Source organism: Podarcis gaigeae, assembly GCF_964106915.1.
Source record: "Podarcis gaigeae genome assembly, chromosome: 7".
In the NCBI taxonomy this organism is placed as follows: Eukaryota; Metazoa; Chordata; class Lepidosauria; order Squamata; family Lacertidae; genus Podarcis; species Podarcis gaigeae.
The window spans coordinates 20,071,470-20,132,417 of NC_139683.1; the positions used below are offsets into that span (position 1 = coordinate 20,071,470).

Here is a 60,948-nt window from a genome sequence, read left to right on the forward strand (position 1 = left end):
AGCCAGAGTTTTGTGACTCTGATGATTATTATGTAGGATTATTGTGTGTAGGTGTGTCTGTGTGTTGCTATACACTGCTTTGATTTTCTTTTAATGAAATTGATATATATAAGCATATAAATAAATAAATAAAGGTCAACAGCTAAATAGCATCAAATAACTGTAGAATCTGAAGATACCTTGAGGGTCATCTAGTCCAAACCCCTGCAATGGAGGAATCTTTTGCCCAACGTGGGGCTTGAACCCACAACCCTGAAATCATGCTCTACTGACTGAGCTATCCCAGTTTGAATGGATAGAGATACAGATGTATGAATGAATACAGTTCATGAAGTTAAACTTTCCCTTGAAGTGGTATGAGTTGTCAAACAGAGAGAGAGAGAGAGAGAGAGAGAGAGAGAGAGAGAGAGAGAGAGATTCAACAAGGGACTTAGAATTATTATTCATGACACCATGAGTGAATTATGCTGTATGATAAACTTTCTGCTCTGTCCTTGGTACTGAAATATGAATAGGTGAGTTTGAGCAGATGAAAGGCTGCACTACATTTATTGCATGTAAAAGCTGGGGGGGGGGGTTCTATTTGTGTAATATGTTTTATATTTGTGCCAGCAAATGGATTATTGGGGGGCGGGAGAGAGAGAGAGAGAGGCAAAACCAGAAAACAGGCTGGAATGGAATGGAATGGAATGACTGGCATCCTGAACAGCTATGCTCTACGTCGCAACATTTTGTTGCAGTACCCACGTACAGTAGCTCATGAAAGAGAAATGGGAAGTGTTGGCTTCTAGCTTGACAACAGACTTACACATTTTTTATCTGTACTTATGCTGCCTTTAGCAAGTCAATGCACAGTCTAGAGAAGAAAGAGAGGACAACCTTTATTTTATTTTCATCTCAGCATTTGGCTTCAAACCATTTGTCAGTTCAAATCACTGGTCACTGAAGCAGCAGCAGTAAGGAGAAGACTGGAGTGCTAACATACAGCATGCTGCCTAGGAGGAAAGAACAGTTCATGAGCCAAAGATGGGTGGATTTCCTTCCACGGTGTGTTTACATGCTTTCCAGAAAGCCATCACAAGGACAGGATCCTGCACTCAAATGGAGGGGAAGAACATAGTACTGCAAGTCCCAAGAAGCTACTGAAGGTAATGGGGCCCTTTATATATCCAGCTGTCCTTTGTCAACAACAAATTGTCGCTCTTTTTTGTGTTGAATATATGCTATATGGTAATTTATGGACCTAATAGGTATCTAAAGCCATTTGCACATGTTGCCATGAACCAGTCTATGCAGAAAGTAAGCACCCTATATATAGAAATGAGCAAACCAGTGATATTTTAGGGAGCAGGCTAGCAGGTGGGGCCCATTGCTTACACCGCAAGAGCCTACACAACACAAAACACTGTTGCTGTATGTAGGTTTTATTTGTTTTTTATCTTATATTTTCGAAATGTACATCCAGTTTTTTCCCCTTTAATTTTTTTTGGGGGGCCCCAAGAGACTGGGGCCCTAAGCTATAGCTTGTTTAGCTTATATGTAAATCCAGCACTGGCCCCAACACATGCTGTTTTCCTTTTTTAAAGATGGCGTATTTTTTAAAATAAAAAAATATATTATGCTCACCCCGCTTCTCTGAGCAATGAGAAGCTTCAGGGGTGCAGCATTTACCCCGTATTTGGTTCTCCTTGGAAGGTCACTAAAAAGCTTATTGGGGTTCTATCGTATTTGCATTTATTCACAGATGCTCAGGTTGAACATAGATGGAGGCACAGTTTAAAACACTGAGAAACCCTACTTGCCCCCACGACAGATCTCTAGCGAGACAGCCAGCACTCTAAGGCCTGGTTTGCATGCAGCATTAAACTATGGTTTCAAACAGGGGTGGCTAACCTCCAAGTGTTGTTCGACTCCAACTCCCATCCAATCCCCAGCCAGCATGGTCGGTTGCCAGGGATGATGGGAGTTGTAGTCTGGCAACATCTGGAGGGCCACAGGTTCCCCACCCTAGTTTAAAATGAACTATGGTTTAGCCTGCACAGCCACTTTGCTTCTCACCCATTTCTGAAGTGTAGGGGGGGAGTCAAGCCAGAGTCTGGTTTGTTATGATGACCAAACCCAAACTTGTGACTTCCTTCTTCCAAGCAATCTATGAGTGTTAAACCAAGAACACACCCTGGATTCTGCTTGTGGTTTGGAAGGAAACAAACCAGACACTTAGGCTTACATATGTATATCAGCAAGCTTCTTTCCTCCCTCACATGGCACAGTCAAGAGCAGCAGAGATTCAAGGTACTCATGCATGCTAAACCATAGGTAAAGGTAAAGGGACCCCTGACCATTAGGTCCAGTTGTGACCGACTCTGGGGTTGCGGTTCTCATCTCGCTTTATTGGCCAAGGGAGCTGGTGTACAGCTTCTGGGTCATGTGGCCAGCATGACTAAGCTGCTTCTGGCAAACCAGAGCAGCACACGGAAATGCCGTTTACCTTCCCGCCGGAGCGGTACCTATTTATCTACTTGCACTTTGACATGCTTTCGAACTGCTAGGTTGGCAGGAGCAGGGACCGAGCAACGGGAGCTCACCCTGTCACGGGGATTTGAACTGCCAACCTCCTGATCAGCAAGTCCTAGGCTCTGTGGTTTAACCCACAGCGCCACCCACGTCCCCATGTTAAACCATAGTTTGTTGTAAATAGTGGTTTTATGTTATGTGCAAGCCAGGCATAAGAAGATGCTTACAAGCCAAATTCTGTGGTCACATCCACACCATTTAAATCCTAGAAACCTGTATGAGAATGCTCCCTGGCAGGACACTGGCTGTAGTTTTAAAGCCTTGCTTCCCATTTAGCATTAAATGATGTTAATTATGATTTTGCTTTTTCAGAACATTTAGCATTCCCTAATGAACAAAATAAAAGCCTGTATCTCTGCTTAGTGAAAGTAGAGTTTCCCTGGCAATGTGGGTTCTTTACTTGCAGGGTTGAGACTTCCACAATGATAAGGCTTCTGGTTTTGACTGGTGTCATTGCAATATGCACTACCTTCTGAAACATGGCTCTGGAAGGTGCTGGTGTTCACAGCAGGTTCTCTGTTATCCTGTCCTCAAGCGGAATACTTAGTGATATGTCTGGAGAGATAGAGAATTAAGAGAGTGAGAGATAATCATCTTGCATGAAAAATGAAAAGCATAGATTGTATCTGACAAAGTCATCCCATTAATGCAATAATAATAATAATTTATTATTTATACCCCGCCCATCTGGCTGGGTTTCCGCAGCCACTCTGGGTGGCTTCCAACAAAACACTAAAATACAATAACCTATTAAACATTAAAAGCTTCCCTAAACAGGGCTGCCTTCAGAAGTCTTCTAAAAGTTTGGTAGTTATTTTTCTCTTTGACATCTGGTGGGAGGGCGTTCCACAGGGCAGGTGCCAGTACCGAGAAGGCCCTCTGCCTGATTCCCTGTAACTTGGCTTCTCGCAGCGAGGGAACCGCCAGAAGGCCCTCAGCACTGGACCTCAGTGTCCGGGCAGAACAATGGAGGTGGAGACGCTCCTTCAGGTTTACTGGACGGAGGCCGTTTAGGGCTTTAAAGGTCAGCATCAACACTTTGAATTGTGCTCGGAAACATACTGGGAGCCAATGTAGGCCTTTCAAGACCAGTGTTACCGGTATATGGTCTCGGCAGCCGCTTCCAGTCACCAGTCTAGCTGCAAGGCGTTCTACCTACACAACATGACTTACTTGCTCTCTCCTCTCACTGTGCAGGCCCTGTTTCCCCCACCCAAAAAATGTTTGGGAGTTCCCCAACCCTCCGGAGAAGATTTGTGGGCCATATGGGGAGAGGAAAGGGAGAATAAACTCTGCTGTGCAGGTAGAAATCCTTGTGCTAATGGGGCATCTTCTTTGGATAAAACTCTCTATTTATAGCTGTGTGGCCCACTGTTTTGTACAGGCAGGTTATGTACAGAGAACACTGAGGTCTGTAGTCCTACCCCGAGGAATCTCTGTGAGGGAACTCTTGATTTCAAGTCAAAGGGCAGGTTTTGATCTTGACTTCCAACATCACTCACACAGTTCATGTGTGATTCCACTTCCCAACCCAGCAATAAGTGATAGCTTTCTGTTCCAAGGCCACCTGCCCTATGAGGCAAGATGAGGCGACTGTCTCAGGCAGCAGGATCTAGCCTCCAAGGAACATATTGTGTGTAGATTTTTATTCCTGCCCAATGCAGAGCTTCACTCCCTCCTTCTTCCCTGGTGAGAGATGGCATTTTGCTGTTTCCCTCAGTTGCCAAAATGTCTCGGATTGGCCCTGGTCCATTCTATAGGAGAACATTGGGGGATGGGATCAGGGATTAATTTTTCTCTTTGGGCCTGATCATTCGAGTTGTTAAGCAGAGGCTGGGTGGTCATCTGTCAGGGATAATTTAGTCGTGATTCCTGCATTACAGGAGAATAGACATTACAGGAGGGTGGAGGAAGGGGGGGTGCGGTGGGGGCAGGTCACCTCAGGTGTCACCACTGAGGGGGGTGACAAAATGCCAGGTGGCACTCACCGCGGGACCTGCAGCATGCCTGATCCACATGTCTCTCCTAGGAGTGATGTGGTGGCTTGGGCACCCACAGACTGCGCGCTGCCCCAAACAGTCTGCCCACTGCCTCTCCCTCAGCTGTAGGGCAGCTGAGTGGGAGGAGGCAGACAGACTCCTCAGAGGCCCCACAGAGCATCCTGCCCCAGCTTGCCTGAGCCCACAGGCAGCTGGCCCCGCCCTCGCTGGTGGCTAGCCCCACCCCTGGGCACAGGGCACGCTCCAGGTGCCCGCTCAGCTTGCTCCACAACTGGTTGCACTAGATAACTCCAACTCCACAATTCTATGATTCAATCAACAAATCAATCACGTCTCCTCTTATCTGGATTGAGCCATGCCCTGGGCTCTCTTTTTTGGTCATGCTGGAATGGTGGCTCGGTGTGCTAACTATGTGCAACCAAATGCCATACATCCATAAATAGGTAGATGTTATTTGCAGGCATTCCCTTAGTCAGTGACAGCCATCTGTAGCAAGTGAGAAAAGGCTTGCTAAGCCTTCAGCTCCACTGCATTTCCAAGTGAAATGCCCCCCACTAATGATACTCTGGAGAAAAGGTCTGCAGAGATGAGCCTACTATACCCAAGTAGAGTACAATTGGGGATCAAAATGCATGATTTCAAATCCTGAAGACCAGCTGCCTCTTCAGACCCTGGCAGAAGCTTGGTGAGGTGTGGCCCTGCTCTCCATGAGGAGGCAGTGGCTGAAAAGAGCTAGATAACAACTTTACTGTTGTTATTACATCATTCACCCAAACTGCCAGTTGACAGCAAGTGGGGGGGGCTGACATCATGGGGCTGAGCAATTTCTGGATGCTCAGTCCCACTGTGTCTTCAGAGGTCCTCAGCGGGATTGCTGCCTAGCAGGAAAAGGACATAAAGGGCATTCTAGATTGAGGGCAAGAAATCCTTCTTGGTTAATCCAAGCAACATGTTGATATCATGTTCCTGTGACTAGACGTGAGTGCGATTTTTAATGTGCAAATCTGTTTTCACCTGCCTTGAGAACCTCTTTGGGAAGAAGACAAAGGAGGAGGAGAGAGGGATAAAAGTCTCCTAAGTATAATAATAATAACAAACGCATTGCACTGCAAAATTGCAAATTGACATCCTTTCTGAAGTCGGCAGTCTACTTGTGTCAGCCTTGACCTACATTGCAAGGGCCTAAACATTTCTTTCCTTCCTGTGCAAGCCTAAATTATTCACGTCAAGGAGCAGGATTTGCTCATGCACTGCATAGTTTTCCCATTGTCTGATGGTTCCAAGACAGAGAAGGGCCCACAGAATTGCTTTTCATGCCTGGTGAAATGGTCCCTTTCAATTTCTGGCTTTCTTCTCTTCGGGGACTGTACATAATATACACACAATGCAACTTTTGTGACCGATCTTCTAGAAAGAGAGTCTGGTGGCATCTCAGGCCATCTACAATTACTGTCTTAAAACACAGCGAGGTCATTCCCAACCCCTGTTGCATTTCAAGTCACATTTGTGTCTTGCTGTACACAGTAGAGAGGGGCAGGGATGTGTTCATGCAATGCATGTACCTCTTAGGTGTTCCTGCGTCTGCAACACAACGATCCTGATATTCTTATACATGAAGCTGTCATTTGTGCATGCACAGTGGCTATCCCAAATGTACACACCTCAGCTTAACTGAGAATTAAATGTAGCTTACAATTTCAAATTGGAAGCTAGTTTGATGGAAAGCCTATCTAACAGCAGTTTCCTTCAAGAAACTACAGGACTGCGGCTAATGTGTACATAGCTTCAAACACCAGTAGCGGGGTGCATAGGAGCCAAAGTAAATGGTAATGTGCAGACAGTCTTAGAGACGACACATGTATTGTGGTGCAAGCCTTCTGTCCAACCCAATTGCCAAGAGAGACAACATTCTCCTTGCAGGCAGCAACGCCACATTTCTGGATAGCCAGAAGAGGGTATCAGAGAACAAGCCATCCCTGGAGAAGAGATAAACAACTGTGTCTGTATTGTCTGCCCATCTTCCACTTATGGAGATCAAGCCAGGTATAATCACCAAATTCACATATTTATCACAATGGAAATGTTCCATAAAGAATCTTTGGACTCAGTTAGAAAGACCTCAGTTAGAAAGACCATATGTCAGGAGTGCTCTGATGGTGTTTCCTGCTTGGCAGGGGGTTGGACTCGATGGCCCTTGTGGTCTCTTCCAACTCTATGATTCTATGATTCTATGACCTGTTTGCAAATGTAGATACAGTTGAGGTATTTGGTTAAAGAATAACATGCAGCTAGTAAGGTATAATAAAAGCAAAATTTCCTGGATGCCTAGATCCAGGTTTGGGGCAAGTACTCTTTGGTGAGAGAGCCACAGCAGAGATTTAAAGTCACAAAATATGCAGCAAAGAAAAGCATGGAAATATAGGTGGTTAGACTTTTAAAAGACACCCTTCATAGTTGCTTCCAAAGTTCCCCACCTCCCTTAGCATAGAAAGAGACAAGTAAGTTAAAAATGAGTTACTTACAAACTCTTCCAAAGTCAGTTTCATGTGCTTTTCCATAAAGCAGCAAGAAAAGACTGGCAGTATAACTTAGGTTACAAAATGGTAAAATGTTTTTAAATTATTTGTATAGAAACCCAAAGATGGCTTGCTTAAGCCACATGATCTAAGTTTGGAGCATCCAGCTTGGACCTCCTTACTGGTAAGGTTCACATGGTGGAAGAGAGAAAACAAAGAGTTTGGGAACTCAATATGAGGGAGGGTGACGGAACAGCTTAATCTATAGTTGTAACTCGTTCGTGCGGTAATTAGAGTTAAGCATGTTGGTTATCTGAGGCTGGAGAGATATTGGCTTTAGCATAAAATATCAGATATTGGGAAGCAATTTAGAAATAAACAATGACAATAATGCATGACCCAAAACCATGAGTCAGGAAGGAACTGGCTAGTGTTACTTTATATGGATTTTGAAAAAATGAAAACCTCCTTTGTCATTGGTTATTTGTAAATTGTTCTCCACCACCTGATGTTTATGCCAAACTGTAGGTGTAAATCCACATTGCATGCCAGCAGAAGATGTGGCCAACTCTCTCTCTCTCTTGTGCACACACACACAAGCATACAACCTTGTGTCCTCAGCAGGTTCATGTAGATCAGCTAAGGTGGGTTGTCTCTCCCTCTTCACGCATTAAATGTGAGATCTCATTACCTGAGCAGGAGCAATATGCATTCCCAGTAGAGCACTGACTCCACTCATTCCACATTAGCACTATGTCCACATTAGTGTTTTATTTTTACCATGACTGCTGCCAAAATCAGTGGAGCTTAGAAAAATTCACTTGGGAGGCTGAATCAGGCCCCCCAAAGTAGGGGAACCCCTAGCTGCTTCTGCCCTATCCAAATACATGGGTCTCCATATAATGCCCCTCAACTTTTAGCTAGAGTTTTGTGGGGTACCTTTACCTTTACCTTTATACATGTTTATACAGGCAAATACGCACATCTGGGTATTGAACTTGAACATCACCAGATATGTATTATTTATTCTATTATTTATTTGATATTGTTGGACTCCAACTTCGTCAGATTGCCCAGCATCATAAGGAGGGCCACAGGCTCCCCAACCCTGGTATAAGGAGTCAACATGTAATATAATTCCATGCTGTTCAAGATTAGTTGTCTCTTGTAGTCAGTAATACACTTGAAGCAAAGATCACCAGTGTCGAAGCAATGATTCTTCAACATCAACTTCATTGGACTGATCATGTTGTTTGGATGCCTGATTATTGTCTTCCAAAGCAACTACTCTACTCCGAACTTGAAAATGGAAAGCGTAATGCTGGTGGTCAACAAAAGACTCTCTCAAGGCAAATCTAAAAAAAAAGGTAGTATAAACACCGACAATTGGGAAACACTGGCCTGTGGCCACTCCAATTGGAGAACAGGCTTTACCAAAGATCTCATGGGCTTTGAAGACTCTCGAACTCCAGACGAAAAGGAGAAACATGCTAAGAGGAAGGCATGCTTGGCAAACCCTTACTCCCGCCCAGAAACCTATACCTCCATTGTGAAAGGACGTGTGGATCCAGAATTGGCCTCCACAATCACTTATGAACTTACTGTTAAAACCATGTTTATGGAAGGCAATCTTACTCGGCTATGAGCAATCTCCAAAGAAGAAGAAGAAGAAATACTCATGATATTTAGTGTGCTCTTTTTCCAAACTCCTCTAACAATGTTAAGATTAAGGACTTTAAAAACCAAAATAGAAACAGGTTTAACTTGTTTACATAGCACACACCTGAAACAACAGTGAACAAAGAGTACTAGTCCCACTTCTCTGTTAGCCAACAAACACCTGAAATCCAATACCTAGCTTGTGAACACTGGATCCCATGTATGCCATTGTGGGATAAAAGGGATTGCATGAAGGATTATGCTATTGGTGGCTGCTAGCCACAATGGCTATCTATGTTCTACCTCCACTATTGGAGACATAGTGTCTTTGAATGCCAGTTGCAATCAGGGAAGAGGTGCTGTTGTACTCAGGTGCTGCTTGCTAGCTTCCCATAAGCATCTAGCTGGCCACTGTGAGAAGAAGATGCTGGACTAGATGGGCAATTGTCTTGATCCAGCAAGCTCTTCTAATCTTCTGAAGTTGCCTAATCTTGCCTCAACTTTCAGAATCCCACTTGCTGAGAATCACAATTAGGAAGAGTGCTGCTGCTCTCAGGTGGACTTCCCACAAACTTTGCTTGGCCACTATAAGAACAGGGTACTGGACTCAAACGGGTCGTTGGTCCAATTAATCAGAGCTCTTGTAATGATCTTACCAGACTTCTGGCCAAATCCAACTTTGTTGTTGTTGTTTAGTCGTTTAGTAGTGTCCGACTCTTCATGACCCCATGGACCAGAGCATGCCAGGCACTCCTGTCTTTCACTGCCTCCCACAGTTTGGTCAAACTCTCATCCTCTGTCGTCCCCTTCTCCTTGTTTGGATTCTTGGCAGGGATACTGGAGTCGCTTGCTGGTTCCTGCTCCAGATGGATCACAGGTCTCCACTATGACCTGTCCATCTTGGGTAGCCCTGCACGGCATAGCTCATAGCTTCTCTGAGTTATTCAAGCCCCTTCACCATGGCAAGGCAGTGATCCATGAAGGGGCAAATCCAACTGCAGAGAGTTTATCATTATCTGGATCAGCAAACACTTGTTTCTTTAAAAGCTAATATTTGCAGATCACTACTTTTCATCACCATCTAGTTTGCTTTAAAGCTGGCAGTTTTTCAAGAGACAGTGGTCTGGAAATATATCTGCCGGTCAGGTTTCCTTGTAAGATTAAATTTATATAAACAGAAATAGTTTGCATTATTTGAATAAACATCCACAAATTTATGAATAGAATATATGACAGTAATGATGAAGACAGGAGTGCCTGGTGTGCTCTGGTCCATGGAGTCACGAAGAGTTGGACACAACTAAATGATTAAACAACAACAAAGGTAGTGATATGTATAATTTTTAACATGCAGAGAATAACAAGTGCAAACAAATCAGAGAAGGGAGCTGAGGGAAGTCTCAGGAGAGAGGGAGAAGGAGGGATGGGGAGTAGGGGGATAAAAAGGGGAAGAAAATAATGCAACTGATTACTTGGATGGATAATTTGTTTTGTTGAAATTGTTTAATAAAAATATTTTTAAAAAAAGAAGAAGAAAGAAATAGTTTGCATTGAATGTTAAGCTTACAGCAGTCTGGGATTCTGCAGCAGCCAATTACAATTATTTGGCACAATTCGGAAGTCGCAATTTAGCGTAGTACCTCAGTGCCCCTGTTCTGATGTGCAATGCTACCCAAATGCCCACCTGCAGGAGTGAGCAGAGCTACTTGCAGGGATTATGTGGAATTGCACATCTTTGTGGAGCCTTTACTAACACGGCTGACCTCTTCAGAATATGTCCTGTCCCAGTTCACATGATCTGCACTTCTACATGATTTCCTGCTGGACTGAAAGGCTGACCGGAGCTGTTCCATGTCTCCCACCCCTGCCACATGGTTCAAAATTTCACCTTACCCAGGAAGCCCAAGGAGCTATCCAGAAGACCAAGAAGTGATCTTTGTTAGGAGCGGGTGGCAGGCTTCAGGCTTGCAGGGTCTATTGTTGCTCTTGTGGTTTTGGACTAGAACCCTGAGATCTACCAGCCAGAGCGAAGCACAATATATATATATAGACACACACACACACAGAGAGAGAGAGAGAGAGAGAGGGAGAGTTTGGAATGGTCAACTTTTAATAATTGCTTTTGTTACCATGTAATGTCATGAGTTACAAAATAGCTAGAAAAAACTATGAAGTTCTGAAAGGGCTTCAGTTTATTTGTGTGTTTTTTAATTTTTAAAAGAGCCATATTCATTACAAAAATGCTTCAGGCACTTTGTAGGACTCCTCTGGATAAAAGCCCTTCTCAGGAGTCCTCAAAACTGCATGATCCACTTTGGGATCAAGACCCTCTTAATTAGGCTCCCTATGCTTAGAGTATGCAAACCTCCAAAAAGAGAATGGGAAAACCAGCATGTCAGGAAGGATGCCACACAAAGCTTACAGTAGCTGATCAGCAATCTTTTTTTTATTTATTTATTTATTTTATTTTTTTAATATTTTATTATGGGTTTTCTTGTTTTACAGTGTAAGTGTAATGCCTCGTATTTTTTTCCCCCCATGTAACATTTTTACAAGTCCATTTCATTTGTTGAGGCATTAGAAGAAAAGCAACCAGAGAAAAGAATTACAGTACATGAGGTCAAGGAATCTGTTTTTTTCCAAGCACCAAAACAGAATGGAGTTTGCAGTTATCACACACACAAATCCTTTCCTGAAGACTGCAAACATTGTTTATTTCAGCTATGTAATTTAGGGCCATGTTGTTGTTGTTGCTGCTGCTGTGGTTAATTGGGAGTTGGAAATCCTTGCTGAACCACTGCAAATCACCCAGAGCCCTACCAGTTGATCCCTGTCTGCTTCTCTGTCCATCCTTCTCTAGATAGTAAGGAAACTGTCTGGCAAACAGTCTTAGGGAGCACAGTAGCTGCTCAGCTCCCTATCTCTTACAGGGCTGCTGTTGCTGCTGCTCTTTCTGGGCAATCTTACAAAGTAAAAGAGTGTTGAACCGCTTTTCAAGGAGGCTGCCAGCCGCTCCACCCTCTTGGGAATGGGGAAGGCTGAAGCTCAGGGACAGAGCATCTCTTTGCATGTGTAATTGCCCAGGTTCAATCCCCTCCAGCATCGCCAGGTAAGACTGGGAGTGTCCCCTGCCTGTGACTATGGAGAGACACTTCCATGTGTCAGGCAGCTGCCTGTGGTCCTAAGAATGAGGGCAAAGCTGGTGGTGGCCGCAGCAGGACTGCTGGGGGTGGTGGTAGAATTGGCACTGAGGGGGCACCAAAGGTGGCCATCCCAGCCCCCGCGCTATCTATATTGTGTAGTGGTTAAAGAGCTGGACTAGGACCTGGCAGAGTTGTTGTTGCTGTTTAGTCGTTTAGTCGTGTCCGACTCTTCGTGACCCCATGGACCAGAGCACGCCAGGCACTCCTGTCTTCCACTGCCTCCCGCAGTTTGGTCAAACTCATGCAGGCAGCTTCAAGAATACTGTCCAACCATCTCGTCCCCCCTTCTCCTTGTGCCCTCCATCTTTCCCAACATCAGGGTCTTTTCCAGGGAGTCTTCTCTTCTTATGAGGTGGCCAAAGTATTGGAGTCTCAGCTTCAGGATCTGTCCTTCCAGTGAGCACTCAGGGCTGATTTCCTTAAGAATGGAGAGGTTTGATCCACCTGGAGCAGGAACTGGCAAGCCACTCTAGTATCCCTGCCAAGAAAACTCCATGAACAAAGACCTGGCAGAGACCAAGGGTCAAATCCCCACTAAGCTGGGTGACCTTGGGCTAGTCCCTACCCTCTCAGCCCAGCCAACCTTACAAGGTTGTTCTGGGGGTTAAATGAGGAAGCTCCTCAAGCTCCTTGGAGAGGCAAAAGGTGGGATAGAAATGCAATAAATAAATACAAACAAATAAAAATTGTGTGTCACATTCCTGCATATTACCATAGTGAAGGGCATCAAATCCACCCTCAAAATGTATGATGCAACTACAGGGGTACCTCGGGTTACAGATGCTTCACGTTTCAGACTCTGCTAGCCCAGAAATAGTACCTCAGGTTAAGAACTTTGCTTCAGAATGAGAACAGAAATCCTGTGGTGGTGGCAGGAGGCCCCATTAGCTAAAGGTTAAGAACAGTTTCAGGTTAAGAACGGCCCTCCAAAACGAATTAAGTTCTCAACTCGAGGTACCACTGTATTTGTTTGAAAGATGGCAGACTTCAATCCTTTAGAAATGAAGGCGACGGGGTTGGTAAATTCCATGTACTTCTTCCATTAAAAAATAAAATAAAGTACGGTAGTTACAGGCGTGTGTTGACAGTACTGCTTGTTCTCAGCTGATTTCTCAAACACCTGCGATCTCGGCTTCGCTCCAAGACGAAAAACTTCCTTCCTTGGAGGTTGGACGGGCCATCCGTCATGGTTGAGATTCTTGCAATTGGGGTGGACTAGATGACCGTGGGGGTTCCCTTCCAACTCTACAGTTCTAAGACTACACCGCGCGCTGCTCAGAGAAAGAAGTGGGCGCAAAAGGCTCCCTCCCCAAAGCAAACCGAAGCGCCCCCCGGTTCCCTCCCCGCGGCGCTTCTGCCCTCTGCCAGGAGGCGTCCACGGCTGCAGCAGCGCCAGGCAGCCAAGCGGACCAGGCAGAAGCAGCCGGCGGCAACGGCGGCTCCACGTGTCAGGGCGGGGCGAGGCAGCGCTCGGGCTGGGCAGGGCTGGAGCTGCTGCGCGCTAGCAAGGGAGCGAGCGAGGCAGCGGCAGGCAGGCAGGGGGGCGAGCGAGCCAGCGAGCGTGGAGGCTGCTGCGGCATTGACGGCGCCTCGCCTCTGCCTCCTCCCCTGGCGAGCAGGTCTGTGTCCGGCGCCACCTCCCACCGCAACTGCGTCGCCGGGTCCAGGCGGGATGGGACCCCTCCGGGAAAGCAGCAAGGTGAGCGTACGGCGGAGGGGCTCGCAGGTAGGACGGGCTAGGGGCGGGATGGGACATCTCGGGGACAGCTGCCAGGTGAGGTAAGAGGGCTCTCCGGTGGGGCTGGCGGGGAGGATGAGGAAATCAGGTCCATGCACGTGCAGCCCCCAAAACACGCATTCGGTGTGTCGCGTGTACGTGTGAATACTTGCCATAATGTGTGCGAGTGAATGCGGGGTGTTGTATGTGCTGGCACCGGGGTTCAAGCTTTGGCTAAGGCAAGAGCGGTGTTTAAGACTAGGATACACCAGCAGAAAAAGTGGGATGATGGATATTTTCACTTTCCCCCTCCCCTCCCCTCTTCATCTCTAAAATGCCCAGCAACAGACGCTAAAAGAGCAAACGCTGCTGAGTCCGCCCCTGATGGAGTCTGACATCATTAAGGCAAAATTTGTGGGATTCAGGGTGTGTGTATTTATTTGAGGAAGTGAAGTCGAACACGGTGGATGGAGATGTGTGGGGCAAAGGCAAGGGATCGGGGTGAAGGAAATTCATAAGTGGGGGTCCCCAAGCAAAGAGGAGATGAAGGGTGTCTCTCACCCTCCCCACCTTCCTTGCAACAGCATCACCCAGAAGAGTGTCCCTCGAGTCCACCTCTGATGGAGTCTGACATCATCACTGCTGCTGTGCCCCTGCTGCAGATTTTCCTCTGGAGTGGAGGTTTTCTGGGGGGGGGGGGGGGGAGCAGGGAGAGACCTAGCTCACAATTACGTCACCCCAAAGCTCGGAAGGCTGACCAGAATCCCCATGTTCTCTGGGCAGTCCTTCCCCAACCTCTTTGCATTTGCCGGAATCTCTTGGGGGCTGTAGCCCTGCCGATACAGGTGGCAAGGATGCTGCAAACGGCTGTGATAATTGCCTTTCAGTGCTTTTCCAGCTGATCCAATTTTAGCACAGTAATTGCAGTGCTGGTACTTGGTTGTCTTTGCATAGGATCTGTGCATCTCCAGCCTGGCAAACCTTTCGCTTTTAGCTGTTGACTTCTGCTTTTTTTCTACCTCTCCGGCACGGGAGTGCACTTCTGTGTGGATACTCCCACGCACATATTGATCGAACAAGGCTAACCCCCATCTGCTAGGTGTGGATACAAGTGGGGCTTTTTATGGTGATATGTTGGACTGTTGCACAAGAGCAAAACTCCAGCATTTACAGATTGCTGGAAAAGCCCTGCGAGCCATTTTGCACATTACAACTGGAGTTGCCTCAGCAGCAGCAAATCGCATCTTTCTAGCAAGTAGACCATGTGACGAATACATATGCTTGCAAAGATGCTTGCCACTTCAATGTCTGCATGTGACATTTCCCACATTCTCGCCTCGTTTTTAGCTCTGCTCAGTTCAGCAGTGGCATAACAGCCGCTGCAAATCACTTCCGCATGGGCAGAACCACAGCTAGGCTGTGTGCACGACATACATTTAAAGCCCATCGTTTAACCTGCACAGAGCTACAATTCCCAGTGCCCTTAACAAACTACAGCTGCCAGGATTCTTGGCATTTATGGTGCACAGAACCTTAGTACAGTGGTACCTCGGGTTACATACGCTTCAGGTTACATACGCTTCAGGTTACAGACTCCGCTAACCCAGAAATTGTACCTCGGGTTAAGAACTTTGTTTCAGGATGAGAACAGAAATCGGGCTCTGGCGGTGCGGCAGCAGCAGGAGGCCCCATTAGCTAAAGTGGTGCTTCAGGTTAGGAACAGTTTCAGGTTAAGAACGGACCTCCGGAATGAATTAAGTACTTAACCCGAGGTACCACTGTATCATGTTCATCGTCAGTGTAGTTTCAGTCTACATCAAGGAAATAAGATAAGAAATATCCAGCCAGTTCATCTGGCTTTGTCCAGAATTTTAGGTCCAGGATTTTAGCTACTAGCTATGATGACTATGTTCTGCCTCCACAGTTGAAGGCAGCAATGCTTCTGAATACCCGTTTCTGAAACCACAGGATGGGAGAGTGATCTTGTGCTTGGGTTTCTTGCTGGGGGTTTCCTACAGGCATCTGCTTGTCCACAATCAGAACAGGATGCTGAACAAGATGCCCTGATCCAGCAGCTCTTATGTTCTTACGTTGTACCATTGAGATGGCCCTTCCACGTGGCTCACTGTGGCTAACTGGAATGCTGTCCATGGGCAGCTCCACCTGAGCAGAAGCAGTTTTTGGTGGGGATCATACCATCATAGATTTGGAAGGGACCCTAAGGATCATTGAAGTCCAACCTCCTGCAATGCAGGAATAAGCAGCTGTCCTGTATGGGGATCAAACCTGCAACCTGGGCGTTATCAGCACCATGCTCTAGCCAACTGAGCTATCCAGGGGTGTTAGCTGACCTGCTGACTCCATACATTGAGCCAGACCTTTGGGTGGGGCAGGGCTGGGAAATGCACATGGACTGAAGTGCCCATTGTCTCTGTCATTGGAAGGAGCACAAAATGCAGGACAAGGAGATCTGCCGCAGCCGCATTCCTCGCCTGGTCCTCCGGCCTCATCTCCCCCAGCAGCAGCTACGCCACCAGAAAGTGTCCCCGGCGTCCGAGTCACCCTTCTCGGAGGAGGAAAGCAGAGAATTCCACCCCCTCAGCTCTTCTGGAGGGTCTGCAAGGACCATCAGCAGCAACAGTTTCTGCTCAGGTACTAGAAGAAACAGTGTGTCTGTGGCAATGCTGATATTATAGTCCAGAGATGGGGAACTAGTAGTAGTAGTAGTAATAATAATAATAATAATAATAATAATAATAATAATAATAATATTTATACCCCATCCTCCCCAGCCAAGACTGGGCTCAGGGTGGCTAAGACCAGGTATAAAACAATTGATTAAGATACAACTTCAAAACAAGATTAAAATACAACATTAAAATGCAGCCTCATTTCAATAGAAACTCAAATCAAAAACTTTTTGGGGATGAAAACGTCAAATCTTCACCAAGGCCAACTATCCAGACTGGTCATACATGGGCCAGAAAAAGCCAGGGAAGCCCCCAAATAGGAGTTCCATCACAGAAGGAGAAAGGAAAAAGGAAAGAGGCAGAGGGGATCAAGTTGATTCCAAGCCAAAGGCCAGGTGGAACAACTCTGTCTTACAGGCCCTGCAGAAAGAAATCAGATCCTGCAGGGCCCTGGTCTCATGAGACACAGCATTCCACCAATCTGGAGCCAGTGTTAAAAAGGCCCTGGCTCTGGTTGAGGCTAATCTAACTTCCTTAGGGCCCGGGACCTCTAGGGTGTTGCTATTTATGGACCTAGTAGGAATGATAACCATGGTGACTATGTTCTGCCTTGACAGTTGGTGGCAGTGATACCAGTTTCTGAAAACCATAGAAGGGCAGAGTGCCCTTGTGCTTGAGTCTTGCTTGAGCATTTCCCATTGGCATCTGGGTGGCCACTGTGACAGCAGGATGCTAGATTAGATGAGCCACTGGCGTGATCCATTAGGTTCTTCTTATGTTCTCCAAATATTGTTGAACAGCAAGTCCCATCATGCCAGGCCTTTGGCTATTTGGGAAAGGATATGGGGTATTTATTGGAAAATGAAAGTAATAGACACATTATAATTGCATGTTCAAGGGAATGTCTTATCAGATGTCAAGTAACTGTACAGTGGTACCTCGGGTTAAATACTTAATACGTTCCGGAGGTCCATTCTTAACCTGAAACTGTTCTTAACCTGAAGCACCACTTTAGCTAATGGGGCCTCCTGCTGCTGCCGCGCCGTTGGAGCACAATTTCTGTTCTCATCCTGAAGCAAAGTTCTTAACCCGAGGTACTATTTCTGGGTTACTGGAGTCTGTAACCTGAAGCGTATGTAACCTGAAGCATATGTAACCCAAGGTACCACTGTACAATCTTTAGAGGAAATCTGAGTGCAGTGCTGCATAGGGATGTTTTTAATGCTTGATGCTTTATTATGCTTTTATATTTGTTGGAAGCCACCCAGAGTGGCTGGGACAACCCAGTCGGATGAGCAGGATACAAATAAAATTATTACTGTTATTATTACTATTACAGGAGTGGGTTGGGCCTCCTCTCCTATCAGCCACTGCCATCATGGTCAATGGTCAGGGATCATGAGACTTGTAGTCCAACAACAACTGGAGGGCTGTAGATTCCCCATGCATTTTAGCCCAATTGCTTTTCCTCTCTACCCAAGAAAATAGAATAACTTCCCTAACGGGGTCAGTGGTAGCAAATATACCAACTGAAACCTGTAGAAAATTAATCAGTTTGCTGTATAGTGGGAGCCTAGGAAGTCAGGTTCAGCTATATCAACTTTGTCTACACTGAATGACAGCAGCTCTCTCTAGGATTTTAGGCAAAGTTCCCTCCCAGCCCTGCCTGGAGGTGCTGTGAGTTGGACTTGGGATCTTTTGTATGCAAAGCAGATGCTCTTTCACTAAGCTGCAGCCCTTCTCCAGTTACTTTGTCAGAAATGTATCCCAAGAGGCACCAAATATATATTGTTCCACGTTGCCAATTGCCTGGCTCCATACAGTGGAGCTTTAGAGAGAAATAAAGTCACTGTCAATGAAACTCAGCTCTGAGCACATGAAGCATGTGCCGCTGACTGAAATCAGATGTTTCTGTTTGGATTAGTAAGTGTTTATCTTGAACGCTGCATGAAAAAAAAAATTGGCATGCCCATTTTAAACAGAGCCGAGGTTTACACACTTGGAGAATCTGAAGGGTGAGGTTCACCCAGGAGCAGTTTGCATGTGAAATGAGAGGGGTAATTGGTTCAGGAGAGTACCGATTTACAGTTTCAAAAGATGGTTTCTAAAGAGAGCTTATATCCAAAGGTGTTTCTAATCCCTGTCTCAATTATAAGTGACACAGCAGATGTCATGCAACAACACGGATTTGTGACACCCAACCTCCCACTGCTTCACTGTGTCACATGCAGTGGCATAGCGTGGGGGGTGCAGGGGGGGCCAGCCGCACCGGGCGCAACATCTGGGGGGCACTCGCACTCGCAGCTCTCTGCCCCTACCTGGCTCACTCACTCTCACTGCTGTGCTGGCTGTGCAGATCCGATCCGAGCCACCGGGTCGCCGCCCACTGTGGAGGGGGGGTGCCAGGCGTGCGGGTTAGGGGGCGCAAATTACTTGCCTTGCCCCGGGTGCTGACAACCCACGCTACGCCACTGATCACATGTGTGGGTCAGTAATCAAATAATGACCATCTAATACAGGTGTATGGAACTGTTGGCTCTCTAAATGCTGCTGAATTACAACTTCCATCATCCCTGGCCATTGGTAACATCTGGACGGGGGGCAAATGTTTGCTGCACCTGGTCCCGTATAAGCAATGTTGAGTGTGGAAATTACAGCATGCAAATGAAAATACAGTCTTGCCCTACCTCCATCCCCTGCAGATATTGATACTAATTTGACTAGTGGGAATTTTCCTATAACCACACAGTGGCTTAGTGATTCAAGTCCAAAGACAATTTGGAACAATTGTCCAAAGGGAGAGTGTACAAGGAGGCACAAGGGATTTCTTAGTTATAGGGGAACATCTACATTGCTAATAATGTACATTGGCTTTCTAAGAACTCAAGTCAAACCTGCATGCAACTTCATTCTTCCCATTTGTGGTTTATAGCAACTGGTTATTTAGAGTCCTACTACCTCTAACGGTGTGCTAGATCATGGCTGCTAACCACTGATAGCCTTGTCCTCCATGAATTTGTTCAATCCACTTTCACAGCTATCCAATTCAGTGGCCATCGTTGCCTCTCTGGGGAGTGCATTCTGTAGTTCAACTTCATTCTGTGTGGAGGAAGTACTTATTTTTGCCTACCACTTAAACTTTCACAGCTTCCCCTGGTAGGAATTATAGTTCAAAGAGGGTGACAAGGATTCAAAGCAGGCCTCCGGCTCTGTCTTTCAGAGGAGAGGGAGGGGCTGTTCAATAAGCCCCGAATGACAGTGCACGGCAGTCGCAGAGCCGGGACTCCAGTCATAATTGGTGCCAAAAGCAGCCCTGCTAAGCTTTTCACAATTGGGCAGGAGGAGAGCTGGATTGGCAGGGCTGCTTAAAGAAAAGACTTGCTGACTCATAAAGTATAACCACATGTGTGGAGAAGTTACAGCCACCCTCCCTGCTGTACCCAGTGGCGTAGCGTGGGGGTGCAGGGGGGCCGGCCACACCGGGCGCAACATCTGGGGGTTAGGGTTAGGGGGCGCAAATCCATGGGTTGGGGGGCGCAAATCCACAGGTTAGGGGGCACAAATTACTTGCCTTGCCCCGGGTGCTGACAACCCATGCTACGCCACTGGCTGTACCCATCTCTTTTGCTTTCAGTGCTTCTCAAGCGTACTCCCATTGAAATGAGGGGTGTGATAGCAGACAGTTGCTAGCTGGTTGTGGTGGGGGTGGACAAGTGAAAGTGGGGCTGGGGCTGTGGTTGTCCTGCTCTTCTCCCTTCTTATGACTGCTTTGCTCATTTAGTTGGTACCTTTTGGGTCTCTGCTGTGCTGCTCTGCTCTTCCCCCAACTCCTTGACTGGCTAGCAGGCAGGCTAGATATAGTGAGGAGATGAAAAAGAGCTTGGATTTGATATCCCGCTTTATCACTACACGAAGGAGTCTCAAAGCGGCTAACATTCTCCTTTCCCTTCCTCCCCCACAACAAACACTCTGTGAGGTGAGTGGGGCTGAGAGACTTCAGAGAAGTGTGACTGGCCCAAGGTCACCCAGCAGCTGCATGTGGAGGAGCGGGGAATCGAACCCAGTTCACCAGATTATGAGTCTACCGCTCTTAACCACTACACCACACTGGCTCTCAGTAGCATAGCTCAGTGGTAAAGCATCTAATTTGGGTTCAGAACACCCCAGGTTCAATGTACAGCAGATCTGGGGACCCCCAGTACAGTCATACCTTGAGTTACAGACACTTTAGGTTGTACATTTTCGGGTTGCACACCGCACTGAACCTGGAAGTACCAGAACGGATTACTTCCGGGTTTTGGCACTCGCGCATGCGCAGAAACACTAAATCGCACTTTGCGCATGTGCAGAAGTGCCAAATCATGACCCGCGTCCACTGTACTGGGAATGTCCCCCGTCTGAAGCCTTGCAGAATGGCTGCCAGCCAATGTAGACCAGAGCTTCTCAAAGGGTGTGGCAGGAGAGAATGGCAAGTGTGGCAGGAAGATTCAAGGAACATGAAAGAAGCATTTAAACATTTCATTGTAGTATGGTAGAGTCTCAAAATATTATTATTATTATTATTATGCAGAATATGGATAGGTATCTTTTGAAAATGAGAGCGAGAGCAAAGATTCTTTGTGTTGATGAGGAGATGAGAGTTTGTTTGTCTCAAATTAGGCCTAATATAAATGAGATTACCCAGCAAAAGCAGGTTCACACCTCTCACTGAGGTTGTATACATACTTAAGATCCATGCTTTTTTTTTCTTAAAAAATGTTTAGGGGTACTCTCATTTTGTCTTAAGAAAATCACAATTTTATAGTTCATATCAGGAAAAATAAATACAGTAAATGGACAAAAGTACAAAGATTCACAAAATGTTTAGGGGTATGCGTCCCCCTTGTGCACTGCTTAAGGTAAATATGTAAGAGGATCATTTATAATTATATTTTGGGAACAATTTGTGTTCTTACGTAGCTGCATTGTTTTTTTTTTTATTATTATTATTATTATTATTATTATTATTATTATTATTATTATCCTGTACCAGCACTGCTGATTGTCCCCCTGACTCATGTATTTCTTATCAATTAAAAATCAGTCTGGCACGAGCAAATTTTTAATGTGAAAGGGTTGCCCAGAGGAAGGAAGTTTGAGAACCACTGATGAAGACAATATTGAGCTATATGGATCAAGACATATAAACGACCCCAAGTGATGATAACATAGCTCAGGTTACAGATGCTTCAGGTTACAGACTCCGCTAACCCAGAAATAGTACCTCAGGTTAAGAACCTTGCTTCAGGATGAGAACAGAAATCGTGCTCCGGCGGCACAGCGGCACCTGGAGGCCCCATTAGCTAAAGTGGTGCTTCAGGTTAAGAACAGTTTCAGGTTAAGAACAGACCTCCAGAACGAATTAAGTTCTTAACCCGAGGTACCACTGTATGTTGGCTCCCAGTACGTTTCCGAGCACAATTCAAAGTGTTGGTGCTGACCTTAAAATCCCTAAATGGCCTCGGTGCTGTGTAGCTGAAGAAGCATCAGCCCAGACCTTGAAGTCCAGCTCTGAGGGTCTTTTGGTGGTTCCCTCATTGTGAGAAGAGAGGTTACAGGGAACCAGGCAGAGGGTACTTGCACCTGCCTGGTGGAATGCCCTCCTGCCAGATGTCAAACAGATAAACAACTATCTGACTTTTAGAAGACATCTGAAGGCAACCCTATATAGTTTTTAATGTTTGATGTCTTACTGTGGTTTTATAATTTGTTGGAAACCGCCCAGAGTGGTTGCGGCAACCCAGTCATATGGGCAGCGATAAATTGTTATTGTTATTATTAGAGCGTATGCCCCCTTGGACTCACTTGGACTTATTTCCCCATAACGCTACGTATAATAATAATTATAAGGATGCATAGGATTCTCTGTGGAATAGGATTTATGCATGCTGCATAAACATCCTGCAAACGTTTTGAAATGAGGCTACTCTGGATTAATTCATTTGTAAGTGGCATCCTTGCTGATAAAATGAGAATAAGATTTCTGCATCTGCATTTTTACACATTTTTTAAGAGAGAGGGGGTATGGCCTGTTGATCTCAGAGGGGCTGCAAAAGTCACAGGAAGATGTTGGGCTGTATCCAACTAAATTCTACTCAGAGTAATCCATTGGCATTAGACAGGTCTGTTCATTTCAGTGGGTCTACTCTGAGCACGGCTAACATCGGCTGCCCCCTATTATTTCTTCTATGAAATTATTGATCGGGGGGGGGTCCAGCTTTCAAAACCCACATTTGTTCCAGCCAATTGCATGTGGAGCTCGTTATAAAACTTCCAGCTGGATGCTAGGCTTCGATAAAACGAAACAAATGCTTTGGCGTGCGTGCTGTCTGTCATCTGACATTGAAATAGGCACCCTCCTGCCTTCCCCCTCCGGTTTGGATTTCAGCTGCAGGGTTCATATGTCAAGCAGAGAGAAAAACATTCTCCCAGCAGCAACGCCTGCCTCATCAGCTGCCGAGTATTTCACCACATCAGGTCTGCTATCCTTGTAAGTTGCATAGTAGGGGCTGCTTGGGAGCGGTTCTCTACAGAGTGCTGCATTTACCTTGTCAACCTGGAAAAGGGGATGTCCGCAAAGCATTGTCAGCTATTCAGCTTTGAATGGCCCTTTCATGGCCTGGGTGTTCCAGAGAAAGGCAACCCAAAAGAGTGTCTCCTGAGCACTCTGGAGAATGTAGGCTGTGGAGATCTGCCTGCAAGGTAGTAGGACATGTGTGGCACTCACAGCAAATGGGACATCTTTTTCACACCAAGCATTACATTCTCTAGCGCACGCCAGTGATGGGCAGTGCAAGGAGCAAAAGGTTGGTAGAGTATCTGTGGGAATGTTCAGGGAGGCACACAGCACAGCAGATAGCTGGTTGCAGGCTTGTGTGAGCCTCTAACTAGTATACAATTCAATCTGTCTCAGATTGAATTGTACGTTCCTGGTAAGCTCCCTTGAATCCCTCCTAAAAGAATAAAGACACCACAGTGTCTTATAAAAGAAAGTTTACTCATGATCAGGCAGAGCACAGTGTGATCTCTGAAGGCAGGCTTAAGCCTTAAAGTTACAAATATGTACATGTGGATCTACCCCATATGAGTGAATAATCCCAGTGACTGCAAGATAACAGTCCAGCACTTCACCCAACAAAAGGAAGATGGAAAAGAGAGAGAGAGTTGCTGTGTGACTCGTCCTTTTGTTACCTGGACAGGTTAGGTCACACCCACCTTCTGTCACATGCAAAAGGTAGGATGTTCCAGCCAGGAGGAACAGGAAGTTTCTTCTGGCTGGACCAAACATTCCCTTGCATGTCTTCTCTAGCATCACAAGGAATGTTGTACTTGACTGCTCCCAGCAGATTACATCCCACAGTATCCAGTATGGCACTTATCTTCATGTAGTAGCCTATATTCCAGGAAAATCTCTTCCATCCAAGCAAGCAAGCAGGAGACATCAGAACAATTCAAGGGAACAGGAGATATTCACATCAATTGCTTCATCTTGTCCTGCACACCACTGGCAAGTGGCCCCTGTGTGGCTGTTGAGAACAGAATATGGCCCTCTGGCTCAAAAGATCCCCCACCTCTGATGTATCCACTTACTACTGCTACTACTACTACTAATATTTTAATTTATATCCCACCCATCGTGCTGGGTTTCCCCAGCCACTCTGGGTGTCTTACAACATATATAAAAACACAACAAAGCATCAAACATTAAAAAACAAAATATCCTATATGAGCAACAAACCAACCAATAAATCAATAGAAACCAATAACAACAATAACAATACAGTGGTACCTTGGTACTCGAATGGCTTGGCTCCTGAACAAATTGGCTCCCGAACGCCACAAATCTACAAGGGAATGTTCTGGTTTGCAAACGTTTTTCAGAAGCTGAACGTCCAATGCTGCTTCCTCAGCTTCCGGTTGAGTGCAGGAAGCTGCTGCAGCCAATCGGAAGCTGTGCCTTGGTTTTCGAACCATTTTGGGAGTTGAATGGACTCCCAGAACGGATTGAGTTCAAGAACCAAGGTACCACTGTAATGGCAATAATAAACAGTTTACAGTTACACCCAAACTAAAACAACCACCAACCCCAACTAAACATTTAACCTTCGGAATAAGCTCCATTGAACTTAGTGGGGCTTGCATTTCTGCAGATGTGCATAGGATCCCACCGTTAGGCTGCAATTCTTGTATACTTTTGCTCAAGAGTGAGCCTTGTTGAACTCAGCAGGGTTTGTTTCAGAGTGTGCATATGCCTAGGGTCAGAATGCACATGAATGAATATGGAATTATCTTGCCTGGCAACTCCTGGAAAACTGATATAGTCTTGCAAGAGCCCTTCTGCAAAGCAGTTTCCCTCATCTCAGTGCTCGGTGCACCTGCTTGAGAAGTCACGCCCGATGACTTTCGCTTCTGTCTTCACCTGCTTTGTACATCAATCACCACAATGAGCTGGAAGAGAGGAGCACCTGGCAATGTATGCCTCATCCTTCCCCACTTTAGTTCATTTCTTTTTCAATGCATCTGCACATAGGACTCGGTGCAAAGTTTGAAGTTACACTTTACAATTTATTTTAAAGGTTTTGTTTTTTGTTTTTTTAAAGTAATATTTATTAAAGATTTAAGGATTACAGAAAGAAAAAAAAGAAAACACAAAATTAAACAAAACAAAACAACACATTACAATAAAGAAAAAAAACAGAAAACATTACTTATCTTAACAAAACAAAAACAGAAACAGAAACAATTAAAAACACAACGAATATTCCCATAACTTATCTTTCATTTGCTTGTTTCGTTGACCTCCTCACACCTCCCTTTTTTATATTCTAGTTCAGTTAGCTATTTCAGCAAATCCTTTCCATCTTTCTCAGTTTTTGCCCTATAGTTTGTCTTGACATAATCTAACTTTACTTTTCCTCCTTTAGCCAATTAACAATCTATTTTTACTTAATCCTTTATAACATTTCTGCTAAAGCCATATAACTTCATTCCAACATCCTTCTAACATTCATTAATTTTACAATGTTTCTGTAAATAATCTTTAAATTTCTTCCAATCTCTTCTCCCTGGTCTCTGATTCTGCCAGTCATTTCCGCCAATTCCATGTAGTCCATCAACTTCATCTGCCATTCTTCCCAGGTGGGTAGATCTTGTGTCTTCCAGTACTTTGCAATAAGTATTCTTGCTGCTGTTGTAGCATACATAAAGAAAGTTCTATCCTTCTTTGGCACCAATTGGCCGACCATGCCCAGGAGAAAGGCCTCTAGCTTCTTCAGGAAGGTATATTTAAATACCTTTTTCATTTCATTATAGATCATGTCCCAGAAAGTCTTAATTCTTGGGCATGTCCACCAAAGGTGAAAGAATGTACCTTCAGTCTCATTACATTTCCAACATTTATTATCAGGCAAATGATAAATATTTTAAAGGTTTTGAAAGCATCCTTTGGCACTGATAGATGGTTGCAAAGCTCGTCGACGTTAGAAAACAAAAGCTCACAGTACATTCATTGCAAGTTGTAGCTCTTAAGGGCCTTCATTACAAACTTAAAACTGGCTTAATATTTATTTTCTCTTTCTTTACTCTGCATATCATTTTTATTAAATTTTCTGTTTTACGATTTAAAATACTCATTTTACATCCTTAAGATATCAGTGACTTCCCTTCTTCTCTTTCCATGGTACATATTACATATCATAAATCCCTGCATATTTTACAAATACTATACCCAGTGCTTTTTTCCTGGGGGACGCAGGGGTATGCATACCCCTAAACATTTTGTTTGGCCTCATTGAGGGGGCAGTATTTCAATATGAGTAGGAAAATGAGAGTACCCCTAAACATTTTTTTAGCGGGAAAAAGAGCACTGACTGCACCATTCAGTATTCCATTATTGCATCCATCAAAACTTATTTACACTGTTGAATTTATCTTAATGCTGCCAGCATTTTCTTTTCTCTTTCTAGGGCATCAAGAATTCTAGGGTAGGGAGACTAGGGATCTGTAAAGAGATCATTCTTAGTGCAGACCTTCCAAGTGTCCCTATTTTCCAGGGACAGTCCCGGATTCCCAGAAACCATCCTGGTTTCTGATTTGATCCCAGAATGTCTCACTTTTCCTTAAAGTAAAGGTAAAGGGACCCCTGACCATTAGGTCCAGTCGTGACCAACTCTGGGGTTGCAGCGCTCATCTCACTTTATTGGCCGAGGGAGCCGGCGTACAGCTTCCGGGTCATGTGGCCAGCATGACTAAGCTGCTTCTGGCAAACCAGAGCAGTGCATGGAAACACCGTTTACCTTCCCGCCAGAATGGTACCTATTTATCTACTTGCACTTTGACATGCTTTCGAACTGCTAGGTTGGCAGGAGCAGGGACCGAGCAATGGGAGCTCACCCCATCACAGGGATTCGAACCGCCAACCTTCTGATCAGCAAGTCCTAGGCTCTGCGGTTTAACCCACAGCACCACCCGTATCCTTCTTTTCCTTAGGACGTCCCTATTTTCATTGGGAAAATGAAATGTTGGAGGGTATGATAGTGCCTTCACCAGACTGCAGTTCCAGGATTCTTTGGGGGAAAGCCCTGAAAATTGCACTGGTATAATGCCAGTTTCAGTTTGTCAGAAGCGGTTTCATGTGCTTCCTTGCACATACAACCAGTGACAGAACTTAGGCTGGATCTAAACACATCAAAGAGGCGTTTCTGTAGCGTTGTAAATTTAAACAGGGAAAACAGGTAGAGAAAAACAGGACTCCACATCGCCATCTGGTGACACAATGTTATATCGCATATACAATACACATAAATCACTTTTTCTTTACCAGTCTAGCTGAGCCCTTAGTCTTCATTCTCTTGTGCATATTCCATTTTCTTCCATGATCACATTATCATAGCATTATAGAGCTGGAAGGGGGGCTGCAGTCCAGCTAGTTCAGCTCCCTTTTTAAAGTCAATGTTTGGTATATCTTGGCTGTGAGTCCTGGAAGACCTGCTCCCTGCCTTGCAAACCTTTTCCCACCTGGCCTGGGAGGGTGGAGATTTGACTGATTCTAGCCAAAAAAAAAGCTGAGGCTGCTGAACAGACTCTCGGGCTATCTCCCCCCTCACCGCACTGGTTCAAGTAACTCTTGATTGCATATTTACTCCACCTTTCCCTCCAATGAACTCAATGCAGCTTCTTCCTCGAATTTATCCTCCCAGCACCCTCGTGAGTTAGATTAGGCTGAATGATAGGAGCTGGCTGAAGGTCACACAATGAAGTTTATGGGGATTGGAATCTGATCAGTCATCCTCTGGCACTGCTTTGCACTAGCTCTATACATGCACATGGTCTGTGCATTGCAAGCAGATCCAGATCTGGATTGGGATGCTAGGTTTGGATCAGATTGAAGCTTCATATATGTTAAGAGAGTTTAACTACTAGGAGCAGGAGCCTTGAGCAGGTTACTTTCTGTCTCGGTTCCCCACCATTAAAATGACGGTCTAGTTTAGTGATGAATGCACTTTTCTCATTGCAATTCACTACTTATTGTTATACCCTGCATTCTTATATCATAGTTTGAGGGCTGGCATCCATGAGCAACATCCAGGACCCTGACACTGCCCATATGGACAAATGTCCGTTTCTCTTGGTTTCTCATTTTTTTCAGTCTTAAGTTCAGTTCACAAGAGTTTGTGATTTTTTTTTTAATTAAAAAAATTCTTATGAAAAGTCATCAGCATTTTGGTATGATTTTTACCTACTACAGTTGTACCTTGGGTTACATATGCTTCAGGTTACATACGCTTCAGGTTACAGACACCTCTAACCCAGAAATAGTACCTTGGGTTAAGAACTTTGCTTCAGGATGAGAACAGAAATCGTGCTTCAGCAGCACAGCAGCAGTAGGAGGCCCCATTAGCTAAAGTGGTGCTTCAGGTTAAGAACAGTTTCAGGTTAAGAACAGACCTCAGGAACGAATTAAGTACTTAACCCGAGGTACCACTGTATATATATATTTATATGCATTGTCACCTAATCATAGAATCATAGAGTTGTAAGGGACCACTGAGGATCATCTAGATCCTTCAATCTCTGCAAATCAGGAATGTGCAGCTGTCCCTTTCGAATCCGTAATCAGCGTGTGAGCCTTGAAACTTGCTTTTGGAGTTCCATTTGGGCCATCTTCATTGTCAATTCAACATCATGTCATCTGTAAGCATCATTTTTGGTGGTTTGGGGAAGAATAGGGCCTGTTCTTAATTCCCAGGCAATTGAAGATTTATTTATTTTTTATGTGCTTGTTCTGCAAAGGGATTAACATCCTGCCTGAGTTGTCAGCCAAGTTATAGCTGGCGTCTGTTAGAAACTGTTTGTAACAGACGGCCTTCTGAAAAAAGGCGGGGCAAACATTTTGTGCCATCCAAGATTAAGACTTGCCAAGTCATGAAAGCAGGAAGCTAACAGAATGAACCTTGCTTCTTTTCTTTTCTTTTTTAATAACAAAAAATGCTATGTCCAAGTGAACAGAGGAATAAGAGCTGGTGATAACCAACTCGTGGTTTGATGGTACCACCAAGTCCCACCCTTCTCTTTTCCTCTTAATTTCTTCTGCGCAACGATAGTCATAGCCTCAGGGAAATGTTATCTCCGGTTACGAATGGACGACATGGAAATTTCCTCTCCGTTCCAGTCAGGACTCTGGCTGTGCCTTCACAATCTGGTAAATGCTTCTTACGCTGCTATGGAAGTGTCCGTAGATGTGTCACTCTGATATATTTTATTTTTTAAAAGAAAGCGGTGTCTCTCCCCACCCTGTAAGGAATCTTGTCAAATTGCTGGACCTTGAGCAGAGTTGCTAAGTTGGCAGTGTGGAGATGCATGAGGTCTTCAAGATAATCCAGAGGTCAGCCCACTGTACTTCTAGTGATTGATCCGGCAGTGGGATGATTTGTGACAAGGCAATAGAGGTAGGCAGAGAAAATGCATGGTCCATGGCCAGAGGTTATGGGAAATGTAGTCATAAAAGATTTGGAGGGGCACCAGGTTGAAGAAGGCTGTTTTATATATGCAGGGATGTAAACTGTGTCCTACATCAAGGAATGACTTTGCCTCTTGTGATGGGCAGTGCACTGCTGCTATTTTGGGTGACGGCGAAAATTTTGATCCTGCAAAAGATCTTGAGTTCAAATGTACATCTGATACATTTATATGCATTGCTGGGGGGGTGGGGAGGTGGAAATGTCTCTGGCAGAATGAGCTGGGTCCTGCAACTGTCCAGATGTACCGTATATTTTCCCTGTGGCTGCTTTGTGGGGAGGGGGGTATATTAGGTATATCGTTTATTTAGAAATAACAGAAGGGTCATAGGAAAGAGGATTGCATGCAACAAATCCTTTCATTGTCTGCAGCTGAATTCAAAAGCCTGGCTTAGTTATTGGTATGTCTAAAGGTCATTAATGTTGATAGGAGCCAAGAGGAGGAATTGTTGCCTGTGCCAAGTTCAGTTTGTTCCCATGATAAGCAGCCTGATGTCTGTGAAAGCTGGAGAGCTTAAGCAATTTCAGTTAAAATGGAGGAGTCGTGAGGCTGAATTTAGCTTTCAGGGCTGGAGCCATGTTTGAGAGGGTGCAGGAGAAAATGCCACAATTTCCCCCTTCTCTGTTGGTAGAACATGGTGAGTTTACCAGCCAGTAGGAGGAGGTAGCAGCAGACTGCACTGATCCAAGCAGGGATGGGTCAATGCAGCCCACCAGTTTGAATTTCCCAGAATGCCCTGGGCTGCTGCCATGTTGAAGGCTTTGTAGAAAATTAAAATGGCAGCTTAGACCCATGGTCCTGCTTGGTGTCTAAGCTGGGGGGAAAGAATTAGAAAGGGATACAGTGAAGATATCAGTGGTGTGCCCTAGCAGGGCTTGTAAGCCCTGGCAGCTTCCCAAGGGAGTTGGGAAGCTTTGTGTGGTAGTCTCCTAATCTGGGGAACCGGGTTCGCGTCTCGGCTCCTCCACATGCAGCTGCTGGGTGACCTTGGGCCAGTCACACTTCTCTGAAGTCTCCCAGCCCCATTCACCTCACAGAGTGTTTGTTGTGGGGGAGGAAGGGAAAGGAGATTGTGGAAGAGTGGCAGATGAAGGTGATGGACTATATGGAATTGGCGGAAATGACTGGCAGAATCAGAGACCTGGGAGAAGAGTTGGTGGAAGAAGATTGAAAGAAATTTAAAGACTATCTGCAGAAACACTGTAAAATTAATGAAATGATGTTGGATTGAAAATAAGTGGCATTAGCAACAAAGTTAATAAGAATATGCAAAAATGAATTGATAATGGATGAAAATATAGAGTTATAAAATGTGATGATATAGAGTTAAGATAAATGAAAGAGGGTAAGGATTTGCTGATTTGATTATGTAAATGGGAATACAAGAAGGGGAGGTGTGAGGAGGTCAAAGAAACAAGCAAATGAGTTTAAGGTTATGAAAAACGGATTTGTTTTTTAAATATTTTCTTATTTTCTTTTTTTTCTTTGTATGTTGTATTTTTAATTTTCTTTTTTCTTTTTTCATGTATTTTTGTATTCATATTTTTGTAAAATTTTAATAAATATTTCATTAAAAAAAAAGGAAAGGAGACTCTTTCCTTTTGCCACTTTGAGACTCCTTCGGGTAGTGATAAAATGGGATATCAAATCCAAACTCCTCTTCTTCTTCTTCTTCTTCTTCTTCTTCTTCTTCTTCTTCTTGTGAAATGTACATAGACATTATAATGTTGTAGAATTGAATCCCCTTGTGAAGCGTTCAAACAATTAGCCTCAGCCACGGGCATAGCGTCTTTAGTTTCCACCAAATGTAGTTTCCACCAAATGTATTTTGTTCCAGTAGTTTCTATCCATTGAAGATAGGGGTTCCATCTGTTCCTTATCGTGGTGGACTTGACCTTCCACGTTGTTTCCTGTGACATGACTGCAACAATGTCCGACTGAATAAATTCAAACAAATTTCATGCCTCTACTGTCCATTTTTCTCTGTCTTTCCAACCTAAAGCTATCGTTGCCTTTCCCACTAAAATCATAGCTTTGAAGGTAAGCTGGTCACCTTTCTCTATAGCCATGTTTCCAAGTATACCCATAGTCATGAAATCAAAGTCTATTGAAAGCTTCACTAATAAATTAATAACCTTTAGGATTTTATTCCAGAATTCTTTTACCTCTGGGCATTCCCAGTACATATGGGAAAACCATCCCTTGGCTACCCCCTTGTGAATTCTACACTGCATATTTCTGACTATAAACTATGCAGTGATTTAAGTTTGGGAGAATGTATCCCCTGTGGGATGTGATACATAAGTAGCAGTCAAGTACAACATTCCCATCTGCAATATGGGGACAATAAGGATTGCAACACGGTACTGTTGAAACTCTGAATAGGCTAAGTGTGGATCTACCCGGGGGGGGGCACTATAAATAGATCAGAAATTAAATAACCAAAATAACCAAAGAAAATAACCAAAGAAAACCGCTATGTAAAATCTCAAAGAGGTTTTTTTTTGCTCTCCAGCGCCATCTGGTGTTGCATGTTTATAATGCATTCAAAGCACTGGTTGTTGACTAATATAGCTGAGTCCTAAATGTGTTATATGAAGTTTTTTTTAATTATTTTTTATTATTCATGATGAAGTATTAAGAAGTATCATGAATTATTATGAATTAGTATTAGTATTAATAGTATTATCCAAACAATAAGGATTGCAACAAGGTACTACTGAAACTCTCAATGAGCTACATTTTATTTATTTATTTATTATTAAAGATTTCCTTGTTTTACAGAAGTATGTGTAATGTCTCTCGTATTTTTTCCATGGAACATTTTTACAAATCAGTTTCATTTGTTGAGACATTAGGGGTGGAAAGGGGGGAAGATGGGTGGGGTCGGATGGCAATGTTTCTATTTTGCTTAATGTATGTAGGCTATATGAAGTATTATTATTATTAGGACAGGTGGCACTTGATTCCTGCATTGCATGGGGTTGGACTAGTTGACCCTGGGGGTCCCTTCCAGCTATACAGTTCTATGATTCATGGTGACAGGAGATACTTTGCACATGCTTTATAGAACAGCTTTATAGATGTTCCTTGAAAAAGAGGGATATGAAATTGGCTGTGAGTGTTCAATGCTTTGACCAGATTGTCAGGAAGCACTTCTAGACTGAGTATGAATATATTCTGCATTGACTCCTGCAGATTCTCTTTTGAAGGTCTTCTTCCCTCCTCACTGGCACAAAGAATCCCAGTCCCTCCTATGAAAGAGAAACCTGGAAAACTGTGCTGTAGGTCTTGAAGGCTTTCCCTTTTGCTAATGAAATATGATTCCCTGAAATCAGCAGCTTGTTGCCAACACCTGCTCTGTTTACTTTGACCAGGCTGTCAGCAAACGCATCTAGCTTACAGCTCTCCTAAACCATTTCCAAACTTCGCAGGTTTCCTAAACTTGGTTGCACACCAGTGAAGCTTGTGCTTTAAAAACAAAGCAAAACAAAACTTGGCTAGCGTTTTGGAGACATAGAGAAATCGATGTGCATTCCACTTTTTTTGGCATTTTCCCAAACTGCTTCTGAGAACGACTTGCCTTTTAAAATAATTGGATGAAGATGGACCATAGTGGAAACATGCCCCTTAGGCCAGAGGTGTGGAACCTCAGGCACCAGACCAAACCTGGCCCTCCAGGGCTATCTTATCCGGCCCCCGAGGCTCAGAATGTAGGTATTGCACAACAACTCCTTTAACAGAACTGGGAGGACCCTGTATTAATAAAGGAACATATCTGTGGTGTTCAATATCCCTTGTGAAGAATTGTGGGATGATATCAATTTAAATGGAGGCATTGACCAGATTTGATTCTAGTCTTCTAGCCGCCTCTCTCCCATGTCCCATTAAGATCAGAACTCCACCTGAATTCATTCTCCAATAGCAATTTCTATATTACTGATTCTTACCCTTTGGAGATGTCTCCTTACCCAGTCACTGTTTTCTCAAATTGTACCAGTTGCCTTGTGCCATCCTCAGCTTTTCTATGCAGAGAAAAAAACTGGCTTGATTGGAAAATATGAATGGGAGACTGTGAATGATGCATTAGAGGAATCATTCCCTATATTAGGAAAGTGTCCTCCTTCCGGCAACTCTTGCAGCCAAGCTGGTGCCAAACATATTGCTCTGCTTTCCTTTGGACCACATCAGCAAGAGCAAGACTTGTCTTGTCGTCTGGGAAGGCCAGGACCTCCGTACACACTGCCCAGGCTTGCAACCCAAGGGAGGCCACTTAGGTGCTGCTAACACAGCGATTTGACTGTACCCCAGAGGCACACTCCATTGCCTCTTGAGAGAGACGGGTGCCAACAACATCCTATCCAGATTTGGGGATCCAGGGTGCCTAACTGGAGGTGGTGTAGCAGAAAGGAATCAGGGATGAGCAGAAAAGCTCTTTGCACCATCCCCACAATAAACAGGCAGAGACTGAGAGGTGCGCATGCTGCTCTGATGCTGTCAGAGAAGAAGAAGAAGAAGAAGAAGAAGAAGAAGAAGAAGAAGAAGAAGAAGAAGAAGAAGAAGAAATTTATTTATTATTTATACCACGCCCATCTGGCTGGGTTTCTCCAGCCACTCTGGGCGGCTTCCAACAGAATATTAAAATACAATAGTCTATTAAACATTAAAAGCTTCCCTAAACAGGGCTGCCTTCAGATGTCTTCTAAAAGTCTTTTAGTTGTTCTCTTTGACATCTGGTGGGAGGGCGTTCCACAGGGCGGGTGCCACTACTGAGAAGGCCCTCTGCCTGGTTCCCTGTAACTTGGCTTCTCACAGTGAGGGAACAGCCAGGAGGCCCTCAGCGCTGGACCTCAGTGTCCGGGCAGAATGATGGGGGTGGAAATGCTCCTTCAGGTATACTGGACCTGGAATCTCCCCAGCAGCTGAGAGTAGCAAGCTGCCTGGAGGTTTGGCCAAGTCAGTTTGATGCCTGAGGAAAAGGACAAGATAGCACCACATAGATACCTCCTTTCCGCTTACAGAATCCCACCAGGCAGGCAACTGTATCTTATTTCTCAAATGGCAATGGGAAATGGTAGTATAGGAATCACATGGGGAATGATGGAGGACCCCACCCTCAGCACCTGCAGTTTGGGGCTGCTGCCTCGTATGCCAAATGGTACGGCTGTCCTGGGAGTGACAGCCCCACCCCCATCCCCAGTCACCTGCTTATTTGAGAGGCTGTTGCTTTCCCCCTTCCAGCCTGGGGATGCGTGAGGTGCAGACACGTGGCGCAGACACATCCCTCAAGACAGATTCTTTCCCCTTCCAAAATCCTGTCAGTGGGTGAGGGATTGCTACAGAGGCATTGCCACTGAATGAAGGTTGGGGGCAGGAGAACAGGGGCATGTGTCACGAGGTGTGTGTCCCCTCCCCCAAAAGCCAAATCTACACTCCTAATAATATGCTCTTGGAGATTAAGGAGGCTTGCTCCTTAGCCTATTCAATGACAATTCTCCTTTTTCACTCTCTTCTTATTCCCTCCCTGTTGCAAGGCAGAGGCTTTTTTGTGTCCCTGAACCAGATACCGCTCTTGTTGTAAATAAAAGCTGTATGTGCATCCACAGTTCAGCAGGTCTCCTTTGACATCACCAGGAAGCAGCAGGTTAAGGAATTCATGGTGGCTTTTTTCTTTCACGGTCCTTAGACGTCCAAGGAACCAGCTGCTGTCCCGAAATTGTGCCCCCTCCACGTTTTTCAATACAGGCACAGAATTCCCCCCACAGAAAGCAAATGTCTTCTCTATCTAGCTATTGCAGGATTTACACACATGCTTCATTGGCTGTGTGATATACTTAACAGATAGTAATAATAATTAAAAGAGAACAGTTCTCCATCATCTGTTTTCAGTCGGACGAAGGATCTCTCCTGTGGCGCATTTTGGTTTTATTTTTTGCTTTTGCTCTCCTGTTTGCAGATGACACAGGTTGCCCCAGCAGCCAGTCCGTCTCTCCAGTCAAGACTCCTCCTGATGCTGGAAACAGTCCAGTTGGTTTTTGTACAGGCAATGATGGAGGAGACTACACAAGGAAGAAATTTAATTCGGGAACAATGGGGGATGGAACTCAACAGCCGGCTCGATATAAGAAGGAAACAAAGACAAGCTTCGTAAAGCCAGGTAAGATCACTTTGGGGTCTCTGGATTTGTCAGTGGCACTTTTGCTTTGTCTCGTGACAGGTGATGGTCAGAATGTCTCTAAAATTGCATGCAATACCCACTGCTTGTAAATCAGATGCTTTGCCTACATTTACATAGCTATGTGGATTGCTAGATCTTTGCAATTGTTTAGATGCAATGATGCAAAATACTACAAAGTGTTGTTTTTAAAAAACAAACAGAAAATTACAGACAAACAAAAAGGTGACAGTGTCATCCTATGGGGCCTGGTGCAGTAGCTAGAAGATCAGGAAGCATTTGAACACTTTGATTGATATACAAACTTCATTTGAAGCCTTCTAGGAACTGCCTGGGTTTTTTGTCATTTTGTTGTCATTGTCTCATCATTTGGGGGTGTTTTGCTGCTAGGATGAAAAGATCTTTTCTCTCTGCTTTGAAATGTATGATACTAGCTGACAATTGGTCACATTGTTTTGTTTTTCTCATCTGTCTATTAGTTAATTGCCTTGGGTTTCTTCCAAATTTTGTATTGTGGTGTTGTTTGGGCTTTGGTCGACCTTGTTACAGCTAAGATCTCTAATCTCAGCAGAAAATTTAATGAAAAAAGACAGCTTCAACCCGTTATTATCACTGTTCTTATTACGATTGTTTAAATTTATATACCATCCTTTGTCAAAAGACCACAGGGCAGTTTACGACACCGAACACAAATGTCAAAATGTAACATAATATCTATATAATATAAAAAGTGAAGCAGTCAATTATAGTCAGAAATACGTAACAGAATGCAGATTCTAATAAAAGACAGATTCCCATAAAAGCAAAAACATAAAAAATAAGCGGCGAGAAAATCAGCTGCAGGGTATCTGAAATACCCCCCACCCCAAAGTGTAGAAATATACAGAATTTTCTCTCTATCCAAGGCTTAATCCTGGCTCCCACAGAAAATTACAAAGCCTTCCAGGTCTCACCTGTGATCTTTTCTTCCATCTCCCAGTCTCTCACTCTAGGAATTATTCATGGGTGCATACTGTTCTATTTCTGAGTTAACTTTCTGCAAGTGCAGGGGAGATAGACAGAAATGTGTTACTGTGCATGTGTCCCAGTTTGGGTGTATCATGTACAGTAAGTTCCACGTTTCTGAGCTGGGGTGGGGGCTGGGAAACCTCCTGGAACCGCTCCTAAGTCTGGATGCCAGACGTTTCTTCGCTATATTGTGTGGCTGTAAACCACCTGTGATGAATAAAGTCAGGGCAGTAGCCAAGCAAGCACCCTTTTAAGCGTCAAGAATGCTTCTTGTAGAAATTGTTCTTTTTCCCTTTTATTTTAAAAAAGTTAAGCTGCTGCTCAGCTAAAAGCATCCAAACCAGCTAACAAAACACATGCTAACAATGATACAAAAGCAAACATAATGCTAAAACTCAGGGTTTTTTATTTTTTTAAAAAATGTCAACCTATAAATACTAACTAGCAGAAGCAAAAATATGAAGCGGTTCCAGATGCACTTCAAAAAATGAAGACTTCCAGAGAAAGGAGGTCTTTGCCTGCGTTCTAAAAGGAATAGAGGTGGAGGTAGCGTCCTGGGGGTGGGTGGCGATGTCACACACACACACACCCCAGGGATGACACCCAAGGCAAATCGCACCTACCGCACCCCCTGCCTCCTCCAGTGAAAAGGAAAGTCCCTTAGTGAGGGAAATAAGCAGCTTTGCTGCTGCTGTAAATAAGGCTTCTTCCATGTCTTCAGCTTGCTATACTTCAGACAACGCTTTTGTCAGGCAGGTAGGTCCATATGAGAGCTGGCAGCTATTAAATTATCCTCTGCGCAAGGCTTTCTCCTGCCTGCCCGTCCCTCCCCAAATCTGCTCTGAAACCTCCTTGCACTGCACAGCTGCGGAGCAAGCCAATCGAGCGCTTGTAATCTGTGCCCAGGGGCGGGACCAGCCACCCACAGGGGCGGGGCAAGCTAGGGCAGGATGCTCTGTGGGGCCTTGGAGGAGTCTGCCTGCCTCCTCCCACTCAGCCACCCTACAGCCGAGGGGGAGGCAGCGGGCAGACCGTTTGGGGCAGCGCAGACCCTGCGGGCACCCAAGCCACCACGTCACTCCCGGGAGAGACGCGTGGCTTGGGCATGCTGCAGGCCCCGCAGTGAGTGCCACCCAGGATTTTGTCATCTCCCTCAGTGGAGACACCCAGGGCAGATCGCCCCCACTGCACCCCCCTTCCTATGCCCCTGGCTCTGATGGGACCCTGACCATAGCCGTCAAAGTTTTCATTTTTTTAAGGGAAATTCCCTTATTCCGAATAGGATTCCTCGCAAGAAAAGGGAAAAGTTGACAGCTATGACCCTGACTTAGCACTACACCAAATGCCTGGATCCTATGTTTAATAGCTTTCCTTCTTCGTTTCACACTATTCAGCGCAAAGTCAATCAATGTGTGATTAAGCTAGAATTACTTGAGATTTACAGCACAATGCTATCCCTGTCTGCAGGGAAATTAGCCCCATTCAGCTCAGTTGCATTGCATTGCATCACAGCCTTCTCCCTCTTTGGGGAAACTCTAGATGTTGCTGAACTACAACTCTCATCAGCCCAGGAAACGTGGCTAATGGCTTGGGATGATGGGAGGTACAGTTCAGCAATATCTGGAGGGCCAAAGGTTCCCCACATCTGATTCATTAGGATTTAGATTTTGATGTGTCTGTTTTGAGACATGGTTTGGTACTACAGCGCCATTGGCCTCTCCAAACAGAATGAAAAAATTATGAGAAAGTTGACCAATCACTTTAAAGCACACTGATTGGCATTTAATGTTTTCCTGTTTAAGAGACACGGACATGACTTTGCAAGAAGAGCTTGTGATCTGTAGGAAGTCACGCAAGGCATGATGTTTCACATTCATCCAAAAGTATAATATTCTGTTCTTGGAGGAAAACATGCTTGGCAAAGTGTTTTATAAAAATGACATTTGTAATGTTTTGCTTGGATCGCTGCTCTTTGTTCTCACTTTGCTGCAAAGATCAGCAAATTGGGGGGAATAATGTGTTTGCTGTTCGGACACAGATACAGAATGTGCTAAGTTGAATAGTGCCTTTGTCATGGGAATGGTTGAGTGGCTTTTGGGATAACAGTTATGCATTGACCTATTGTCAAAGTGAAAATGCTGCTTAGTCCATTCTTACTGGAGATTAGATTTTGAAGATAGGGTTATGCTGTTTCACCATTGATACTGAGAAAGTTGTGCTTTTTTGAGAGGTTTTTTTTTGGTGTGTGTGTGTGTGTGTGTGTGTGTGTGTGTGTGTGTTTTCCACTTCATTTGTTCTTGAGCAGAAAAAAATGTTGGCCCTGCTTTCATTTCCATGGAAAAGGGGATTGATGATCTTACCAGTTACTTCTGTTGCCATTTATTTTATAGCAACTGTCTTTGCTCTTCTGCAGAAGGAAAATTTGGGAGAAGGCACATTTATATCTATGTGTGTCTTGTTGTTTGCTGTCATTTGCTCTGACTCACTTAATTTTATCCTACAAGTCCAGTTCTATTTGTTCATACATGACACTGAACACAAGGACAAGGTATCTCTTCATATGTACAAATGCTTGTGTAAAACAGTATACACTTGTTTATTTATTTGTACAGCTCAACCGTTGTGTACAGAGGTATACAGACTGTACATTCGTGGAACTTTAAATGCAAATAGCTGTACAAGTGAACCACTAGATGATTTGTCCACACAGGTGCACAAGATTTTCCACACACTGAAGGCAAAGTGTGAACACCCCTTGTTTCAATTCAAGAGCACCACTTTTTCAGTTCTGCCTTTTGGCTGTTGCCTCCAGGATGCTAGTGTGATGCTTAACAGCTTGTCTTCTCTTTCCCCAACAGAGGTTGGGCTCCGAATACTTGACAGGATTGGTACTAGGGTGGCCATGTGGCCTAGTTTACAGAGGACCGTCCTCTACCTGAAGGGTTATCTGGTCCACCTCTGATGTAGAACCAGAAGAATGTGCCTATCAGTGCTAAGCACACTGAGCAGGCACATCGCCCATCTGCCTTCAGTCTTCCCCCAATGGAGAGATGAATTGCATTTCTATTTAAATTACATTCACGGTTTCTATTTTCTTCTGTTATATAATTTTTATTAATTTTAAATTACAAAAATTCAATATGTGCCATATTATATTAATACCAAATGGCAATACCAATTCAAATACAAACCAATTACATAGCCAATTATAAATTTTGTGTAGCCTCCCACGTGCTGTACTTCAAGGTCTGATTCCCTTTAATTCTGCCTCCAGACTATTGCTCAAACCAAATACAATCCATTTTTGATAAAATCCCTTATACCATAGGCACGATTCCTAGAGTTGCATCTATATACCATACAGCTGCATCTTTCTGGGCGTGGGCCATAGCTTTGCGTGAATAATGCCCCAGACTCAGTCCCTAGGATCTCCAAGTAGGACTGGGGGGGAAACCCTATCTGACATCCTGGGCGATACTGATTTGGATAGAGTAAAGGTCAGACTCAATATAAGGCAGCGCCTTGTGTACCTACGTAAATTAGCATGTGCAAATTGCATGCAAATTTCTGTTCCCTTTTACTTCCCCTGCTTTTTTAACTGCTGATACGTAAGTGGCCACCCTGAGGGATATGTCTTGCTAGATGGAATGACATTGGTCCTAAAGGCAACACAACAACCCCCAAGCAAAGAAGGACTCTAAGATGAGATGGACAGAGATTCAGAGCTATATGCATTTTCTAACATCAATTTGCCTCTTCCCAGTTACTGTATTTTGCAGAATGATGCTGCGTCTACCACCAGTTGCTCCTAACAAACAGCATTGTCTGGGTCCTTACACGCCGTGAGCCTTAAGGCAAATGGCTTCCTGTTCAGTCCTTTGTTTTCCTTTGCACCTTCTTGAAATGGGTAGTGCCCCTTCTGGTAAGCCAGCCTGCACATCGCGATAATGTGCTGTGCAGATTCCCCAGAGAGAAGGAGATGCTGCTCATTTGCTGATAGGCTCCCCCGTTCGTCTCAAGTCTGTTGCCATGGAGCTGGATAGCTTTGCTTACTTGACCTGCTAACTTGAGGAGTTATTAAAGGATCTGTCTCCATGGATACGCCTGCACGAAACTATACTCCACAGAAGGCATAAAATACACACATCTCTCTGCAAAATGTGCTCTTGTTTTTTTTGTGTGATTTTTGTACAGTGATATACTTTCACCTTTTTCTGAAAGCTTAAGTAAATACACCCCCTGAAATGTAAGCAATGAGATAGACACAGTTTCGGGTATCTTCCATTTCGTGCTGAAGGGGCCACTGGTGAATATTAAAATACTGTGAAATGATGAGCCTAGAGATGTTGAAGCTGAAAGTTGTCTTTTGTGAGTGGGCGCATTGGGTTTGCCACCATATATATATATAAACGCCAATTCCTGTGTTCTGTCTTTGAGACAATATAATATGAGCAGAGAATGGGAATTAGGGTAGAGCTAAGCAGAGAGAGATGGTGGAACACCAATAGAGAGGAGATCAGGGATGTGGTGGCAAATTCAGAAGTGCAGGATCAATTCATGATAGCCATAGCCATGTCCCCTCTCAGTTACGCACCTTCTAAGATCTTACAACCTAATTATACCGTTATACCATAATAATAATAATAATAATTAGGATTGCCTTACAACAGTTTCTCCATGCCTTTCAGCTAGATCTACTGTTTTCTGTGCCTGCACATGGGCAATGATTTGGAGTGCTCTGATATCTTCTTTCGAAGTGACTTAAATTGAAACAGAAGCACCCACTGCTTCCAGTGCTTCTAAATACTGTACTTGTCTTTGGAGCATACAGTGGCTAAAAAGCTCCCCTTGGTTTGATGCCTCTTGCAGGCTGGAGACAGGGGCTCTGCTACAGAAATAGTCAAAGGTCTTCAACCACCTGCAATCCCAGACACTACTTCACTCTGTTCAACTTCATTCAGTAACATACATACATACATACATACGTATGTATGTAAATTGCTTTGCAAAAAAAAGTGTTTATTAGGAGCAATTAGCAGCAAAACGCTGATGAATGAGGACTTAAATTATTTGCGTGTTCGGACCCAGAGACCTCCCTCCTAAATAAAGACACATTTGACTCAAATTTTAGTTTTGATTTTGGGCAGAATTTAACCCACAACTTTATTGATTACAGAAAAGTGAGTGGTTGCATAGGCTCTGGTTCGACTAGCTCCCTACACCCTTGCAGGTAGCGCTGACCCAGGTCAGCCAAGGGTGAACACCTGAGGCAGGTGAAAAGCCTGGGAACAGACTTTGTTCACTCCCCAGATGCTCCCCTAGACTCAGGCACGGGCACAACCCCCTTTCTGGGGTTTACCAAACCAAGTTGAGTCCCTGGATTCCTTTAACAGAATACCCTTCACATAGGGATGGCGAGACTGTTCTCCCATCCCTATCACATGAACCAATGCATATCCGCAACCTTACAAGGTGTGACGAATTGCTACGCAGCAGGCGAAACCCAAATGGCTACAGCCAGTCAGCCAAGTGGGGAAAATTCCTACCGTGCCCCTTTCCCAACGACAGATGACACGCGATGGCATAGCAAGGCCAATCACAAAATGCCCTAAAATTAGGGAGAGGTGGGCAGGTGTTCCTGTGCATGAGCTGAAAGAGAAAGCTCTGGGACACGTGCATGGGTTTATATAGGTCGCTTGATCCATTTAGACTGCACCCCATTGGCCAGATTAAACCCAGCAACGAGGGACCTACCAATCGGGTGTTGTGACTATCCAATAGACCCACCCACAACCAGGAGGTCAGTCTCCAGGTCTCACCACAACACATGCCCTCTTTTAGAGAGGACAAGATATATCACAAACTGATGTGGAAATGCAGAGAACTGAATTTAAGGTGTGATGGGGGGGGGGTGGAACTGAGATTAAACCAAACCTGACAGATTCACTCATTCCTAGTTCCAAGTGCTCAGCTCTTTAAAAAGAAAAAGAAAAAAATGGGACCAGATTATTTATTAACTTGTCGGCATACAGCCCAGCTACAAAAGTACTTGGCTTGAAATGGCTTGGAATAGCTCCTAAGTACATCTGTTATTGTTAAAATGTCCTTATATGCTTGCAGCAGCTGCCTACTTGAAACTGGCAAGAAAGGCCATTGTGCAACAAAGTTGAAGGTAGCACACACCACCTCCAGTTGTGGTCCATAGAAGAGACCTGCTCAATTTCAACAGAGTGACAATTTGCGATTTCATGCAAGAACCTCTGTTCATAGTATGTATCCCTAGCCTGCCGTCCAATCTCTGTTGCAGTTCTTTGACGCATTCCCTGGGACAGCGGTACTGTTTGGAAGTACAGCAACTTCCTCTTTCCCCTTCGCTTAGCTGTGATGACATTGAGCCAACAAAAATATGTAACCGTTGCCATAAGCACTCCACACAATCTGCCGTTTATTTTAGTAGGTGGAAAAGGTTGACCCGGAGCATGGTTTTACAGCTCGTCTGTTTACTTCCATTTTTTCTCTCATCTCCTTTGCTGAAATCTCCTCCTTTTGGCCCCACAATATATTCCCCCACACACATTGTTATAGAAGACACCTAGTCCATATTTGAAATGTCATAATATGTCTAAAGATGGAGAATTGAGGGGGACTAGAACTACTTCTATCAGGTACATCAGAAATGGGGGACCCTGTGTCCCTCTAGATGTTTTCAGTCTCTATCTCCCAGCCAAAATGGCCTACAGCCAGAGATGAACGTGTTTGTCATCTCAACAATATCTAGAGGGCCACAGGTTCCCTATCCCTGAAGTACATCTTTATGCATGTTTAAAACCCTACCAAAGTAAGGGAGATTTAAAGCTCAAATCCCATACCCTTCAACTGTCCCGCTTTGAGTGGGACATCCCGGAATTACAGAAGTCATCCAGCTTCTGACTGGATCCTGGGATGTCCTGTTTCGGCTTCCACAAGAGCACATCCTCCAAAGATGCCTGTTTGGGAGGGCCATTCTCTCACGCAAGTCACCTGGCTTCCACAAGAGCGCAGCCCCGAAGGACGCACACCCTGATTTTTCTCTGCAACATGTTGGAGGGTATGCAGATCCCATGTGCAGTTGCATGAAAGTGGGAACACTGTGGGACTTCCTTACTTCTCAGCAATCATATAGGACAGAGCAATCCAGAAGTGAGAGGAGGAGGAAGAGCTAAAGGCAAATTGACCCCCTTTTCATATGCCCTTCTGGGTGTGTGTTTGTTTGTTTGTTTTAAACAGTTTCCCCCTTATACATTCCAATGGGAGGGAATTAAACCTCACCGACTCCAGGGCTGGCCTTCATTACTTTCCAGTATTTATGTGTTGGGGGCTGGGGGAAGAGAAGGGCTTGGGATACTGCAGACCCACAGCCTCTCTTGGCATGCCCTCAGAATATTTCCCCTTTGCCCTTACCAGTGTTGAGGCGCTGGTTGCAAACCTTTTTGCCACAGGGACGGGAACCCTTTTGGGAGTGAGGGCCACGTTCACTTCCTGGGGCCACATAATGGTGGTGGGTGGGGCCAGAGACAAATGTGGGTTGGGCAACGACTCTACCTTTCATACAGTAGACTAGTTTCTTCACTCTGACAGATCCCTCTCTATCCTGAAATACAGGCCGGAGGCTGCCCATCTCTGTTTTATAGTAATGGCAGTGTTCCCAGTGTCCCTGTGGTCCCAGGGCCATAAGATTGCTCTCCATTTGAATATAACTCTGAACTGGATTGCAGCTATGGCATTTGCAGATAACAAGCCATCTAGCAGCATGTCTCAGGTGTTTTCTGAAACTGATCCAGCAAGACAGTTGGTTAGTGCTGTTCCTGCCAAAATGAATGGAATCTGCACCAACAAATTACTTCACACCTTGGAACATATTCAGCATCTTATTCCTTCTTAGAGTCATAGAGTTGGAAGGGCCCACGAAAGTCATCTAGTCCAACCCCCTGCAATGCAGGAATTATTTTTGCCCAGTGTGAGGATCAGACCCACAACCCTGAGATTAAGAGTCTCATACCCCACCAACTGAGCTATGTTAATTGTATTTTTTTAAAAAAATGTTTCTTCCCGCTTTTGATTTTTTGTTCAATAAATGGCTCAAAGAAAGAAGGAAATACATGGGCCAGTAAGGGAAGATCGTTTAGAACCAGTGAGAGGTGTTCCGCCAAGTGGTCCTGCCCAGAAATATGCAGCTGTGTTTTGAGCTAGTCAAAGTTTCTGAACAGTCTTCAGAGGCAGCCCCCATGTACATTGCACTTCAGTAATCTAAAAGGTTTACCAAAGCTCTAGTTGGTGTGCAGGCCTCAGATGGTAAAAGGCCCTCATCCTGTCTTGGTAGATGAATTTTGATATTTCTTCTTGTGTGCTTTTGTTTCTTATTGGTCTTATGTGTTTTAAGTTTGTGTTTGTAAACCACTGTGGACTTTTTTTTTTTTTTTTGGAGAAATGGTATACTTCAAATAATAAAGGAAATGAATGCTATAGTCAGCCAATAACTTATTGTAGACCTGGTGGGAAAGTAGATCTCGGCTGTTTCAAAATGTCTATATTGTAAAAGCCAAGCTTTTTTAAAAAATTCCAGAATAACGTTTGCATCCTTTTTCTTGGCTCGTCAGTTTTGAGGAAATGTGAAGAAGCTGAAACGGATCCACCCTTAACATTTTGCAAAACTGCAGGCTTGGTTTCCAAATTCCAGTGGGAGAGGCAAGGAAGGATGGCAGTGATTCACCACATCAATCCTTGAGCTACGGTTTCCATCAGACATTTACTCTTCCCTTTCCTTTTCCAGGAAGCGAAGCTGATTTTAGCTCCTCAAGCAGTACAGGCAGCATCTCAGCTCCTGAAGTCCACATGTCTGCTGCTGGAAGCAAGAGGTCATCTTTTTCTCGCAAGTACGCAACAGCATCTTTGCCCAACTCCCAGCCTGTGAATGTTGCTTCTGTTGAAGATCGGCTTGTTTTGGTTTGGGTGTGGAGGATAGAAGTTGGAGGTGGAGGTTGACCAGGAGCCTTCCCTCAATTCATTTGTGTCTCCTCATGTTGTTGCAAATGCGTTTTGTGGTACAAACCAGAATCTGACATCTAGGTGAGGGCTGATATCTAATGCAGGGATATTGCTTCCAGGTGTGCCCAAACTTTTTTCAAAGAGGGCCAGATTTGATGAAATGAACATGCATGAGGGCCAACCAAGGTTGTTGAGCTTTTTTTAGGATTTTACCCCAGAAAATAGACTGCCACAGGGGCTGGATTAGGCCCCCGAAATGGACTTTGGACATGCCTGGCTTAATACCATCGTGTCTAAGCAGTGCACGCCAAGGCTACAAACAAGATAAAATCTGTTTACATCAATCATAAAATGTGGGGGTTCAACACCTGTTGAATGTTGCTCAGCTGCAGAGAACTGGCTAAAGGACAGGGATGAGGAGAAAAGATACCTCTAAATTTAATGGCAAATCATAAAAGGCAGAAGTCATTTAAAAACAGCAGTGGAACTTAGCATCATATTTGGTTGGATAGAATTGTTTTCTGCTTCTGTCTAAAAGACAATAAGGAGGCAGCCAGGCAAATCTCTACATGAGGGATAGGCAACTATCTAGGTGTTGTGGAACTTTAACTCTAGAGTTATGAGCTCCAGCCAGAATGGGCCAATGGTCGGGAATGATGGCAGTTAGAGGATTCCAGGTTCCCCATACCTGATCTCAATGTTTTAAGTATGCCACAAAAGAGGCTGTTCCTCAGTATTCAACACATTCCATTTTGCAAGCCAGCAAAGCAGATAAAAACACAATTAGGATTCAAAATTGGGGAAGCAGCTGGACGTATAGTCCCTTAACTGTACCCTGTCAAAGCAATTAACCTTCATCCTCTCTGGTCAGCACACATTTTTGGCAGTAATGTTTTGCCAGTGCAGCATGGGCTTTGCAGTCAGTTGAAAAGTTGTGACACTGGTGTAATACCTCTGTTGTTGCATACTAAAGGCTACGGGAGCCTCTGATGATTGGCTGAACTTGCCTTGTGTCACAGAGCAGGGAGAAGAGACTCTGGCAGAGTCAGAGGGTCAGGCCATCTGGAAAGGGCTAGAGGAGGACTAGGAGAGCAAAGAAGTAAGGTCCTAGGGATGCAAAGGCCCCGGAGGGCATTGGAGGAGGGAGTTCAAACTTAAACGAGAAGATACAAGATTTGGAAAAACAGTAGCAACAGAGTGGATGGGCACTGCAGTTTCTTTTGCGGCAGTACTGCTTTATGGCAGACTTCACTTAGGGCAATTTACTACATTCTGCAGTGCGCAGTCTCCATGTGTGTATCATGAGATCATGATCTAATATGTAGGGTTGGGTGAGATCTGATTTTCAACTTTGTGATATATCACCAGCTAAACATTGCAATATACTGATATATTACGATGTCTATAATAAGGATGGAGCAATGTAGAGGCATTGGCTGGCTGCAGTTTTTTCCCCACATTGTGATTTTTGCATAGCACATTCACAATATATTGCCAAGTCAAAAATGGTGAAACCAATATCATGATATGGACTTGAAACTGGTTTTAGATGATATATCACCCAGCCCTAACACACATCACGATTCACAATATATTGCCAGGTCAAAAACTATGAAACTGATATCATTATATGAACTTCCAACCGGTTTTGGACAATATATCAATACAACTAGCAACTAACTCTTTCTTAAAAGCATGTACGTATGGTGTGTTTTTATATATACCCCCACTACGGCAAAGTTGTGCAGAATATGACTTTTTCTAGTTCATTACAGAACATTCTATAATTAATAAATCATTCCTGGTTAATCACAGGAGCTCCTGAGAACAATTTGCTCTGCCCTGGCAATTCAACGAACATCATCTCTCCCATATGCTCAAAACATACAAGCTGCTATCCTTGCTTACAGCTATGAAAACAAGCCCCACCAAGTCTTGGGCTTCCACATTTCTAGGGATGCCATATTTCAAAAAGTAAAAACCAGGACACCCCGAAATTCATTGAGCATTTTTTTTTTTACAAAAATGCAACCCCCCCCCCAAAAAAATCAATTTTTCGATTGACTTGCCTAAGATCCACCTGGAATGTGGTTCACCTTGACTATGGTTAGTTGAAACAAGTGGACTTCATAGACTATGGTCTGAAGTTGGCTCATTTCCACTAACTATAGTTAGGATTATTCACGGGCCGGAGTTTGGATGCTGCTGCAAGCTGCAATTAATTTAAAATCAAAGTGAAAGTTTCTGAACTCCCTTGAGGCTCGTTGAGGGTTTACCGGTATTTATTTTTTAACTTGAGAAGCAACTTTGGGAAGCTGTGATTTTGAGTGTGGGTTGGCAAATGCTCCATCCTTTTTCCACTGGCCATTTACCCCACTCAGAATCAACCCCTGCTATCCTCCTTCCTCCTGCAGGTTTCTAGCTCCATAATTTAAATATACCTGGAATTGTGTGTGAGGGAGACAGCTTGTGGGGGACATTTTGCAAAGAAGAGCATTGCCCTGAACTCTTCAGAGGAGAGGCAGGATAAAAATGCCATAAACTAGCAAAGCTTAATACAGTACCTGGAAAATGCCCCTCTTTTAGACAATAAAATAAAGTAAAATCCACTTTCCCCTCCTTCTAACAAAATTCTCCACTGAAAGAAGCTTGATACCATAATGAAACAAATTTGCTGGAACTGGGAACTGGATTAACTTAAGTCGCACAAGTAACTTGGTCACCTTCATGCAGTTTCTCCTAAAAGAATTGCACCCTAGGATATTTGAGTCAAAGCTATTTATAATGATCTTTTAAAAAAGAAAAAGGGGAAAAAAGTTATTTGAGCAAGGAAGTGAAGAGGGGGAAACCACAGAGCCAAGCCTTAAAATCCCCTCGCTCAAGCTCCATAAAATATCCTTTTCAAATACATCCTTTGAGCCAACAAGGCAAATTACGCTTGCCAAAAATATCTCTGCTGCGCCATGTGTGCAAAATGCAAACAGGTTTTTTTTCTTCCTCTTTTACTGTTTTCCTCCACTTGCCACATTTTTTTAGTCTTTTAAAAAAAATATATACTATTTGGTTTTGGTTCCTGTGCAAGGGCAAGGTGCAGTTGTGAGAGATTTGCTCAGTGTATCAATCCAGTACAGCTGTCTAGCGTCCACGACAGCGTTCCATTGTGTCCACATAGGCAAATCAGAGTGGAGCTAACCCAACCACAACCTTGGGATGCTGCCTTGCTGCAGCACAACTCATTCCGCCATCTGGTCTGTATAAAGTGTTCCATGCAAAGAGAGAAGGAAAACCAGTTCAAACGCTTTCTAAATTCAGAGCTTTCTGCCTCATGATTTGCAGTGTATCTCCTGCGCTTCCTCTGACTTTCCCCCCTTCTGCTCTCAGCTGTTGCCGTCTTTGATCTTTTTAAAAGAAACGGTTTTGGGGTTGTTTGTTTGTTTTACGTCCAGTAGGAGGTGAACAACAGGTTTGACAGAGCCTGCTTTAGAGACTTCCCGTGCTGCTAATTTCCATTTATACTATTAACCTAATTTGTATTCCCCCCTCCCCCTGCACACATTGGGTAGATCCCATGTCAGCAGATGCAGTGGTGACAGTGGCGTAGCGTGGGTTGTCAGCACCCGGGGCAAGGCAAGTAATTTGTGCCCCCTAACCTGTGGATTTGCGCCCCCTAACCCTAACCCCCAGGTGTTGCGCCCGGTGTGGCCGCCCCCCCCCCTGCACCACCCACGCTATGCCACTGAGTGGTGAAGATCCTTTGAATTTTGCTGTCTCTCTTAAATAATAATAAAAAAGGAGTGAAAAGTTCTTAAAAAGTAAAACAATAAACATGGCTTTTACAGTATGTTCTCCTAGAAAGTGAGGTTTTCAGACGCTTTGCCCTCTTACTTTCCAGCTTCATTTTGCAATATTTACAATGTGTAGATAGAAAAGTTGTTGTTTTAGAAAGCATTTAAATTAGGGTGATGCGTATAGAAAGATAAGCATCTAAACAGGGTAAATAGGTTTGGGACAGTAGCAATTTTACAACATCATGGTAAAAGCCTGAAGATGAAAAGTAACGTCAAATATATCTAAGACATCTATTTTCTCTTTCTTTAGCCTTTGAATTACTTCCATGGACAGTAATAATACTTTTATTTCTCCAGCAGTAGATTTATTGAACTTGTCTCCTGAGTTTCCTGGTGACAACTATAGCAATTGCAGGTCTTTATAGGACTAAAACTAGTTAAGAGGCAGCTAAAGGCTGCTTTAATCAGAGGTGTTAAATTCAGATTGACTGAATCTATCATAATGAGCCCTTTGCCTGAAATTTACTGTGCCATCCTATATATGTCTACCCAGACATAAGCCCAGTGGAGTTCAGTGGAGCTTACTCCAAATTAGGTGTGCATGGGATTGCAGTTGTAATTATGGTTTGACATCAATACAGCGGTGATCACATCTCCAGTGGCTATTGCATCACAGAAATGGGAGAGCGTGCATGTGCATATATCTATTTTTAGTAAACGTGCACTATTAGTATATAATACATATTAGAGATACCACCCAGTTAAAGAAATCTGAAGCTGATTCATTGCGTGAGGTTTAGCCGGTCAATCAGGTGATTAAATCTGCATAGGTTTGCAAATGGATAAAAACAATAGCTGTGAAGAAAGGAGCATTCTAGTCATTGCTGTTAGGTTGGACGCTTCAAATGTTGTTGGACTCTCATACTCACCAGCCAGCACGGCCAGTAGTCAGGGATAGTGGGAGCTTGAGTTCTACAACATCTGGAGCCATAAAGGTTCTCCACCTCTGTTTTGGAAGATGCTTGTGTGCCCCATAAATCACTGCCTTTAAATGAACTTTCCCTCTTACGTAGAGTGGAAGGATACCTCTTTGAAAGTGGTGACAACTACAGCTGTACCTTGGGTTACAGATGCTTCAGGTTACAGACGCTTCAGGTTACAGATTCCACTAATCCAGAAATAGTACCTCGGGTTAAGAACTTTGCTTCTGGATGAGAACAGAAATCGTGCGGCAGCACAGTAGCAGCGGGAGGCCCCATTACCTAAAGTGGAACCTCAGGTTAAGAACAGTTTCAGGTTAAGAACAGATCTCCAGAATGAATTAGGTTCTTAACCTGAGGTACCACTGTACATGCAATTTTAATTATTATTATTTTTTAAAGCAACATTAAAAAAATGGATGCCCTGCCCAATTAATTTGGGATACCTTTTTCCACCAACCAAGAGGCTTTTAAACAGATTAATGCAACTGACTGATTGTAACTCTGATGTATATTTCCCTCATGCCCTATAACACATTGTTTTTGCTGTCTAGCCGGGGTCCCCACGGACGGAATAACGGAGCCGTGTCCTACAAGTCTGGATCTAGCCCTCCTACCACGTCCCGCGAAAAGGACTTCCTGTCAATGCTGTGCAAAAATCAGTTGAGTCCCATTAGCACCCACCCGAATTATGAGGCTTCTTCGGCCAGCAGCAGCAATTCAGGCTCATACAAGGGAAGTGATAACAGCCCCATTTTGAGGCAAGTGAGCTTCTCGCAGCTTTTTCCTCTCTCTGCCCTGCCAATCACCTAAGCCCCCCTCCGTTCTCAGCTGTCATCAGAATCTCCAATTGTAACTGAAGGTTTTCTTCGTTACATGGTACATTAGGCTCGTAAATTCTCTAGGCGTTTCAGTGACATCCTTTAGGCATTTGAACAGGTGTGGTGGCAGTGATGACACCATCAGCGCACCCGCCAAACCAATTAATTTCCCTCCGAGGGAAGAAGCTTAGCAAAAGGCTGCGTATTCCTTGCTAACTTGACAGTCTATAATAATGTTTCTTCTATACAACCCTGTTGTGGGATAGTATAGAATTTAACCCTGCTTGCCATTGCCTTGACCTGCAGCTGCTGCAAAAAGAGCCTCTGGTGTTGTCGCATCGTGTGGTGTCCTTTGATGTGTGACCCTCCTGACCTTTGTGTGGCCACTTCTTCACTTGATGTCTTTACTAGAGGCAAATGGGTGTTGCTTGCTATCTGCTCCGTCTAGAGCACTTAAGTATGCTCCAGGAAATACGATGTCCAGGAAGGGCATAGCTCAGTGCTGGAATGCCTGTTTTGCATGCACTAGGTCTCATATTTGATCCCTGGCAGCTCCAGGAAGGGCCTGGAATGTGCCCTGCCTGGAGAGCTTCTGCCAGTCATTTCTCACTCCCCCACCACTGAACCTCCTCGACCTCCCATTTTTTGTCCCCCGCAGAGCATTTCCACCACCAATGGGACACAGCACACACACCCTCCACTGAGCTGAAAAACCTCTTAATCCCAATTTTGTTTTATTCCTTGATAGATTTTAGATTTTAGATTTTAGAAGGGACGCGGGTGGCGCTGTGGGTTAAACCACAGAGCCTAGGACTTGCTGATCAGAAGGTTGGCGGTTCGAATCCCCATGACAGGGTGTGCTCCCGTTGCTCGGTCCCTGCTCCTGCCAACCTAGCAGCTTGAAAGCATGTCAAAGGGCAAGTAGATAAATAGGTACCACTCCAGCGGGAAGGTAAACGGCGTTTCCGTGCGCTGCTCTGGTTCGCCAGAAGCGGCTTAGTCATGCTGGCCACATGACCCGGAAGCTGTACGTTGGCTCCCTCAGCCAATAAAGCGAGGTGAGCGCTGCAACCCCAGAGTTGGCCACGACTGGACCTAATGGTCAGGGCTCCCTCTACCTTTACCTTTAGATTTTAGAAACAGGCAAGATTCAATGTGGACGCAGAAGGATTTTTTAATTAAAAGGGCCGAGACTCCTAGCACTCTGCTCACTCTTTCTTCCTGCCCAGGTAGCCCTGCTCTCTGCCTGCCCCCCAGCAGCTGCTACAAGCTGCCCAAGGGAGGAGGCCAGCAGTGGTGGCCATGGAAAGGCAACAGGATGCTCCCTCGCAGCCTGTCACTCAAGACAAGCGCCAGCTCATCCTCCTCCCTGAGCCCACTGGTGAGGGGACTAGAGACATTCTGGGATCAAAGCAGAAGCCAGGATGTCTTTCGCAGTTCTGAAACTGTGCATGGAAAATAGGGACACTAGAAGAGTATGAGCTGGATGGGCCAATGGTCTAACCAAGCATATGGCAGCTCCTGTGTACCTAATGTGAGGGTCGCAGCCATGGTTACAGTTCTCCTTGTGCCATTGGCCAATCAAACTCCCAAGGTCCTTCTGGGTTAAAGCAAAAGGCATCATTTGCTCACCTGGCAGCGCATGTGCTGCTCACCAAGCGTGCAAATGTTTTCACTCCTTCTTTCATGACAGTGAGCAACCAGAAGACTGTACTATGGTTTCCACGTTGGTGTTTAACTACATTGTTGACATGCAATGGTGCGGTGGTGAATTCTGAAGTGCAGGCCCTCTTCCTGACAACCTCCAGAGCTATGCCCCCAGAGCCACTCCTTCTGAGACCTGGCAACAAAAATAAAGTTTTGACCAATGCAGATGTTATGGCTTCAATACAAAGCCATTTCCCCTCATCCGCTGCTCTTGGCTTTGCTGAACATCCAGGCTGATTAAGAGTTTGAGGGGGGGGGGGGTCAGAAGCTTGCTCTTTATATCTGGTGATAATAAAGGGACTTGAGAGTTTTTCAAAATAAAAGCAGACCTCGGCTATGCATGCTTAGCATGATGGGCAGGTTTCTCTCTGAGAAAAGCCTATTTGTCTGGCCTGCAGAGGACTGGCAAATAGCAATTGCTATCATTTAACACTGGCAAATATCAATTACTATCATTTAACACATGTGCCTTTCCTTCTCTCCGCCCCACCCCCCAGCCGATCTATGAAATAAGTGCTGGTAGTGCATTGTCCTGGCCTGTCCCTACTTCACTACACCACAGGTTACATTACAGGTGGGGAGTCAGTCTGGGTACTGCAGTTGCAGGCAGCTATGTAGGGAGTCTGCTGGAAGATGCTCCAGGGGAAATGCAGAAAAGCAGCCCACTTTATTGGAAAACACTTAACTACATCTCTAGAAGGTGCTGAAAACTAATTAGCACATGCATGCCAACAGGTTCTCACCCCCCAAAAGCGTTCCAACAGCATCACAGTTGTGGATTCTTCCTGATATTTCTGAAATCATTTGTAGGCAGTTTTTGTTGCTTTGTCGTTTACTTACTGGAATGGTGGATGAGACAATGTCTGACTGCGATACAGGCAGCCAGAAAAAGGTGCATTCTGTCAACAGTCTGCCTCCAGTGTCAGACTGGTGGTTGACTCAATTACTATCATTTAACACATGTGCCTTTCCTTCTTCCCCACCCTCCTAGCCATATGTTTAAAAGTGGAGTTTTAAACCCTAGTTAAACATGCAGTCAGGCGGAGGGAGAGGAAATGTGGGTCCCCTTTTCTCTCCCCCCCCCCAGTCCATATGCTTAATCCTGGGGTTTTATATCCTGATGAAATATATGGTCCGAGGCAGGGAGATAGACGCAGACTGCCTGCATGTCTCAATCTCCCCTCTCTTCTCACTGCCAGACTGTCCCTTGCTTTGAGAGCCCTGAATCGTTCTGATGGACTTGATCTGTTCCAAGTAGATCTGGGGCCGCCTCAGTCCTATGCACCCGAATCCCAGGTTAACCAGGATTGTCCCAATTTGGTTTGGGATGAAGTACAGAGGCCTTACTAGGGCCTTTTAGGTAGGAGCGCCTTTTTGGTGATGGCACCCATATCGTGGATGTTGCCCTCTAGGTGTTGAACTGCAGCCCCCATCATCCCTGAACATTGGGATTAACCTTGAATTTTCAGAACCTTAAACCTGGCCCAGTAACACATGGGAAGCTGTAAGCAGCTGAAATATTTGTTGATCAACAGTTTAGCCTCAGCAATTTGCACAACTGGCGCTTCCAAGGGTAGTCTCCCACATGTCATGATGTAGCACTGTGTATTATGAGTTAGTTTATACTTTTATATTCCACCTTTCCTCAATAAGCCCAAGGTGGCCAACATCAGACATAAGCAACCTTTAAAAAACAACTTGACCACACCAATAAATAGTGACATCATCATTATCATCATTATTAAGTTCGTTGTTGTTTATTATAACTTCACTTCACCATAAGGTCCCAGGGTGGGTTGAATATTAAAACACAAAATTAAAAGCAGTTTAAAACAACTTGCAATCACAAAAATACAATAGAGGAGCCATACCACATTATGAAAAAAAGATTTTAAAATACGTCCATCATCAGTAATGACAATTATTTAACCTCAGTAATTTAAAACAGCTTCAAAAAGGAAACAACCATTTCAGTGCAACTTACTCCCAGGTAAGTCTGTACAGAATTGCAACCTAAATCACCGGTTCTTGCCTTAAGCAGAATGTAAACCTAAAATTTGCAGGCACAACAACATTTTTCTGTTGTAGGCGGCCGGCAAGATACACCTCTTGTGGAGAGAACCACGGCATCAAACCACCTAGCCCAGAGCAGTATCTGACCCCTCTGCAGCAAAAGGAGGTTACAGTGAGGCACCTGAAAACAAAACTGAAGGAATCTGAGAGCAGACTGCAAGAAAGGTAAGAGTTTCTACCAATAGGGCCTTTTCAGTGATGGCACCCTGATTTCAGATGCCCTTCCCAGTGAAGCTCACTTAACATGTACATTAAGCGACTTTAGTGCTGGGGTAGCCAACGTGGTTCCCTGCAGATACTGTTGGACTACAACTCTTCTTATTCCTGACAATGAGGAATCCGTCACATTGGCTACCCTGGGTGAATGCATGGATGGCCTTCAAAACATTGCTCCCATCTTCCTGGATCATTGGCCATGCTGGCTGGGGGCTGATGCAAGATGGATTTTACCCCCTCCAATCTGCCCCAGAGACTTGGAGAAACCCTCCAGAAATGATTTGAAAGAAGGGGGCAGGAGATTGCGGGGGTTGGAATTGAAGGGGACTTTCATTCACACCACATTGGGCTTCATCCATAACGTTCTTGCTTAAACATGAGGACAATCAATGGCCCAAGAAACAGTTTATATCATGGGTAGGCAAACTAAGGCCCAGGGGCCGGATCCAGCCCAATTGTCTTCTAAATCCAGCCCGCAGACAGTCCGGGAATCAGCGTGTTTTTACATAAACGAATGTGTTCTTTTATTTAAAATGTATCTCTGAGTTATTTGTGGGGCGTAGGAATTCGTTCATTTTTTCCCCCTTCAAAATATAGTCCAGCCCCCCACAAGGTCTGAGGGACAGTGGACCGGCCCCCTGCTGAAAAGGTTTGCTGACCCCTGGTTTATATAATAGTTTTGTTATAAAAGCCAATTTCTTGATATATGGGTATCTCTTTACTCTACCACAGGAGTAGGTAACATGGTATGCTCTCACCATGATTGTCAGAGATGATGGGACTTGTAGTCCAACAGTATCCAGAGGAGTTAATCATGTCTATGAGCTGAACATGTCTGATTCAAGCAGAAAACGTCTACCTTCCTTCATGCATCTTGTTCGCCATATCTTTTCCCTCCTAGCTTGGTAACCTCAAAAGGGCAGGTTCTCCTCACAGGAAATGATGCCTTGTTTTGTTTTGCCCTCCATTCAGAGAAACAGAAATCAAGGAACTCAAATCTCAACTTGCCCGCATGAGGGAAGACTGGATTGAAGAAGAGTGTCATCGGGTGGAAGCCCAGCTTGCCTTGAAGGAAGCAAGGAAGGAGATCAAACAACTCAAGCAGGTTATCGAAACCATGAAGAACAGCTTGGCTGAGAAAGACAAAGGGATTCAGAAGTATTTTGTGGACATCAACATCCAGAACAAGAAGCTGGAGACCTTGCTCCAGAGCATGGAAATGGCACAGAACGGCTCTTGTCACGAGGATCACAGCCTAGATTATGTGTGTGGGTCACCTGATAAGTCTTTGACTCCGAGTGCGGCCTACTCCAAAATGGCTGACAGCATGCTCATGGAAGACCATTCTGTGGAGGATATGGCAGATAGCGGCGTATTGCTTAGTGACGACGTGGCCAATGGGAACGATGTATTTGAAGAGACAGCGATGGACGCCACACTCGAACTCTTTACACCTTCCCCCTTAAACCATTTGGATCTCGTTAAAAACCTCACAAACGCCAAAGAAGAAGATGACAGCCACAGCCATAGTTTGGCAATGGAGCAGGCAGTTCAGGCTGATGTGTTGCTGTACAGCTCAAGCATGGAGCAGCTGATTCAGAACATATTCAAGGCGCACGAGGGACGCCCCATCAGCCCTTCTTCAGCTTCAAAAGAATCCGATGGATCTGGTCTCGAAAGCATCACAGACTTGCTCGTGGACTTGACTCCATGCGATCCAAATTCCGCTATCCTTTTATCCCCGCTGGAGTCGGCACACGATGCTGTGGATTCTAGGTATTACGAAAACAGAGTCATGAAGGAACTGGACTTCACAGACTATCACGCCGAAGGCTTTGGGAATGTCACAAAGTTGTCTGAGAGGAGCGTTGTGAAAAGATACTGGAGCAGCAGCTTCTTTGTCGATGCCTTGGCCGTAGCCGCTCCCATCCTGCCAACGGTAATGTGGATGTTCAGTACGCAGCGAGGAGGGACTAACCCTGTCTACAATTTCGGAGCATTGCTTCGAGGATGCTGCTTGGTTGCCTTGAATTCTCTCCGCCACGTACCCGTCAGCGTCCGACCCTAGAGGGAATTCTCCTGTACAGTTGTGCCAAGAGGCTGAGTTCTGGTGGGTGTGGTTCTGGTTGCGTGAATATAATGTTGGGTTCTGTCCGTCCTGCTCCTAAATGTTTGATTTGCACTATATTTAGTTCAGAACATGTTCATTGTTTGAAACTGAAGAAGAAGAAGAAGGTGGCACGGAGACTTTCTGCCGCTAAATGTAAACGCAAGTGCATTTTTATTTTTTAAAAGAAGCATGCTAAGCACTTCTCGTTCTGTCGTCAGATGTGTGGATTGTGATACCAAATTGTTTTCAGATGGGAGGGGAAAGTACACTCTTACAAAGGCAGCTTACATAAGCCTCGCATGTATTGTCTGTCTGTGCTTCTTCGTGGTGCTTTAATTATGTAATTGCCCCCTGCATTCCACTGATCCTGTGTACAAGGGGACCGTAAACCAAAAATTAAAAAGAGAGGGGGAAATGTTATTGCAGATGGCTGGGTGGGTGGGGAGTCTTGAATCTTGTTATTAACCACGTTTATAAATATGATTGTGAATATATTTTATGAAGTCTGTTCAAAGTCTTAAATGAAGTCTTACTCGGAACGTACTGTTGTCACACAAGTGTATGAAGGAATATTTTAAATGTATGTGTACTAACTTATTTTTTTTCTTGTTAAATAATCTTTTAAGGAAAAAGAAGAAGAATGCTTTATAATCACAAGCTATAAGTAAAGCATGTTGAAACTGAACTGGTGTCTTTGATTTAGCTGGGCATGGATGACTGCAAGAGATCTGTGTGCTCGCCTCAGTTAGAAAACAAGTAGGGATTACACAATGTGTAGCCAGGGGCTGAGGGCCACGAGATGTGCTTGGACTACAATTCCCAGCACCACCGGCTGTCATGCTCAATGGAAGATATGGTGACCTTAGGCCCTCCCACTGTTGGTTTGTGTCATGAAATTTATACACCACTTGAATACGGGGGGGGGGGGGACCCCTCAAGAGGATAAAACAAGAAAACCAAGAAAAATGTACAACTGTACTTTAAAACACACAAAAGTAAAAATACTGAAACAGATTAAAATTACCCCAATTTCCTAAGCATCTGTGTAGGCTTGTCTAAAGAGTTGGTTTTTAGCAGGTGCCGGAAAGAGCAGTGATCTCAATAGTCAGGATGCAACACTAAACATTCAGGTTCTTACAAATGCAAAACGGGCATTACATGGCACCTGTAGTAGTCTCAGTTCGGCTGGTTGAAGCAGTCAAGTGGGCACACGTTGGGTAAGGTATTGTAGGTAAACTGGTTCTAAGTTGTTAAGGGCTTTAAATATTAATAGTAACCTCCTGAACACGGCCTCTTCCGATTCAGATATTATGGAGAAATAGAATTGAGTGTGATCAGACCTTGCTCTGAAACGCCTAATGACCGCTCTGAACAGCTTCATGTAGATATGAAATAGTGCTGGAGATAAGATAGTCCCCTGCAGCACCCCATAACATAGCGGTCAGGGGGCCGAAAGGCACTCTACCAATGCTACTGTCCGACTTGGTCCTGAAGGTAGGATTGGAATCAGTGTAATAATACAGTACCCCCCAAAAAAATTCCAGTTCCCTGCTGGTGGTATCAAATGATCAAGATCAATAAGCAGGAGCCAGTCACACTCCCCTTATCCTGCTCTCCATCAAGGCAACAAAGGGCAACTTAGCTCCATGGCCAGGACTAGACCCAGATTGGGATGGATCTAAATAATCCTTGGGGTGTCCTCCAAGATTGCCTGCAGCTGCACGACTACAGTCCTTCTCTCAAAAGGGGGTATTTGCAATTGGCCATTAGCTATTGCAATCTAAAGGATCCAGGGATGGTGAGATTTATAGTTCAGCAACATCTGGAGGGCCAGATCCCTCACATCTGGTCAGTGGTCAGGGAAAGCAGGTGACACCCAACATCTGGAGGTCCACAGACTTCACAGCCATAGTTTAGGCACTTGCCAATGTTATTGCTTTTGCTCATCTTGAAGCAAAACAGCATACAGTGGTACCTTGGGTTACATACGCTTCAGGTTACAGACTCCGCTAACTCAGAAATAGTACCTCAGGTTAAGAACCTTGCTTCAGGATGAGAACAGAAATCGTGCTCCAGCAGCGCATCAGCAACAGGAGACCCCATTAGCTAAAGTGGTGCTTCAGGTTAAGAACAGTTTCAGGTTAAGAACGGACCTCCAGAACGAATTAAGTACATAACCAGAGGTATCACTGTACAGTGCAGTTACGGTTCCTATCGTGACCAAAGAAGACAAAGACCTTGTTCATTACCACTTACTGCATTCAGCACCCGCCCTCGTCTTTACCACCTTCAGGTAAATTAGGCCTGGGAAGCTTATGAGTTGTCTACAGAGATGCAAGGAGTTTCGCAGCTGATCTAAGGGTAGGAAACCGGTTTGTTTTAAACATGGGTATGAAGTGGGAAATATAGAATGACCTTTCGCACAAAGGGTAAATATACGTATGCACTGAACTGAACTTTCCTGCTGGTGTCATACACTGCCCTTAGGACTCAGGATACTGAAAATGAGTCCTACTGGAGCAAACAGCATCTGGGGTTCAGGGAAAGGTAATCAGTGAGCATGAGGACCACTTCGCAATCTTAAGTTGCTGTCTGCTCATTTCCCCATCCTTGCCCTGTAACCACCACCCTGGTTCTGGCTAGCCTAATAAAATCCTGCTAAAACCACAGGGGAAATTCTTTGCCCAGTTCTGCTTACAATGACTGTGGCAGAGAGAGCAGGTTTGTGGGGTTCTAGTCACACTGTTGAATTCATTTACTTTATATAGCTGTCCTCATAAGAGGAAGTTTCTGGACAATTCACAAAGGCAAAAGAAAACCCCACCCCACAGTAAAACAATAATATGTATGACTAACTAGGTGGGACTGTGAAAAGGAATAACTATCTCGTTCAGACCAATGCACTGAAGATGTACTTTCTTATTAAAGGACAACGTCTGCCTCTCCACATCTTCCCACAGAAGCCACTTTTATAAAACTTCATTTTTTCTTTTCTAAGAGACTGAGTGGGTCAAGTAGAGCGTGTAGCCAAACAACATTCCCTTAAAGCATGTAAGAAACAAATTCCACTGGTTTTGATTATTTTATATTCAGCAAATATTCATACACATCCTTCATGTACAAAACCCAGAGTTTAATTACCCAAGTAATATAACCACCAGGACAACAAAAAACAATAATCATTATATTGGCCAAGATATTATTCAGGGACTCTAGTCTATAGTCTATTTACAACTGAAATCAATTCACTCTTTTGGGGAAATTATGTATTGGGGCTGTAAGATTTAACCTATTTAGTTGGTAGATAACTAAAGATTTGGGAACCAATTTAAATCTGAGGGTAAATTAACTGGGGGATAGACTGATTAAATGCATATTTTTAGGTGTTGCTGTAATAGAAATGAAAAAAGGATTCTTTCAAAAAATTGCTGTGATCTAAATAAAATTGCTACTAAATCCCATTAATTACTGACAAATGCTTACATATTTCCTGTAATGGGTGACTATCCTGCTGGGAAAGGGAAATGGAAAGGGAAAAGACCACTGGATGGTTAAGCCCAGTCAAAGGCGACTATGGGGTGTGGCACTCATCTCATTTTAAGGCTGAGTGAGCTGGTGTTTGTCCACAGCT

The 60,948-nt window shown here is 44.5% G+C and overlaps 1 protein-coding gene and 1 long non-coding RNA gene across 6 annotated transcripts; one reads left to right on the forward strand and one right to left on the reverse strand.

Moving 5' to 3' along the window:
* Window positions 1–13,325: 13,325 nt before the first annotated feature.
* Window positions 13,326–58,002, forward strand: SYBU (syntabulin). Of its 5 annotated transcripts, none has more exons than XM_083749170.1 (7): window positions 13,326–13,651; window positions 16,114–16,321; window positions 35,372–35,572; window positions 45,408–45,510; window positions 50,945–51,151; window positions 55,007–55,156; window positions 56,180–58,002. In XM_083749170.1, the coding sequence occupies exons 1-7, from the start codon at window positions 13,625–13,627 to the stop codon at window positions 57,273–57,275; spliced, it is 1,992 nt and encodes a 663-aa protein (XP_083605296.1). In that variant the 5' UTR covers window positions 13,326–13,624; the 3' UTR covers window positions 57,276–58,002. The 5 variants fall into 5 exon arrangements, with proteins under 5 accessions (XP_083605296.1, XP_083605297.1, XP_083605299.1 ...); XM_083749171.1 differs by having other exon boundaries at window positions 13,409–13,651; window positions 50,945–51,052; XM_083749173.1 differs by lacking the exon at window positions 50,945–51,151 and having other exon boundaries at window positions 13,427–13,651.
* LOC310849335 lies at window positions 35,370–42,818 on the reverse strand. Its single transcript, XR_014566870.1, has 3 exons — window positions 41,584–42,818; window positions 37,920–41,343; window positions 35,370–37,822 (listed from the first exon to the last, which is right to left on the reverse strand). It is a non-coding gene; the product is annotated as an uncharacterized lncRNA (long non-coding RNA).
* Window positions 58,003–60,948: the final 2,946 nt, after the last annotated feature.

Bases quoted from the DNA above. Each gene is read 5' to 3' on its own strand.
- SYBU (XM_083749170.1), top strand. From the start codon at position 13,625: ATGGGACCCCTCCGGGAAAGCAGCAAG. The intron at 16,322-35,371 runs GTACTAGAAGAA...TCCTGTTTGCAG, and splicing joins CAGCAACAGTTTCTGCTCAG to ATGACACAGGTTGCCCCAGC. The intron at 51,152-55,006 runs GCAAGTGAGCTT...TTTCTGTTGTAG, and splicing joins GATAACAGCCCCATTTTGAG to GCGGCCGGCAAGATACACCT.